At 37.7% G+C, this 72089-nt stretch overlaps 1 long non-coding RNA gene across 1 annotated transcript; it reads left to right on the top strand.

Moving 5' to 3' along the window:
* The first annotated feature begins 45571 nt into the window (after positions 1 to 45571).
* On the top strand, positions 45572 to 49017 carry LOC115279229. The gene is made up of 3 exons (XR_003903297.1): positions 45572 to 45658; positions 47564 to 47614; positions 48806 to 49017. It is a non-coding gene; the product is annotated as an uncharacterized LOC115279229 (long non-coding RNA).
* The last annotated feature ends 23072 nt before the right edge of the window (positions 49018 to 72089 follow it).

Here is a 72089-nt window from a genome sequence, read left to right as displayed (position 1 = left end):
GGGACATGGGTGGCTCAATTGGTTAAGCATCCAACTCTTGATTTAGGCGCAGGTCATGATCTCATGGTTGGGAGACTGAGCCCAGCATTGGGCTCTGTGCTAGGCATGGAACCTGTTTAAAATTCTTTCTCCCTTTCTCTTTGCTCCTCCCCTCTCGAAATCATCATTATCATCATCATCTTGGTGTTTTTCAAAACTTTAAGAAAAAGGAGGCTAATCCATTTAATAATATAGCACTTAAAGGGAAGTAAAACATTCCCCTAAAATGAGTAATAGTATTTTAATTGCTAGTTAAGTGATGGAAACTTAAGACCCCATAAAACATTTTTTCCCTTAATTTCCAACAGAGAAAACTCCAAATTTCAATTTTGAAGACTATAACATCTACTTTTATATGGAAAGCTTTTTTTATTGCCACTTAATATCATCCACATAAAATTGCCTTTTAAGATGCTATTATTTAATCACTTTAAGCTATGTTTTACTTTCCCAACTCTAAGAATAAATAAAGGTATCATCTCCTGGAATTTTTCTACCATGTCATCATTTGAGTACCAGATACAGACATACTTCTAACCAGGGCTCCACTACTATTTGATCTTGCAAAGGTTGCTCCTATTTCTTTTCTGTGTTTTAGCTTTCTAGCATTATTGGGGCTTAATAATGCCTTTAGTTTTGCAATTGGGATTTTTTTATATGACCAAATGGCTATTTACATTCTTAGAAAACGGGAATGAAAATATCTTATGGGATGATGAAATAGTGGAATACCGTGAAAAACCTAAACCAGAAGAGTTCAGGATAACTGATATCTCCTTCTTACCTCCAGCCCCTACTCTCTCCTCACCCATTCCCCTATATCACCAACAAGGACTGGTGTGTTTTAATTGGCAAAGAGAAAATCTTCCAGGAACCCTGAGCATTGCTTCTGTGATCTGAGAAGTTGCGCTCCTTACTAGAGTGAGGAAGAAACCCTTACTCCTAAACTTTTCATGCCAAATGCTTTCTTCTTTCTACCTATGTTAGTCCAAAGAAAAACTGAGGCTGTGAATGTACAAACCCCTTCCTTTTCTCATTTATCTGAGCCACAGATAGCCGTGGTTTAAGATCAGATTGTCAGGCACCTTGGTCTAGGTGTTGTCACTCATCGTGTAGCAAGTGGTGCCCAGGAGAGCTCAGGGCTGTGGAATGATCTAATGTGATTAAACTATAACTGATTACTCTAGCTAAAGAATTTATAGGCCATTGTATTATTTCTATTTTAAAGAGTTACTCTTGACTTACATCACGATTTTCACAATGAGGAAATGGCAGGTAAGTAACCTGAGCTTAAAAAGCAAGAGTTTAGTGTCTGTGTGTGTGGGGGGGGGGGGGGGCTCTCTAATCCTAGTTGTTGTTTTTTTTCTTATATTCTTTGACTCTGTTATATCACATCATTCTTTTAGGTGCAAGTAGTGTTGGAATGGGAGAAAAATTATTTCTTTTAAGTGAAATACTATAAATCCTTTATAACAATAATTTTGTTGGATCATATTTTAAAAACCACATAGGAGAGACATCTAAAATGCCAAATGGAGTGCCAGTGCATCAGTCAGGGCCATGCTATCCAACAAAGTGCTCAGCTGGTGTTTTGAAGAGAACAATAATCTGTGTGCACAGGTGTGGGTGGGACTAAGGGCATCAACAAGCAGTGGAGCACCCAGGAGCTTAGAACCTATTCCCACCCTATTATCTGAGTGGGGTTGGGGGGAGAATATGATGTCACTAGGGCTCAGTGAGAGGGGGAGCCCAGGAAGGAGCACCACATGACAAGAGAAGCCACTGTCAGAACCCCAAACTTGAGGAAGAGAGGGAGCAGGGAAAGAAACCCCTTGACCTCTCAATGCTTCCACTTCCGGGTATGCTTCCCATGTCTTCCACGGTAGTTTCATCTAGAAGCCAGAGAGCAAAATGCTCATTGTATGTAGTTCACAGAGCCAAATTCTTGGGGCAGAGAACAGGGTAAAGAAGGACAAAGAGATCAAGGAGGGATGATATGAAATGTAAAATAGTCACATAACCCCTCAGTGCTAGCAAGCCATGGCATTTGTTTTTGGTCCTCCCCAACAGTTTTTTTTTAAGTTTATTCATTTTACTTTGGTGGGGGGTGGGGCAAGAGAGAGAGAGGAGAGAGGGAGAGAGAGAAGAGAGAGAAGAGAGGAGAGAGAGAGAGAGAGAGAGAAAACTTGGAAGAGCAGAGAGAGGGAAAGAGAGAGAATCTCAAGCAGGCTCCCCATGCCAGCACAGAGCCCAGTGAGGAGCTCGAACTCGTGAACCGTGAGATCATGACCTGAGCCAAAATCCAGTAGGATGCTTAATCGACTGAGCCATCCAGGCACCGCATGTCCTGCTCAATATTTTTAACCATGTTGTTAAGAAACTATCAGATATGTGAATAGCAAAAAGTAGAAATCTGTGATGAATAAAGTCTGGATGCAAAATTATCTTGACAGGCAGAAACCAATACAATGAAATTAAACAGGAAAATTGAGATAGGTTTCCCACTTATAATCTTTGCAGGAGAATGGGGAAGACGGGAAAAGTGCTTTGCAGTACAACATGTCCTAAAAGACATCAATATCAATCGATGATGGCTCATGACTGCTTACAAAATGAATGCAATTTGAGGTTGTACTTCCAGCTGCTGCTAGACATTCCCAGCTGCTTGTCCCACACACCTCAATCTCAGCTTGCCAAAGCCTGGTCTTGTTACCTTCTTATATCCCTCTAGTATTGTCCGGACTCATGTGTTCTCTTTTTGATTAACAGGATATTGTCCACAGGGTATCTCAAGCTAGAAGCCTTAGTATTATCTTCGGTTTCTCCTTTACAGCCCACCTTTTTTTTTTATGTTTTATTTATTATGAGACAGAAACAGAGCATGAGCGGGGGAGGATCAGAGAGAGGGGGAGACACAGAATCCAAAGCAGGCTCCAGGCTCCAAGCTGTCAGCGCAGAGCCCAATGCGGGGCTCGAACTCCCTAACTGTGAGATTGTGACCTGAGCTCACGTCAGCTACCCAACCGACTGAGCCACCCACGGCGCCCCTACAACCCACTTTTAATGCATCAGCAAGTCATGTCGGTTTTATCTCAAACATCACTGTGTACCCTATTTCCTTTCCACTGTCACTGCCTTTTCCAGACCCTGCTCTTTCCAGCCTCTAGGCTTCTACCATCGCCTCTCATCTTCCTGACTTCAGTCCATTCTCCCTGCTGCTGCCAGTTACCTTCAAATAAACAAATGGTCATTTTCCAGACCTTACTTAGAAAAATAATTCTCTGTTCTCACTTTGGTAGACAGGATTAAAGGTGGACTTCTTTTGTTATGCAAGTCTTATTTTCTTATAGGACCTCTCTCCCACCACACATGCACCTTTGCTGCAGGCACAAAAAACTGTTGTTTTGCAAACGTTTCAAGCCCTTGTGCATTTGAGCATATTTATTATCTTTGCCCAAAGTACTTCTGTTACTCTGTCATTCTTACCTCAACAAATTCCAAGCAGCCTTCAAGACATCTAGCAAACATCCACCTCTGATGTCCTTCTAGAAAGAATATGCCCACAGCTCTTTGCTCTAACATCCACGATAATATTTGCCAACCTGTTTTTCTATCTGTATATATACTTCCATCACCACTTCTAATTCATCTTTACTGCCCTCGCACTCAGTAAAATATATGCCACATGGAAGATACTCAACTAAATCTTGGTTGAATTATTAGTGCCTTAATTAATTAATTACATTGTCTAGAGTATGGAAGATAACAGTCTCTATATTTCACCTTGGTCAGGCTACAGATAGAGTATTTAGCTTGAGTTGCCTGTTTTATTTTAAAAGCTTTACAGCTAAACTCGTTCATTATCAGAAGAGGACAGATGGCATTGAGGCTCTGTCATATGTGGCCTTCCATCACTACTTCTTTGAAGTAGAAACAAGATCTTTATTCTATGGCCATCCCATATTGCAGAGCCTAGAACAATATTAGGACAAAAATAGTCTTCCTGTTATAAAGTTGGCATAACATAGGAAATACATGCGAAATGTTTACATGCCTAACATAGAAAGTACTCAATAAATGCAGATACTTATTATTATTATTATTGGGAGTTTATTAGTAAGATATTAAATAACATATTTAGGGGTGCCTAGATGACTCAGTCAATTGAGTGTCCTAGTCTTGACTTAAGCTCAGGTCATGATCTCACAGTTTGCCAATTCTAACCCTTCATCGGGCTCACTGCAATCAGCGCAGAACTCGCTTTGGATCCTCTGTCCCCTTCTCCCTCTGCCCCGCCCCCCCCATGATCTCTATCAAAAACAAACATTTTAAAATAATGAATAGCACATTTAAATATTAAAATTGTATACCTTTTGCTTATAATGTTACTTTTACCAATTTATAGAATAGGAGTCCTGCATAAGACATAACTACCTATGCATATTATTAACTCTGGGCTAAGAATAGTCTTTTTTCTTCAAATAGAAAAGAAAAAAAGAACTGTTTTTCTCAAGTTTTTAAAATTTATTTTGAGAGACAGGTGTGAGTGAGTGAGGAAGGGGCAGAGAGAGAGAGGGAGAGAGAGAGAGACTCCCAAGCAGTCTCCATGCTGTCAGCTCAGAGCCCACTGTGGGGCCTGAACTCACCAAGCTGAGATCATAACCTGAGCTGAAATTAAGAGTCAACAATCAACCAACTGAACTACCTAGGTGCCCCAGAAACAGAACTGTCCTAATGTTGTTCATTCTCTCTGTTTTAAGGTTGGATTGTTCCCAAATCACCCCAGATATTATGATTTAGCTCTGTCCCAAACTTATTTTAACTGCAAGCTATGGAAACACGCTCAGCATAGTTAATACAGTAAGTGAAGTGCAGGGAGAGGATACCAGGGCTCTGTCTAAAATGTGAGGTTTCTCACAGATCATCAGGTTTCACAGGAATTGGTAACTCTCTGTTCTCCATGGCATCATGGTCATTTGTTCTTACGTTTCTGATTCTATCAGTTGATTTTTTTCAGACTCCATGATGGCTTTAGCTACTTTTCATGACAGATGATGAAGAACGATACCCACCCCCATAGAGTTGAATCGCTCCCAACTCTGTGTGTCAGATAACAGACTGGACTCTTTGAATTCCAAGGACACATTCATAGGAATGAAAACTGGACTTGTTTGAGTCCATTGTTTCTCTGTGACCAATCTGCTGTGGCCAATAACGGAGAGAATGAAACACCCTGTAGGACCCCATCCCAGTTGCGAGGAGTGTGATTTTTACAGGAGGGATGTGTGGGACGGCCAGACACTGCAAATCTGTCTGCTACACAGTGCAATTGCCCATGACCCTCAAGGCAGAAAACTAAAAGAGGATTAATCCAATTAAAAAAAAATTCACGCATAAGGCATTCTTTCTTAGGTCTAAATTAGATCTTCAGTCTAACGCTCTCCCAACTGAACTATCTCGGCAAGCCCTCATAGGTCTAAATTAAATACGTTCTATTATTCCTTAATAACCTAAGTATTTCTTTGTTCATAGTGCACACAAAATTGCCCCGTCATGTTATCTTTTCAAATAACATTTCCAGTTTCATTGTAGCAAGAGACTCTGGAAAATTATTTCCATTTCCATTTCCAAATGTTTAAAGATAATGAATTGTAAAAGTTCACTAATTTGACTATCCTAAGTACCTCTTTGGAGATCCCTGGGCCAGGAAGGTCATTTGCTGATATCTAGAAAGAGAGTGGCACACTGAGAAAATTGCCTATACATGTGGAAGAGGCCATGAGTTATAACTAACCAAAGTATAGTGCAGTTGCCAATAAAGGAAAAAGATAAACAGAATGGAATTTTAAACAGGAAGGACAGTGATACTCTTTCCGGTGATAATTGGGGCTGGTGCTGTATGAGAGAATAGCAATGCTAATAGTGTGAGACCGAAGGATAAAATTATGTATTTGATCCAAAGTACAAGAGAGTGACATGGCTTCAGGGATCCAGGTAGATCTAACCACATAAGAGAGATTGGCCTCACATAAAGATAGAAATTATCTTCGTATTTCTAGCAAGACAGTTCCATTAGAGAAGAAAAGTCTGGATTGTCTCAGGAAAAATGCAAGGTTTACAGTATTGAAAAACATAGAGTGATCCAAGAATAAACTCTCGTCTTGCCAGGAACAATGGGACAGCCAGCTCCAGGTGAAGGCGACAGCTTCAAGGTCAGGAAAGGATGGCCTAAAGGCAGTGGTATTTGCATGGGCCAGAGAACACAGTTTCTTTTATTCATAGTCTTCCAGAAAACAGAGCATGTCTCAGGTAGGCAGAGTGGCAGAGCGTAAGCAGCAGCAAGAACTGATACATGGAGCAAACCTGGAACCATGCCAGTCACCTTGACAATGGTATAAACAAGCACGACAGGATATACCAGGAGAGAAGTTGGGATTCTATTTAGACCTTGCTCTGTCCAGACTAAGGCAGATTCATAGACTTCCATGTGTCAACCATGATGGAGGAGGCAAAGCCAGTACTAAGGACAAGACTAGCTCCAGACTTTGCAGGGATGGCAATAGATATTCAATTCAGGCTCTCCCGGATGAAACCTCAGGAATTTAAATGTTATCAGATATCGAAGTACATCAGTTATCTCATCTACCAAACTAGGACAGTAATTATCCCTATTTCATAATGCTGTGAGAATATGTAAACTATTTGTAGTAAATAGAATACATACATACATATATCTATATGTATGTTTTCATAAATGACAAATAAGTGACAAAATTTACAATAAGTTATGAGAGAGAAAACATAGACAGTAAGATTCTTTGAATTATAAGATACTTCTCTGTATATACTTTCCTCTTTATCCTCCATTTAGATGGGAATAGCAAAAATGGGAATTTCAGAACTGATCTCTAAAGAAATAGGCTTTCTCAAACATCGTTAATGGTATGAAATTGGCAGAAACTCTTGAAGTACACTTTTTTAAATGCTTATCAAAATTTAAATGCATATATTTTTAATAGAGAAATTTAAGATCTAAACTATAATATAACGAGGCAAACCTAATATGTAAGGATTTCATTATAGTGTAGTATTTTTCTGCAGTAATACATTTAAAAATCACCCAAAGAGCAATCAATTCAAAATATATTAGATAAGTTGCAGTATATCCATAAAATTAAATTCTTTGTAAATTTTTAAATGCCTAATAGAAGTAAGCTTCTACTTCTAGCCAGGATAGAGTAATAGTGACCAGATTTATTCTCCCATCTGGAACAATCAAAACATAGACAAATATATGAAACAATATATTTGTAAGCACCAACACCAGGCAGTAAGGAGTAGGGATCCCTGAAAAGGTGAACAGAGGAGATGAACCCTACTATTCCTTTAGCTTACTGCCTTGAGAGTGTTTCCAGAGTCAAGTCCATGCGGGTGAACTCAGCAGATTCTGGTAGACCATTTGCATTAAGCAGACATTGCTGAGAGTTTGGGAGGACCAAAACAGTGAGAGTTTACAGATCAAAGTACTGGAGTAGGAGGAGATGGAAAGAGAACTCGGAGTTCTAGAAAACTTCTTCCTCAAGAATTCAACAGAGTAAAGAATAGTGCATGCACAAGAGGAAATGGTCAGTGCATATACGAGAAAAGAACCATATAAAATGACTAGAAATAGAAATGCCTTGTGCTTATCCAGGGTCAGGAATAATGCCTGTTCCTACCAATACAGACTTAACAAAACCTCAAGATTTACAAGGCACTGGGTATAAGACACAGAAGTGTGGAATTATGAGCTCTAAACTTAGCAATGATTAGAAGTAAAAATTGAGATGATCAAATTGTTTCCAAGTAACTTAAGCACATCTCAGAGGGGAAAAAAGCTCAAAAGTATTTACAGGAACAAAGAAATACATAGCATCTAACAAGGTAAAACAATATCTAGAATCTAATTAATAATTACCACACTTGCAAAGAAGCTAGAAAATATGACCCAGCAGCTAAATCAATCACTTGAAAACAACCTAGAAATGACACAGATATTAGAATTGATAGAAAAACTATGAAAAGAGTAATTGTAACTGTATCCCTATGTTTAAAGGTAAAGTATGGACATAGAAAATATGTTAAAATCCCAACTTAAACTTCTACAGAGGAAAAACTACAATGTCTGAGATTTAAGAAAAAAAGGAAAAAATTACTAAGAGAGATTAAATTCAGATTGGACAATGCAGAAATAAAAAAATGAGCTTGAGAATATAGTAATAGAAACTGTACAAAATAAAGACAGCAAAGTAAATTAAAAAAAAAGAAGATGTGGTATATATGTACTACATGGCAATGAGAAAGAACGAAATTTGGCCATTTGTGGCAAAGTGGATGGACCTCGAGGGTGTCATGCTAAGTGAAATAAGTCAGGCAGAGAATGATAGATATCATGTTTGCACTCATAGGTCTAACAGGAGAAACCTCACAGAGGACCAGGGAAGGGGAAGGAAGGGGGAAAGAGAGTTGGGGACAGAGAGGGACACAAAACATGAGAGACTATTGAATACTGAAAATGAACCAAGGGCTGAAGGGGGAGGGGAAAGTGGGTGATGGCAATGGGGGGGGGCACTTGTGGGGAGAAGCACTGGGTGTTTTATGGAAACCAATTCCCCTGCTTGTGCTCTGTTGCTCTCTCTCAAAAATAAATAAACATTTAAAAGGGGGAGGGCGCCTGGGTGGCTCAGTTTGTTAAGTGTCTGACTTGAGCTCAGGTCATGATTTCACAGTTCATGAGTTTGAGCCCCGCATTGAGCTCTGTGTCTCCCTCTCTCTCTGCCTTTCCCTGTTTGTGCTCTCTTTCTCTCTCTTTCTCTCTCTCTCAAAAATAAATAAACATTAAAAAAAATCATCAGTGAGCTATGGAACAATTTCAGACAGGTTGGATGTACATGCAATTTGAGTTCTTGAGAGGAAGGAGGGGACAGAATAATATGAAGAAATAATGACCAAAATGTTTCTAAATGTGATGAAAACTTGCACATCCTAGAAGCTTAATAAACTCCATGTATTCAAAACAAAACAAAACAAAAAGTAAACTAAGCAACAGAGTAACAATCAAATTGCTTAAAACCAACAACAAAGTGTGGTTTTGAATGAAGAGCTGACCAAGATAAAGAGAGGGAGCTCCAGAGCATTCCTTCTCATGGATGTACCAAATGTGTAACTACATATGGAGCGATTCCCTTTGAAAGAGATCTAGATAACTCAACAGCTCCTACACACTGGTAACTAAGAAAAAACCCACATCTAAGTGGGTTGGAAAAGTGGAGATACTCTCCTGCAATAAACCCCACCCCGGGCATAGCACCATACCGTCAGGAGGGAACCCCGAACTCTAAACTTCTCCCTGAGGAGCAAGGAGTCTGGACCCCACACAGTGTCATATAAGACAGCCACCTGAAGGATGGGCCCCCAAAATACTGAGCCCTAAAAGCCAATGGACTTATGTCTAAAACCCACAAGACTATGGCCAAACAAAGAAGCAACTCTTAATAGGTAGTAACACTTAATGCACCATCGCCCCACCCCCAGGGCTCAGCCTAGAGGGAGCAGACAAAATCACCTATCTCCCAGTCTTTCTGTGAAAGAGGTTTCTTGCATAGTTTTAAAACAGCTGCGGGAGGACCAGGGTTTAATTTGGCAGGTTCCTAGGGCCCTTCTCCCTTCAACCTGCTCCAAGTTGTCAGTATCCTCCTAAGAGAAACTTGTACATATAACTGCACCCCAGCTTTTATGACTGCCCCCCAAGGGACAGGGACAGGTCCCCAGATCAGCCGGCTCTGAGAGCCAGTGGGGTTTCCATTCACAAGTTCCACAAGACCACATAGCAAACAAAGAAGCAGTTTTTAACCAGCTCTCCCCTCAGAGCTCACCTCAGTGCAGAGGAAGCAGGGAAAAAAAGAAACAAAAACACACCCACGTCCCTGTTTTTTCCTTTATCTATGTGCTTTCAAAGCTGCTGCTTAAGGGCCAGGCTTCTAATTTAGCCGGCATCTAGAGGCTGGCGACTGTCCTTTCCAGTGTCCAGTGCCAGTGGACACTTTCCCTGCCTTCTCCCTGTCTCCCATGCCAACGGTAAAACCAAGTTCCCAGTCTCTCCCTGAAAGGAGCTTGTACACATTCTGGAGCCCTAGCTTCTGTGGCTGCTACCCAAAAGGCAGTCCTCGATTGCCTGGCACTAAGAGCCAGCGGGGCTTACATTAGCAGGACTGTAGCAAACAAAGAAAATTCTTAAGGGCCGAAGGAACACTCTCCACCAGATGCAGCTATACCGGAGCCTAGCACAAAGTGGACGGGTAAAAATGCCTGTATTCCAGGTTCTACCTGGGAGGGCATTAACTGCATACTTTCTCAACTGTTGCCAAAGGTCCCAGCTTTCTGATCAGCCTTCCTCTAGGTACTGACCATGATCCTCCCCTTTGGGACCCTGACAGGTCTTGGCACACCCTTAACTTTGGGAGCCGCTAAGAAAAAAGAAGTTGGAGAGACAAGGAGGAGCTTGTGCTGGGCTGATCAACAGGGATCATCTCCTACTCAAGACTGCTCTGTCAAGATGGGGAGAGGCATCTGTTTTATCTAGTGCACAGAAACTGACACTGTCAAGGAAAACAGATGAATATTGTGCCAAACAAAAGAATAAGATGAATCTTCAGAAACTGATCTTAATGAAAAGGAGATAAAAACTTGAATCTAAATCTGAAACCCCAAAACTCTTAGAAGAAAACATGGGGAGTAAGATCCCTGACATAAGTCTTGGCAATGATTTTTTTGGATCTGATGCCAAAAGCAAAGCAACAAGGGCAAAAACAAATGAAACTGCATCACACTTAAAAGCTTCTGCTCAGTAAAGGAAACCATCAATAAAATGAAAAGGCAACCTATGGAATGGGGCGATATGCAAGCCACATATCTGATAAGGGGTTAATATCCAATATATACAAGAAACTCATAAAACTCAATAGTGAAAAAAAAACCCTCTTTTTAACTGGCAAAGAATCTGAAAAGACATTTTTCAAAAAAAAAAGAAAGAAAGAAAGAAAAGACATACAAATGGCCAACAGGCACATGAAAGGCATTCAATGGTACTAATCATCAGGGAAACGCAAGTGAAAACCACAATGAGATACCACCTCACACCATTAGGAAGGTTATCATCAAAAACACAAGAGATAACAGGGGTGCCTGGGTGGCTCAGTTGGTTGAGGGTGTAACTTCAGCTCAGGTCATGATCTCATGGTTCATGGGTTCGAACCCCGCATCAGGCTCTGTGCTAACAGCTCAGAGCCTGGAGCCTGCCTTGGATTCTGTGTCTCCCTCTTTCTCTGCTCTTCCCTTACTTATGCTCACTTGTCCTCTGTCTTGCTCTCTTTCTTAGAAATAAATAAACATTAAAAAAATACAAGAGATAACAAATGTGGTGAGAAGAAAGGGGACCCCTTGTACACCGTTGGTGGGAATATAAACTGGTACAGCTACTATTGAAAACAAACACTATGAACATTTCTTAAGAATTAGAATACTTTATGATCTAGCAATCCTATTTCCAGTTAAATGTATATCCGAAGGAAATGAAATCATTACCTCAAAGAGATATCTGCATTCCCATGTTCATAACAGTATAATTCATAATAGCCAAGGTATGGGAAAAAGCTAAGTGTTGGTTAATGGATAAATAAAGAAAATGTGATATATAAATATAGATACACATACAGTTATATATGGGTGCAGAGAGCACATGTAGTTGAAAACCCATGTATAACTTGACTCCCCAAATATTTAACTACTAATAGCCTATTGTTGAATGGAAGCTCTAGTGATACCATATGCAGTTGATTAATATATATTTTGTACACTATAAGTACTATATCATATATTTTTACAATAAAATAAGCCAGAGAAAATGTCAAGAAAATCATAATGAAGAGAAAATACATTTACAGTACTGTATCAAAAAATATTCCTATATAAGTAGACCCACTCAGTTCGAACCCATGTTGTTTGTTTAAGGGTAATATATAATCTTCAGCCATGAAAAGAAAGGAATCCTGCCTTTATGACAATATGGATGAACCTTGGATGTTCTACTAAGTGAAATAAAACAGAGAAAAACAAATTCCAAATGATCTTATTTATATGGGAAATCTAGGTGACTTTGTCTTTGATGAAGACTTTTTAGATGACAATGCCAAAAACCCAATCAATGAAAAGAAATTGATTAGCTGTACTTGATTAAAATGTGAAATTTTAAATTCTGCTCTGTGAAAGACACTGTTAAGAGAATGAAGAACAAGCCACAAATTGGGAGAAATATTTGCAAACATATTTGATGAAGTATTTGTATCCAAAATATACAAAGAACCCTTAGAACTCAATGACTAAAAAATCATCAATCCAATTAAAAATTGGGCAAAAGATCTGAGCAACCACCTAACTAGAGAAGGTAAACAGATGGCAAATAGGCATGTGAAAAGAAGCTCATCATCATATGTCATCAGGGAGTTGCAAATTAAAGTAACAATGAGACACCACTACACTCCTACTAAGAATAGCAAAATAAGGGGGGGGGGGTGAAAGCTGACCTGACATGTTGGTGAAGAGGTGGAGCAACAGGAACACTCATTAACTCCATTAACTGCTGTTAGAAATGCAAACTGTATGGTTGCCTTGGCTGGCTGGCAATTCCTTATAAAGCTAAACATACCATACAATTTAGCAACTGTACTCCTAAGTATTTACCTAAATGAATTGAATATTTATGTCCACATAAAAACCTACACACAAATGTGCATGGTATCTTTATTTATAAGTACCCAAATAAGAAGCAACCAAGATATTTTTAATAGATGAATATATAAACAATCCGCGATACCTCCCTACAATGGAATATTTTTCGCGATAAAAAGAAATGAGCCATCAAACCATGAAAAGATGTGGAGGAACTTAAATGCATATTACTAAGCAACTCTGAAGTGTCTATGTACTACATGATTTCAGTTATATGACATTTTAGAAGAGGTAAAATTATAGAGACAGTGGAAAAATCAGTGGTTGCCATAGATTTGTAGGGAAGGAGGGGAATGAATGAATGAGGCACAGGGGACTTGGGGGACACTGAAACTATTCTCTGTTAAAACCTGTAATGGGGGTACATGTAATTATACATTTGTCAAAAATCCTTAGAGCTGTAAAACACAGAGAGAACCTTAATGTAAACTATGGACTATAGTTAATAAAAATAATGTATCAATATTAATAGATTAATTTTAACAAATATACCATATTAATATAAGATATTAGTAATAGAGGAACTGGGCATGAGTATGGAGAATGAGGGATGAATATATAAAACTCTAACAACTATCTGTTCACCTATTCTAGAATTCTAAAACAGAATTAAAAAATAAAATCTTTCAATTGTTTTTAAGAGGGGAGCGGTGGGAATATATATCTATTTGCATAACCCATAGACTGCTTTTATGTGTAATAATATGGAAAATAGTGATTATCCCTTGAGGTGGAAGAACTTGAAGTCTGGGGTGGGAGGGGCAGAAATGTACTTCTCACTGTAAGCCTCTTTTATACCATTTGAACTTTTAAGTAAAATGTCTTAATCACAATAAATAAATAAATAAGTAGTAGCCAATCAGGATTGTCTATCATGGACAGTGGATTTACCAAAGATAGTTTCAAGGTTTGGAGTTTTGAGACCTAGTGAAATTGCAAGAGGAGACCAGCGCATGCAAGGAAGCAATGTCCAGTCAAGCAAAGCACCAGCTCAGCATTTGTGCTCCTGTTCACATTGTAGGGAGTCGTGGGTACGGCTCGAATAGGTGATTTCTATTTAAATCATACTGTGAGAGCCTCGGTGGTAAGGCCATGTTTTCCACTTCTTTCCTCCCTCCTGTGATGGCTCTGTACCCAGTGGCCACTTAGGGCTGCCTGTGGTCAGTATACTCTCAGCATGCTGGGACTCAGGAAAAACTTGTTGACTAATGACTGCAACTCTGTTATCAATTCCAAGCCTGCAGAGCTTTTAAGATACAGAACAAAAGAATGAATGAATCAGAAATGATGAAAGGCTGTAAAGCTTCCTGGCTCAAGAGAAGCCTAAGAAGCTGTGTTGATTGAACTCAGAGAAAAAGGATGATGACTCGATGCCTATTTTAGAACAGCAGAGTTAATAGGTATTCTGTATTTGGATCTATTTGGTAAGGTGGAGAGAGGCAGAAAAGATGAAAAAATGGACCTCTTTGGTTTTATAAACTACTTGTTCCATGAAGCAACATAGTGTTTTCTTGACTGAGTACGTTGTCTCCATGTCAGTATCATGGATAGTGTCCTTCACATGTATCTTCGTCAAAGCTGCAATTGCTAGGGCTGGGCTTTGATGACCAGCTTCTCCCCCAGATGCCCTCTTTCACTCATAGTCTTCTAAAACGCATCTTTCTCTAGCTTCATGACTTTTGGTTTCGTTGATTCACTGTTACTAACATCCTAGCAAGAATATTTTCCCACTTAAAAAAATTATGTTATCTCTTCCTATCATAAAAAGCAGTATAAAATTTTATGCTTTCCAAATGGCTTTTTATTACTCATTTAATTAGACAGAATGAACATAACCAATAACTATAAATTGCTATAAATCCAAGTTGTTATGTATGGTTTATTATTAACTTAGTTTAATGACAGCATGATATTTTTAAGGCATCTCACAGATTAAGACTTTTATTAGTAATACAAATAATGCAAACGATATTTCTTGGTTTTAATAGAACTAAATACTTCTCTTTGTGTATATCTGAATCTGATTTCTGAGAAATATTTCCTAAAATGGGGCACCTGGGTGGCTCAGTCGATTAAGCATCTGACTCTTGATTTCAGCTCAGGTCATAATCTCACAGTTTGTGAGTTAGAGCTCTGCGTAATAAATAAATAAAAATTAAAATAAATATACATTTAAAAAAGAAAGAAATATTTCCTAAAGTCATGAGGTCTTCCTTGTAGTCACAAATAACATCATAGATCACAAGCTTTCTTACAGTTTTCTTGAAAGTATGAAAGCTCTCATTTATGCCACTTCTTTTGTACTTTAAATATCATTCTACCTTCCTTATTGCCTTTTGTTCAAAGGATTATGCCCCAGATTTCTCCCTGGCTAGCTCTCTCCCTCAATGTGAATTTTATTTCATTTATTTCTTTACTGGCCATTTGCCATCTCAACGAAGCAATGTGCTCCCACAGAGACATAAAACAACTCCAGAGAGATGCAAAACCTCATATTATGCTCTTCTCAAAAGTACGCAAGCTAACGTGTCCTGACTCACATTGCCTTGCAGGAATTTACAGACATCAGAGCTTACAGGTGCCATGCTTCCTTTGTCCCTTTCTTCTTTCGCATAAACCTCCCTATTCCCATTTTGATCTGCTGGTAACCTAGTTTAAATGACCCATTTATTCTAATATTGTAAATGAGCACATTGTTGTCTAGCAGTTAGTAGTCCACTTGGAGCAAACTTAGCTTTATGAATGTTTTCAATATGTGTTGGAGCTTTTGCAAAGGACCTAAATCTCCCTTCTGAGGTTTGCACATTGTAACCTATAAAGATCTACCAAGACCTCCCACTGCTACCTTCTTCAGAGAGCCCTAGTGGGAAGCATGTGATTCGCCAAGCATAAAATTTCATTTGCTGAGATTTTAAATCTCCCTTCCTTTAGCCGCTTCTACCTGTGTTACTTCTCTCTGACCATTTTGGTAAGATTTGTATTTTCCTTCCAAAACAGTTGAGTACTCAGAAAGTTTTCCACTGACTCTGACCTCAGACATTTTATGCAAATACAATTTCTTTGATAAATGAATAACTGATCTATTTGATTATCAAATCATAGGACAGGAAAAGGTTCTAAGAGATCGACTCAAAATGAGAATTCATCTTGTTCTCAAAATCCCTAAGATGCTATGTCTCCTATCCAGATTCCTTAAGCTTTGCCAGGTATACGCATAGTAAATGAAGAGGTAAGAGTTAATTTGTAAACATATGACTTATGATTACAGTTTTGACAAAAGAACTTAGTAGGTCATAGGTCATGGAAGTAGCACATTAAAGTCTGAAAAAGATCTCAGGATATAAAATGTTTATCTGCAATCTGTTAAAGAGCTCATGCCAGTGGGATTTAAATGTAGTCTTTATTTTAAAAATTCAGCTTCAAATGATGTTTTTTTGTTTTGTTTTGTTTTTAATATATTGATTTTTAAAATTAAAAAAAATTTTAAGTAGTTTATTGTCAAATTGGTTTCCATACAACACCCAGTGCTCTTCCCCACAAGTGCCCTCCTCCATCACCACCACCTCTTTTCCCCCCTCCCTCTTCAACCCTCAGTTCAACCCTCAGTTTTCAGCATTCAATAGTCTCTCAAGTTTTGCATCTCTCTCTCTCCCCAACTCTCTTTCCCTCTTCCCCTCCTCCTGGTTCTCCATTAGGTTTCTCAAATGATGTTTTTAATAGAGGATCTTGTTACCAGAATACCTTATAAGTAAAAATTGAAAATTGTTACTATTCGGCTTGATTTTAGTCCAGTGAGACTCATGTTGGATTTCTGAACTATAGAGCTATAAGGTAACATATTAGTATTCAGGCTCTTAAGTTTGTGGTATTTGACAAATGGACAGGTGGCTTTGGTCTGGGATGCTGGGCTTTGGTGAGGGAATCTCTGTTGACATGTTTCCTCTACTGAGAGAGTATTATTCCAGAATTATCTGTTTTCTTCAGACTCCCCTACTCTCCTACCAGGTGCTTAGCCCTTTAAGTCCTCTCTTACAGTTACCTTCTGTCTCTGAATTTCAGCTTCTTCTTGGTTCCTTCACCATCTCAATCTCTCTCTTTCTCTCTCTCTGTCTTTGTCTCTCTCTCTCTCTCTTTCTCTTATTCTGGAAATTTTTAGCCTGTAGCTATTTCTTTCTGCACCCATTTCCACTGCTGGGAAAGGTCATTTTCTGAAATGTAGAGAGCATAAATCTTTTTGAATCAAATTTCATAATGTTTATAAATTCTAATTTTGGGAACTCTGGGAACAAGGACTGAGTTGCTCTTTCCTTACTAAAGCACCAATTGTATGTCTGATATATTCTTTTTAACCAATTCTGTTCAACTGCAGCAAAATCAATCTTGTAGCAATTTGCAAAACCATGAAAATCTTCAAAAAGGACAGACAAGGGTTCACTTATTTCAAAAGCACAGAGATGGTCCTGAGTTGCCATCAGCCCCAAATTATGTTTTATTTGCAACAGATGCACTAAAATGTTTTTGTGGATGATAATACTACCCAAATGGAATAGAAAAATAACTTAAATGACTTGAGGTTTTCAAGTAACTTGTAGGCACTTAGAGTAGCTAAAAGAAGAGCATTTCTGAGTCAACTTGAATGAGAATTCTCAATTTGTAAGTGGGGCAGAATGAGGTGTAAAGTATTGTAAAGTGGACACCTTTCTGTTCCTGTTAGTTCTTCCTCCATCTAAGGGCTAAAACTAATGACGTCCATTGCAGTGAAGAGGGCTCACCCCGGCAGCAGAGATCTCAACTCCAAATTGCTAAGTCCAGAGAACACTATTCTTGATGTGAAACAAAAAGATTGGAGATGGTTGGTACTTCACCCTCACCCTTCCAAAGAGAACCAAGATATACCCCCTCTCTGGGGATTGAGGACCTTAGGGAGATGTCAGGGCAATTTATAAGCATTCTGTGCATCTGGAGTGGGAGGGGAAACTATAGCCAGCTCCAGTGTGGGTGTGATGCTGGCAAGGGGCAATGGGCCAGAAACTCCAAACAGGGATGAGAGGAGAGAAGCTGCATCAATATGGAATTTTCTATAATTTGAACCTCTCCTGGAACCAAATGTGACGCCCACTAATGCCATCACTGGTATCACTTACTCCATGAGCACAGGCCAGAAGGACATGATTATCAAGGACAGTGTGGGACCGAGAGGCAGAGGAGGTCTAAGAAGTGCACATGACCCTCCCCTCATCGCTAACTCCCGCATCAGGTGGCTGTGTAAGATCTCCAGTGAGGTTATTAGCACCAGCAAGAGCAAGAGTGGAACTCAGCTGGGCCAAAATAATAATTGTGGATTTGATAAGAAGTCACTGAATTTGTACTGAATTTATTTATAACTACTTAGGCAAAGTTGAAGCCAAGAGATAGCCTTGATATTTAAAAGCAAACAGATAGGTCTAGAAACAACTTCTAACTTTGGACCCTTAAATTCTGTTTCTTGTTATGAACAAAATTGTGTTCCAACCTGTAACTACAGAACAAATTATTCTAATCATTTAATAGTATTAGGTATACTTAAATAGTATACACAGTTAAATTTTGTGAAATATTGGGAAAGGTGATCTAGCACCAGAGAAAATATTAAATAGGGCCACAATTGTGCTTAAGGGAGAAAGGGATAATGCTAGGAAGTCTAAGTAATTTTTTAAAACTTTCTAAATATCTCCTATTCTTTGGCTGACAGAGACTCAGTTTTCTTTCAGCTATTTACCTTCCTTCGCAGGGATGTGGGCCTGAGAGATGCCTCAGTTCCAAAGGCAGTGGAGGGTAATTTGTCAAAGTCAGTCATGACTATTGATTCTTTTTTTCAGCAAATTACATATTAAGGACAGGTGGTTCAGTCTTAGACAATGAGACTTAAGAGGAAGTCTGCTAGAAGATTCCAGGAAAGAGTCCTTGGTAATAAATAGAATCATGGCAAAGCTTTCCTTCTTTCCTTCTTTATTTGTTGTATGTTGTAGAGACTACGCATGATGTTGGCAACTGTGTCATTCATGTCCTGACCAAGACGGCCAGGAATGACAAGCAAAGGATGGATGACAGAGGAAAAAGATGAGGAAAAAAATTGGGCCCCGAAAATTGAAATTGAATTTCTGAATTAATAGCTTTGGACAATGCTATCACCAGACACCTTATTTTTTCTTGCCCCTTATGGTTAAGAAAATCCTACCTAATTAGAAATAAAATGAAATTATTAAATCCTGATATAAACTGATGGGTGAAATTTTGAATTGAAGAAAAAGGAAAGGGATTCTCTACAACTAACTTAATTTTGTGTTAAATATGGCAAATCAGTGAATACTAGTAACTAAAAAGTAGGTCATAGTATGAAATAATGAATTTTTATCTAGTAATATAATAAAGCAAACGTCTCTAAAAATTGATGCACAAATGAAATGCAATAAATTTGAATACCTACACAGGTATCTATTGTATATGCAAATATTTTCTGAAAAACTTAAAGGAAAGTTAAAGACATCTTTGTACATTCGTTGACAACAAGTATCTCCCTGAATGTTAGTACATAGCAAGCAGCAGGAAAAAAAAAATGGAGTGAATTTAATAGAAATTAGTTTGAACAAAAAAATAGAAAAATGTCTGTGGCTTTTCAGCTATGGATTATCATAGGATACTAATACATTTAAATCTAGGGAGAGAGGGAAAAGTGGGTGATGGGCACCGAGAACGCCACTTGTTGGGATGAGCACTGGGTGTTGTATGGAAACCAACTTGACAATAAATTATATTTTAAAAAATCTAAAATGCACTAATCCAGGTACTAATCCAGTCTGCATAGCTTCTGGATTGCAATTTTAGTAAGAGAAATATTCCAGGATAAGAAACTTCATCTTCTTTTGAATTTTTGAAATTACATATTATTTACTGTCATATTCCACACCACCTTTCACCTTTGGCATGTGGCCAGTGCAGGAATAGTTTTCAACACTTGTGGGGATGATTTTGTTATAAATGCCCACAAAAAGTGAAACCTTTATTCATGGAAGTTAATGGATCTGTAAATGCTTTAGAAAGCAAAATGCTACACAGAGGTGTATACATAAGTAGATGCAATTAATTTTCTTACTTCAGTAAAGAGTTAGACTTTGAATCATGTGATAAATCTTGAAAAATATACAGAAGATATTATTTCAAATGCACAACTATGAAGCAGTTGCATAACAAAATGGTAACAGTTTAATGTTGAGTATTTTCAGCAGTTGCATAGTAGATAAAGAGCATTAATGGAATGTTTACTCTGAGCTCTGGTTTGGGGCGATGTGGCCAGTACTTTGGGGGAAAAGATTCAGTATTCCAAATGACCTAGGTGGATTCATAAGTGATACAAAAAACGCTGAAGAGGTTCAATAAGCAAATCTTCAAGAAATTGCCCTATAGAAGGAAAATCCAATAATGGGAAAAGAAAGCAAACTTCACTGAAGTCACATCTCCAAGAAGCTTTATCCAGCTACACCTTCCAGTTTGATCATTTAGCATGCCTACTGCACTACTAAGTCAAAACTAAATCCAGTTAAGCCTTATCAGCTTCATTTATGACCCAACTACTTTTATACACAGTTATCCTCATATTTAGAAAAATGATTAATATCATATTAAGAATATAATTAAGAATATCTTAAATTTTATCCCCATGTAGTACTCCTAACTCACTAAATAGGCCATGAATCCACCGAGGGAAGGGACCATGTATTATTCTTTTTTTCCCCAGATGATACATAGAATATACTGAGTGCTTTACCTTGGTTTGTATAATAGAAACACAAGCTTAGAAATTTCAGTGTCAGGTGAAATTTCAGTCTGGCTCCACTACTCATTTCCATGTAAACTTAGACAAGCCATTTAACTTTTCTGGGTATCACTTTTCTTACTACAGATCACTGGAAATAATTTATGTAAAGCTCTTGGTAGAAGTAAGTGTTGAAAGAAGAGAGATTTTTGTTTTTACTATATTATTACCAGTAACAGTAAGAGGAAGGCAAACAGTTCAAGAAATCGACCACAGTCACTAAAGGGCTAGAAAAGGCAGTCTATGTGGAAAACATGCAAGATATGGATTCATAGAAGAGGACACGGAGGACCAATGACATGGTGACCTTGACTATTTTGAAGGTCGTAAGTTTATCATCTACCTAATGTCTGACAGAAAGAAATTATAGGATAACATGAAAGTTGTGACTAGCTATGAAGGACTTCCAAAAAGGTGTTATAATAGACTATAAAAGTTATGCATTTCCTTGAAATAACTTAAAGACAGTTTGTTAGAAAGTGTAAGGCTAAAAAAAAAGCATGTACGAATTTTTGTTACAAAAAAGTCTAAGATGGAGTAATTAAAGAAATGTAAACATGAAATTGAGATTCATCGAAAATGATGCTCTAGTTAGAAATAATATTGGAGCTGAGTAAAGGAAATCAAATATAATTAAGGTAATTTACAGTGTCAACTGAGATGAAGAAAATGTCACTATGGCACATATTAGGAAAAGGAGTAGCTTAAATGTAGACCTCATTGAAGCACAGCTCAGCCCTCATATGGTGGTCAGAACACGGTTATTTTAGCACCTTTCAGTGGTGTGCCTTCAACTACCTCCCATCCACAGGTTTGATTTACAGCTTCCCCAGAACCGTTTGAACACTTTTCTATGCCTCTTTTGAACCTGTCCTTTGCAAGCCTTTCATTGTTCTACCTTCTACTCCTCACCTAACTCTACCTTCCCCCTGTAAGTTCATCCACTCTTTCAAACTCATCTCAAGGCCTAACTCCTTTAGGAAATCTTCCTCCTTTAGGAAATTTTGGTAAAATTAGACACTATTTACTGTTTCAAGTATATTATTTCTAAACAGATCTCATATCTATTCACCATCCAACATTTGAAAATAAAGTCAATAATTTAAGGATGAGGAATCGTGAACATTACTCTTGGTTATAGGATGGAACTGATAGGAGTCAGTCTTCGATTCCATTTGCCATTAAATAAGCTGAGAGTTTATTGTTATTGCTCAAAGTTGATTATAACATATTCCCACAATGTGGGAAATGATGTTTTAGTAGTCTGTCACTGTGTAGAACCACTGAGAATTCTCTTCATAAAATCCTTTGTTCACCAGCAATCTTTAAAACTTTGCTACACTCAAGCCATTGCTGGAAATGATACCAAGTCTCCCCCTTGTCAAAAAAAATTCAGGGAATGCCTAGGCAGCAGTTACTACTTGAAAAAAATCTGTCAGGGAAAAGTTGTTCTATATTTTAATAGGAAATGAGCAGTTTCCCTTTTTCCGATTGCAAAACATTAGTCACACTCTCATCAGCATAATGATGCAACATTAATGTTTCTTATACTTACTTTCTCTGAATCATAAAAGAAACAGTGCTCTAGTGATGTTGGAACCTTTGGAGAATGAGCTTTGAAAGCAGTTTCAAATAGAAAGCCATCAGAAAATGATTCCTTGAGGAGAATTACTCAAAGGAAAAGCTATAGGAACTCCCAGTGACTTTTGATGGCCCAAAGCCATAAAACAAGGATGTGAAAGCAAAATAAGAATACAGATGTGTCAGAAAGAAGGATTCTAATTACGCGCTTACAAAATTTGGTTAGATTAACTCTTAGTCATAACATCTAAGGATTAGTAAGAAGCAAGTCCCTTTGTCTCTAGATGTGCTTTCCTTTTATTTCCTCCCTCTGTGGGACTTAATGTTTTCAATTGGTATTAATAAAAATTTCTGACTTAGTATAAATTCATTTTAAAGAATAAAATAATTTTTCTCATCCCCTCAGGTTTTCAATGAAGATCCCATTATATGGCTGTGAAAAGTTCAGCTCCAGATAAAATTCTGATTGATAAATTAAACTATACTAAAATTAAGGACTATAATAAAAAAGAGAAGTCAGGAAATAGAAGAATATATTTATAGTCTTGCCCCAGGTTCTGAAAATATTAAAAATATACTGTTCTCATAAATCAATATGAAAAAGACAGACAACTCAGTAGAAAAATAAGCAAAAGAAAAGATATTTCACAAAGAGCACATCTATATGATTCATAAGTGCATGAAAAGCTGCTGAACCTCATTAGCCATGATGAAAGTACAGATTAAAAACACAGTGTAATAGGGTTATATATCCACCGGAGTGGCTAACTTTAAAAAATTAAGATGGACAATGTCAAGTGATGATGAGGATGTGGAGAAACTAGAACTCTCATTTCCTTCTGAGAGTGTAAATTGAGACAGTCACTTTGGAAAACCCTTTTTCAATATCCTGTACAGCTTTAATTTTCTTTTAAGTACTTCACTACAAATGGCTATGTGTATGTATAGCAATATATATCTCTTATGCAGTTAAGACATTTGAAGGACTGTAACCAGGAACTCACACTCAAATAGTATTTAAATAGCATCTAAAAGGGGGACCTGGGTGGCTGAGTCAGTTGAGCTTCTGACTTCAGCTCAGGTCATGATCTTATGAGTTCGAGTCTCATGTCAGGCTCTATGCTGACAACTCAGAGCGTGGAGCCTACTTCAGATTCCGCGTCCCCCTCTCTCTCTGCCCCTCCCCAGCTCATGCTTTGTCTCTCTCTCTCTCTCAAAAATAAATAAACATTAAAACATTTTTAAATAACTTTTGAAAGATCCTAACCAGTAGTCTCCTCTCCAAAGGCTGACACGTACTTCAAAAATTGAAATCCTTTCTAGGGTGCTTCAACCTAACAAAATGGTATCAGAAAAAAAAAATTCATTAGTAAAAATGAGTGGTGTTCAAGACATGTGGTTGACGTGATATGTTGTACAGGACTTGCACCATTCCAACTATGCTTTGCTTAGTTGGAAGATTAGCTCTGCCTACTGTCATAGTACTGTCATTTTCTTCAACATGCATTTTTCATTCAAGGTGCTTGTGGAGTCTCTGAAAGAACAGAGAAGAGGAACTTCAAGAGCCAACATCACAGGTTAGATAACCATTTCACTCGCCTACAAGTATTTAGAGTGTGGCAGAGTTCCGCTGGAGACTTGTTCTCACTGTGGACCACCCTCAATGTGCCAAGGTTGTGAGAGACAAGAATTATTGCCCCCTTCCGCCTCTAATCCTCTGAGATTGCTGAAATCTATGAAAAATAACTTGACAACAATTGAAGTCAAATTGGCTTAGGTCAATTCACAAATGGAGAATAAAACTCTCAAAAGCTGAACTGTAAGGTAAGTAAACAATGACAAATAAAGCTATTAAGGAACTTATATCTACAAAGCATCAAGGTCTTCATTTAACTGAAATCATAGCTAGAGTCCATTACAAGCATTAAAAGGTATCCAATAAAAGAGTATAATCAAAAGTTAGGATTACTTCAACAAATATTTATTAACCACCTAACACATTTCTGGCATAGTGCGCAATGTTTCAGGAGAATATAATGTTAAGACTCTCCCTAGATTGCTAACAGTTCACTGAGGGAGAGAGATGTCGCCATTAAAATCAATGTAGGGGCTATGATAAGGCATGTACATAGTGCTATAGGCACCTGGAGAAGCAGAGACTTAACTGGTGTCATAATGAAGGTGAATTTTTATTTTGGTCAAGACAAGAGGAGGATTAATACTATTTACTAGAAGGGAAAATATCATCTGCAAAGCCTTAAAAAAATAACTTCCAGAATCATGGTGGAAACATGAATGCAGGAAACCAGACCTGTCTAGAGACAATGAATGCTGGAGATGTGGGAAAGGCAGAACCATGTACATTCAAGTTTTCCTAGGTTAAAATCCCAATTCCTCTGGTTTCTGAGCTGGTTAACCCAAAAATTTAGCTTTTCTCTCCATACTGCATCTTTCTCCTTCACATAAAGGAGATAAAATCATATTACCTCACAGTTGTTGTGAGGACCAAATAAATGAAAAAATATATAAATCATAAAGAGCACAACATGTCATATAGTCAGCATTCAAACACCATACTAGCTATTACCATTTTTTATAAAAGTATTGTATTCATTTGCTAGTGCTTCCATAACAAAACACCACAGACTAAGTGACTTAAACAACAGAAATTTATTTCCTCAGGGGACAGAATTCTGATATGAAGGTTTGGGCAGGGTTGGTCTCTTTCAAGGCCTCTCTCCTTGGTTTGTGGATGGCCATTTTCTCTCTGTGTCTTTATATGGTCTTCCCTCTGAAAATGTCTTTGTCCTAATTTTCTCTTATATTGGGTGAGGGCTCACTCCAAAGACTCCATCTTAATAACCTCTTTAAAGACTCTTATCTCCAAACATCTTGACATTCTAGGGTACTGGGTAGGGGTCAGGACTTCAACATATGAATTTTGGAAGAAACACAATTTAGCCCATAACTGCTGGAGTCCAATTCCAGCAGGTCCAGTGTTCCCTGAAGGATGGATGGTGTCAGCACAAGGGGAGTGAGAGAGCCTCAAGTTTCTTTTTGATCACCAGGCAGGCATCTCTGCTCTGATTCTCTAGCTTTATTTATAGTGAAAGGCACAAGGAGCAGAAAGAGCAGGTGCATTTAGTAAAGATTTTTCATAGATAATTTTTACAATTTTCCAGAACATGGATCCTGCAGAAGTTACAATAATAATCTTAGTAGTAATGATTGTCATAAAAAACTTAGCTACAGGCACTGATGCTATTATATGGGAAGGGCAGGTATTTTTTAAGTGTACGTTTTTTCCATAGGATGCATAAGACCAAGATATACAAAATCTCAGGTATAGCCCTAAGAAAACAACCTTAAGCCATGGAACAAACAACATTGTCAATTTTTTATGAGTAAGGGTCATTAGGCTGTTTATAGCTCTAAGAGAAAGTTCCCCAAAAAACAGGATCGCCAGGAGACACAGTGTCTGCTCTCACAATCTTAAAGGTGAATGATACATTTTTTGACATTTATCGCAGTAGCGACTCTTGCAACGATGTCCAGGCCTAGAAAGTAGTGAGTTATCTGTTAATTGCTCAGCTAGGAGGAAAATTATATGTTGCTTGCCTTAGACGCATTAGTTTTTGTGTATCTAGTTTACTCATCTTTTCCCTGACCAGGTGCAATCACACCTCCGGGACAGAGCAGGGGGACAGGCCATTCCTGACACTAATCAGCAAAGCACTCTGAAGTTTGGTGCCCAAGCCGAAATGATAGTTACAAGAGGGTAGATATTGGTTGCTGCCTGTTAGCAAGAGATCATGCAAACTTGCTGTACCCTCACCAGGAATTTTCACTCAACCAGTGAGTTCAGATAGCTCCCAACACATAACAAGCAGAGCAGAGACACTAGCAGGGTATATACCTTGGCAGTGTGAAAGATTTACATTTTCTTGTTATAGTTTGATTTGTTTTGTTTTCTTTTTAATAAGCCACCCTAAATTCAGGCCTTGATGACTCTTCTAATCAACCTCTCTTCCATTATCCGTGGCTTGCATGTCCTTAAGGCTGAATACAAAAGTGAGTGGATGAGGAATAGAAAGGTAGAGAGTAGTTTAGGAATTGATATGGCAAATAATTGGAGAGGATAAGAGATCCAAAATGAAAGCAGTGTTTCTTTTTCAACCTCAGTTTGCATTTCCAAAGCTTCTTCATCTTAATTCTGTAAATTGGGCTCTTGGATTGCTGGGGCATAAGAAATAAGTAATAAGTAGATGCAATCATTTAATCTTTGTGTTGCTGTTGTTTTGTATTTGTATTGCTCTAGATTGACAGAAAGTCTGTGTTTTTTCCCTACGTTTTGTTAGTTTTAGGTGTACAATTTAGTGATTCAACCTGTCCGTACAACACCTGGGCTCATCACAAGTACACTTCTTAATCTCCATCATCTTTTTAACCCATCCTCTTAGCCTCCCCTCTGTTAGCCATAATTTTGAAAACAGTATGGAAATTAAAGTTAAAAATAGAATTAACCTATGATCCAGCTGTTGTACCCAAGTTTGTAAAATCACCCCAAATCGCCCCAAAACAAACACCAGAGACTGCTAGGGAGACCGAGTCACACCTGCAAAAGCAAAGGGTCTTTATTACAAGCTTAAGCTCGGGCTCACAGTCTCCAGCCGACCTGCTGGCCACGTGGAGAGAGCCCCAAACAAAGGCAGGGCAGGGCTTTTTATGCCTTTGGGAGGGGGAGTTACAGGAAATGATGACAGGTGTACAGTGATCCAATCCCTGTCCCCTCTCAATACTGGCAGTTGTGGGAGCCAATCACAATAGTTGGAGTATTGACCAATCAGAGTGGGCCCAGGACGCCCCACATGGGGCGTGACTAGGCCCGCCTCTAGAAAGGCCAAAGGTATGGGCCGGCTTCTCCCGATTGGGCGCCACAGGAGTTGTCCCTCCTTAAGGTGCGCCCTTTCAGGAGAAGCCGGCGCCTCCCCCATTAAGTACAGGGGAAGGCTGGATTGGACCTGCTGCTGGCGGGGGACCGCCACCCCACCCCCCCCAGCCAGCGCCCGGCTGCCGCTGGGCGCATCTTCATCTTCATCGCGCGGTGTGCTGCGACCAGCTCCAGGACGGCCAGATCGGACCTGTGTCCTTACACAGCAATTGCACTATTTACTCAAAGAACAAAAAATACTAATTCAAAGGGATACATGCACCCCGATGTTTAGAGCAACATTATCTACAGTAATCTATAATAGACAAACTATGGAAACAGCCCAAGTGTTCCATGACTGATGACTGGAAAAAGAATATAGATATAGAATATACATACACAGTGGAATATTACTCAGCCATAAAAAGAATGAAATTCTGCCATCTACAATGATATGAATGGAGCTAGAGAGTATTATGCTAAGTGAAATAAGCCAGTCAGAGAAAGATAAATACCATATGATTTCACTGGTGTTGAATTTAAGAAACAAAACAAATGAGCATACGTGAAAAAAAAGAGCGAGAAGTACAGAGGGAAGGAACTGTGTTTGAAGGAGCTTGCCAACTATCTTGAGTTTTGATTTTGTCTTGTGAATGACAGAAAACTAACAAATGTCTCTAGGTAAAAAATTAATGTGGTTAAATTCATTTTTCAGAATTGTTATCCTGAAAAAAATGGAGGAAGTTGTAACTGGAGAAGAGAAAAATAAATGTCAGCGAGGCCAAACATGGCATGACCCACATCCATAATAAAGTAAAGGCCATGGAGGAAAGAGGAACAGCTAAACTCAAGTGATGATCTCTTTAATAATAATATTTTATTATATATTTTAAAGTTGCTATGAGAGTAGATCTTAAAAGTTCTCAGTACAGAGTTGTACACTTGAGGCTAACATTGTGTGTCAACTATACTCCAGTTAAAAAAAGCTCACATTACAAGAAAGAAAATTTGTGACCATATGCAGTATTGGATGTAACTAGACTTATTGGGGTAATCATTTCATTATATATATGTGTGTATATATATATATATATATATATATATACACACATATATACACACATATATATAAATCGAATTATTATGTACCTGAAACTAATATAATGCTATATGTCAATTATATCTCAATTTTCAAAAAAAAGAGAAAGACACATGATCTCTGACTTCAAATGGGCATGATTTGAATAAATGAAAAGTTGCAATTGCTGATTGTAGATTGCAAATGAAGAAATGGTATCACTAATCAGGACAGAGAATACAGGAGAAGTAAATCTGAGGACAGCCCTATTCAAAAGGCCATAGAATCATTTTTAGACATGTTGAGTTTCAGGAGCTGAGAAACCAGATGCTGACAGAGGTCAGCTTGTCCATGGATTTGGAACTCATGACTGAGATGTGTATTTTGGTGGTCCACTACAGTGAGAATGTCACCACGGGAACTCTGCTGCACATATAAACACTTGCAGACAAGTGAAATGGTTATCTAACCTGTGACACTGGCTCCTAAAGTCCCTCTTCTCTGTTCTTTTGGGGTCCTCACAATGGAAATCCATCACTTTGTGATTATTAACCTTGGAATTAATGATACTAACCAGGAATAAGAGATACAGACACAAGAAAGACAGCTATGAGTATTGGTATCTAGAATGAAACAAAGGTAGTGAGCAAGACAAGGAACATAGGAAAGAAGGGAAGTGGTAGCAAGAAAAAGATTAGTCAGGAAGGCAGGAAACAAAATGGTTTACCCTACTCAATAGAAGAAGTTTAACACATACTGGGTTGCACTTCATTGTCCTTCATTCTCCACCCCAAGATATATGTACAAGTCCTGCTTTTTTTCAGTCTCTTGATACAGTTAGGGTAGTGGTTCAACCATGTGGATTCAGTTCAATATCCAGCTCTACTGCTGACTAGGTATGTGACCATGGACTAATTATGTAACCTCTTCTTGCTTCAGTTTCTCACAAAACGAAAGTAACAGTAGTACCTATAACATGGGGATGTTCATAGGAAGTGAGAGGCTATATGTATAATAGTTAATATTCAGTAAATGTTGGTTATTATCAATATGGACCAAAGGTACCATATTATTATAAGGTGATTTCAACTTATGCCTTACAATGATACTCCAGAGAAAGCCCACTGAAATTAGTATACAAGGGAATAAATGTATCTTATTCCTTTCGATGTTGACTTTCCTGGAAAGAAACCTGCCCCAGGAGTTTTACTCGGCATCATCTATCACTTTGCTGCCACTCAATTAAGGCAAGGTAAGAAAATAAGTAAATAAAAAATTTAAGGCAGGATATTTAAATACACAAATCCATACTTGCATACATTCTAATAATTAGGAGCAAAGGGGTTCTCCCAGGTATCTATTTAGACTACTTAAATGGCTTCATTTCTGAAAAAATACTTACATTAAGAAAACTTGGCTTACATTATCATAAGATGTTCTCATCATTCACCAATTAATGATACCCACAGTATAACAGGCATAGAATATTGATTTTCGCATGGACTTTTCACTCACAAACAATAAGCAGATAAGAATAAAAATCCACAAAGAAACAGTGGATTCAGGGCACCACCTCAGGGATGCATCCACACTTCTACATTAACTACAGCTTCCTTTATGGTTTGCAAATGGCGCAGTTTTCTAATTTAGTTTTTAGCATTTCTCCATGGACATTTCCGAGAAAACCAAGAGCTTATGTGTTTTCTCCCCTTCTTCATATGTGAGACAAGAGCACTGAAAGCTGGAAATAATTGAAATCTGGGTACATTGGAGTAAGAGAGAGGCCAACTCTGACTTTGGCTGTCATTCTTCCCTCCTGAGCATTCCAGCCCATGATGATATTGTGGAAGGCAAGATTCCAGTTTTCTGTTAGTAACGTATTTCCTCATATTCTCTGCAATGGCCACTTACTGTTCTAGCCCTCTCACAATGTCTGCTACTTTCTTCCTTGTAGGTTTCCTTGATCTCTTCCTCTCCCTCCACTACAGCAACTAATGGTTTAGGTAAGACTATTTCAGTTCCTTTCTTTCTTTTTTTAATTTTTTTTCCTGTTTTTTATTTATTTTTGAGAGACAGAGAGAGACAGTATGAGCAGCAGAGATTCAGAGAGAGACGGAGACACAGAATCTGAAACAGGCTCCAGGCTCTGAGCTAGCTGTCAGCACAAAGCCCGACGCAGGGCTCAAACTCACCAACCATGAGATCATGACCTGAGCCGAAGCCAGACGCTTAACCAACTGCGCCACCCAGGTGCCCCAATTTCAGTTCCTTTCCTTTTTAACTCAAACTCTGATATCAATAGAGCCCAGGCTTCAAACTGTGGTTGATTTTCTTAGGACATGCAACCTTCCCTAGAGTCATGGTTAGTGGAATGAGGCAAACAAGGCTGAATATAGATCAGTAGGCCTGCAACTTACTGGCCTCTGATTGTATGTCTGAGAAAGTTTCCAAGTGTGGGTAATGACATTCGTTCCCTGATCAGGGAAGGATTAAAGCAGTGTAAAAAAGAGAATAAGATATACTATACGGGTCTGTGGTAAATACCAGAAGGAGAGTGAGTCATAATGTTCTCTCAGCAACAGTGTTAACTCAGCAGGAGGTCAGGTAGAAAGAGGTTTTCTGGTAAACAGCTGCTCCTATTTGTTTACCTCCAGCTTTATGTTTTCAATCATTTTGAATATCTTTGGTGAAGATTAAAATTCATGGACTGAATCTAAGGGATCAAACTGCTAATAACATATGCATTAAATCCAGAGGTCATCATTTGCTCTAGATTGAGGACATCACTTGAAGTTGGATGCAGAGCTACTACCAGTATTCCATGGCCCATAGTTTAATGATGATCTTTAATTCATGAGCTGGTCTAATTAAAAAGTCATTTTCTCAATTAAAATTCTTAATCATTAATTTGACTTAAGTTATATTTTCATCTTAGCTAGTAGTTTTTCAAAGATCTGATTTTTTAAAAATACCTGTATTGCCTAGTCTAATAGTTTACCATTTTCATCCAGTGGATGAGAAAAGACAAATCCAACAAAATATGTTTGAGTATATCAATGGTCAAGGATTGCTATTTTGTTGCAACTAAATAGGCTTGAAAATCCTCAGTGTTAGGAACCATGTATTCACAATCCTCACTCCACAACCCACAAACAACCACCCTTTAACACTAGACATGACAGGTACTTTAATGTGACATATAATCACCATTTTCTAGGATGAACCAACAAAAGAAGTATGTACAAGATATAGAAATAGTGAAGAAAGTGGAATCAGTGATTCGGGCTGGAGATGAGGTGACAGGGGAGGCTCGCAGGGAGGGAAGGAATGGATAAAAGCATTATCAAACCCTTCCCACGCTGCACAAGACTCCAGCTTTTTGTTACCCCCTAATTCTGTTACTTGGAAGCCAGATAAAATGATATATAATAACTTTATCACCAGGTAACAGTTACCTTATGGTAAAAATAATGCTGATTGGTAAATTGCATTTAGACTAGGAAATCAATAAATGAACTATAAATACCAGATAGGGGAAACATAGCTTTGAGCTTTCCTAACTACAAGTGACCCCTGAAAGTGATGCCTATGAATATTTTTCAAGATTTTGACCCTGTGAGGCATATGACTTCTTCTGTGGCAGCGCACTGTATATGAGCCCCGTGTGAGTCTCCTCTCTATAGCCCTGAGCCCCCCTGGGGGGACGATATCTCATGAAGGCCCATACGGATTGCTGTATCATCTGTTGAATGGACTCTTGTCGCTCTGTTGGCTCGCTGCACCTTCTGAGTAAATTGATGCCAACTGTGGCCTGGGCTAGCCTTCTAAGTCTACATGTTTTGGAGAGCCTTAGATGACCTCCTTGGTGGGCAGAGCAGAAAGGATACCAAAGGTACTGGCAAATCAGAGAAGGCAAGCAAAGGGTATTCTAGGGTGTAAAGTGCCCAATAATTAGCTTTTTTTTTTTTGTAACGTAAAGCCTGACAGTAAGCTTCTTAATGCCTAGGCATCCACTTCAAACACACTGCCAGCTACACAACTAGATGAAGAGCCAGCCTGCCCTAGCCATGAAGTTTCCCTTTTCGAAGGTCCTAGTTGATGTAGATAACTAACCTTTTGCACAACGCTGTTTTGCCTTACTGTGCTTCAGTTCCCACTCTTTTGTTTTAAATTCACCAATAAAGAGGGAACCTGTGAAACACTAGGTACCCCACCCTTGACCCCATAAAAGCAAAACCCAGGTCTATGTTCAGTCTCTCAGTCTCTCTCATCCTCTCCCTCTCCACCCCCTCTCCCCTGTCTCTTCCCCACCACCTCATGTGGGGCCCTGGCTTGCCTTGTACCTTATGCAACTTGTAATAAACCTTGTGTGTGTGCTTTTCCAAAACTTTCTAATGGTTGTTGCTGAGGTGCATCTTACAGTTATAATAAGAGACCCACAGGGCTGGGCCAGCCACAACAGTGGCTCCAGATGGGCAACTGTCTGTGGGTACTTGTCACAAGTAGTGCTGTCCCGGGGCACCAGGGTGGCTCAGTTGGTTGAGTGTCTGGCTTCGGCTCAGGTCATGATCTCATGGTTTGTGGGTTTGAGCCCCGCGTCGGGCTCTGTGCTGACAGCTAGCTCAGAGCCTGGAGCCTGCTTTGGATTCTTTGTCTCCCTCTCTCTGATCCTCCCCTGCTCACACTGTGTCTCTCTGTCTCTCAAAAATGAATAAAAGACATAAAAAAAAAAAACAAGTAGTGCTGTCCCAGAGGAGTGCCCAGATAAGCCCTGAACATGGCAATAGGAATAGATTGGGAGGGTGAAAAAAGTAGTGACTTGAAAACTACTTTTAGGAGACACTGATTAAACAGAAAATGAGGGAGGCCCAGGAGTCTAAGTGATTCCTAGGTAGGGTGTGGGTGATATTTTGAGTAATAGTAATGAACCTGTTATCCTGAGCCTTAGCAAAGAATTCTTTTGCAATAAAATATTAAATTACATTCTCTATGTTTCTCTTTATCACTATGCTCATGGCATTTTATTTCAGAGAACTGTACAAATCCCACTGCCTTGCCATTTCCTAATTTTAAATATATGATTTTTACTTCATTTCACTGTATAGGTAACAGTTTATTGAATGGGTCAACTCATTTAAGCCAGCCAGAAAAATCTTTATTTTTCTCCTCATGAAACTCCTCCAAGCACACTCTAGTTAATCTGCCTTCCAATTTCTCTTCCCTGCTTTGAACAATATCTCTGGAATATCCCAATGTTAAGCAATAACAATCTTATTTTCAGATATTAACATGTCATATCAACTCAGATCTAAATCAGAACATCAACTCCCATCCAGTAGAAAGATGTCCCCTAAAGAGGAGGTGGCGAGGAAGTGATTTATTATTGCTTCCTGCTCTTTTTTCTACTTCCTACCCCTTGCTATGTTACCTGAGGCCCTTCCAGAATAAGGAAGGGGCACAGAGAGGTAAACCTCATTTGGTTGGAGCTGTTGCTCTCTGGCACCCTTTTCTAGTTGGCAGACGGGACCTTACTGTGACCCCATAGAAATTCTGGTGTTTGCCATGTTGCCTACCCCAAGTCACTGCTCTCCCTCTGGATTTTTTTTTAAATTTTTATGTCTTTTATTTATTTTTGAGAGACAGAGACAGCGTGATCAGGGGAGGGTCAGAGAGAGAGGGAGACACAGAATCTGAGCAGGCTCCAGGCTCTCAGCTAGCTGTCAGCACAGAGCCCAACGCAGGGCTCTGACCCACGAGAACCGTGAGATCATGACCTGAGCCGAAGTCGGCCGTTTAACCAACTGAGCCACCCAGGCACCCCCCCTTTCTTAAATTAAAAAAAAAAATTTTTTTTTTTTTACTCCCTCTGGATTTTTGGCAACCCCTTAGCAATTGCTCCAAAGGCACAGCCACTTATGTTCTTGCTTCTGTGGTGACTTTGCAGATAGTTCCCTCTCACACTAAACTCCCAAATGGCTCAAGCCTAGCTACTTAGCAGCTTGTCCACTCCGGCCACTGGAAAGCAAAGCATATCCTTGCCCTTCCCAACTCTGACTCTTTCCTGTTCCCCTTCTTGACCATCACTTTCCCTTATAGTCATCTTGACCCTGCCCCTTGCCTTTAGAACTTCCCAGGTCAGAGGCAGACATCACAGTCTTTGGGACACACCAAAATATGGATATGGGTATGGTTTTCTCAAGAACTCCAAGGATGCACTAATTCTCTTTCATATATCCTATCAATTATTTTCAAACTTTCTTTTCTTACATAGGATGAAGGAAATCTAACAGAGCAGTTTATATATTACTAAGTTTAAATGATGATGAATCTAGCATCTCCTTTTAAAACTTGTTGGCATTTAATACCTATTCTCCTTAACTTTGGGGCCCTTCACTAAACTGAGAGAACAGGAAAGGTATCATCAGTTATGTGTATTAATTACATGTCAGTGCCAAATAAGCCAAACAATTTTACATTTGCTACCAGAAGCACAAGGAGTAGTTAATGGTACAATGGGCCCTGAGTGACCAGGCAGATAGAAATGAAGGTCTGCCTTAGGGAGGAGAGTTCAGTATGCTCTTATTTATGTTTTTTTGTATTTACGTGGCTACAAGGGTATTATTTACATGCTTGTAGCTGGTGTGCTAAATGGTATTTTGATGGCCTGTCAAGAAGATTTGTTAGAATTTCCTGCTGATGAATGCTTTTAGGCTACAGCTTTATTTTCTTTTAGGACCAACAAATAACTAGCAAAACAACAACAAAAACAAGCTATGCAGTTTATGTAGAGTAGAGCAATTACCCTTAGTAATGTTGAATTTTATGTTTGCTTTTTGCTTTGGAAAATCATCAATTTTTACTGACAGGCAATCAATAAGTAGAATAATCTCTCCTGATAAACATTTAATTCTGCATGTGGGCTGTATATTTATTATTATGGAATTTTCTTACAAATCTTATTCAGTTTGGATACCAGTTTAAAAGGTTAAACAAAGATGTGAGTGTTGAGAAAATTGGGGTGGAGGTGGGGGTCATGAAAAGCTAGTTTTGTTTTTAGGCAAGCAATTGGTTCCACATTTGTTAAAGCTTATTGGATTGAGTCCTGTAACAGCTTTTATGCAATAGATTTGTTCCTGTAAAGTTGTGTGTAAATCAATTTCTCATAAATTGATTCATACTTTGAATGCATTCAAAGCTTGCTATTTAAAGCAACACTACTCTACATTCTCTTGTAACATAAAGAACTTATTTGGTGAAATAGATAACCAAGAGAAAGAAGGAGAGAGAGATTTAAAGAAAGACATGCCTACATAACCAGTCTGTAAGGCACCATCTGAAAAAAAAATAGACATATGACTTATTTTTAAAGCAGCCTAGCTTTGGGGTCACAGAATCTCTAATGGCTAAGAGCTTTGTGACAAAATTGTCTTCTTCAAACCCTATAAAGTTTTTACACTACAGTGCATGTCCAGAGGGCTCTTGTTCTCATTTCTGCTTTTATCTGAGTATCTCACACTGGTGGGCGGAAAGGGAATCAATGAGATCACTGTTTTGTTCCCTAGCAGCAGGCATGAAAATGCCCAGGAAGTTAAACATTACTGGAGATGCAGGGCAAAAACTAATCTCAGTCCTGATAACAACTCTATGCCTGAGCAACTGTCATTACCCACTTTTTACAGATGAGAAAACTAAGGCACTGGAGGTTAAGTGAATTCCCAAAGGTACTTCATTAATAGTTGGCAGAGTTAATATTCAGACCTCAGCAGTTGACTCCAGAGCTCAGACCTGAACAACTACATCTCATGCATTTATTGTATTGATAGATAAATGGAGGGATGAATGGGCACATAGGTTGGTAGATATATAATTGGGGATATGAATATAAAATGTTTAAGTACTGATAAATGATGTAAAATTATATGAATCATTTTTAACTGTCACTTTTAGTGTTAAAAAAAGCTGTTGTCAGCATGGATCTTGGACATAGTTCATTGGTTTTCATTCTTCAGGGGTCCAAACATCAGCCGCATTTATTACTGTATAGTTTACAAGCTGTTAGTGGTGGCCCTGAAACACAGTCATGCTGTGAAGTATATGACTCTTTTTTAATTGGGTAATTTTATATCAAATTTCAGTATTCTAGCTTCTTTTACAAAACTGAATATTTGGCAATACAAGCTCACATTTTATAAGAGAAATAATTAACTTGGGACTACTATGCTCTTCACTTTACTGTAGTTACTATAACACCTCACAGTGTTCCTCAAGGCCTTTCTCACACATTTACTTTACATTCTTGGACTCTCAGGGTAAAGGAGTTTTTGACCCTTGGTCAAAAAAAACACAACCAAACAACAAAAAATTCATCTAATTGTCAAAGAGTTCAAGGAAAAACTTCCACATATCTGATGCCTAATTATATGGAGGGGGGGTAGTTCTGCTAGTCAGAAATGACTTTCAAGTCAAAATAATAAACACAAACATTTACACATAATATTTTTAACATAATTAAGTATGTATTTAATTAATATTAAATTTTTCCAGTACAAGGCAGCATTTGATGTCTTAGTCCTAATGGATTCATTTGTTTTAAGAATTCCTGGCTCTGCAGATGTGTTCATGAAGGAATGCAGAAGTTGTATATGAAATATCTGGTTTTCTAAGAGTCTTTGTGCTCAGGAAGAAAGGCTGGGAATTTAAATAGTTTTTATGTATTATCCAAGTATGCGTAAAAGGGATGTCAACACACACATGAGTAGACCAGAAACCAATATAAAAGTATAAAGTAGAAGGAAATAACATATTTCCAATACATTCCTAAATTCCAAACTAAATGGAAATTATCACTTGAAAATAACAAGGGTCCTGCTAAATACGTATTTAAAGATCTTATCAGAGGACAAAAGAGTTAGCTGGCTTAAGCCTTTCGTTTTCTTATCCTTGCATTTTATTCTATCTGAAATTAGGTTCTGATTGTCTCAGTAGGAGACTAAGGCAATATTTGTAGTAATTATACTACTTTGAAGGAAGTCTATGAAAATAACTGTGTGCTGTTATATTTCTTTTCACAACTCTCCAAACACTATTAATGAGGAATCAAAAGTGCCCTGCAATCAGAACAATAATATAAATACCCACTCACCCTCCTGTGCAGCCAGCACAAACAATGAATACAAGTTTCCTAACTACACAAATATTCTTTCTACTTCCTGTTCTATTGGTAGGAACATGCCAAATGTGGGAGGCAGCCATGAATTTGGTCCACTGAAGCAGCCTCTTTCAATGTGCTGCTAGTCATGTTTCAAAGAACATTTTGTAATCATCCTTGACAACTGCCTTCCAGAAGGGAAATACTGAAACATTTAAAAACACAAGTGTTTAGAAGCAAACTGAAACAGCATAACACTAGTGAAGAGATTTGTGATCTTTGGCTATCTATCACCAAGTGATCGGGGTGGGGGGAATTTGCTGAGGACGAAATATTTTATAAACTCCTTCAGAAAAACCAGGGTTTGTTTCTGTGAACATGGGCAGGGCGGTATGCTTAACATGCCCCTCAGACAGCTTATGAATTGCTTGATAATTCCTTTTTTAAACTCAAGAAGAATACTTCATCTGTAATATTCCTTTCTGTGAATGCCTTGGCTAAACTCTATATTCAGTTTATTAAACTTCACTTAACGTTTACTCAAGTTATTCACCCACCAAAAATTCCTTCCCTTCTCTTCTCAGCTTAGCCACATATTACCAGGTCCAGAATTATCTATGGATTATATAAACCACCAATGATCCAGCCTTTGCCTCATATATTATGAGACTAATATTTTAAAATCTAAAATATTTATTCATATATTGCTTTGCATTGTATTTCAACTTTTGCTATATACATATGTCTTCCTTACCCAACCTGATTTTGGTCTTTGGGGGCAGAGACTATATGTTCTACCCCTTGGTGTTCTCCAGAGCATCCAGTAATATATTTCTAAACATTGAGTGAGATATAGAATGATCACTTTTCTAGTTAGTGAAAGACTGACACAGGTCCATTAACATAATTCCGTGTAACATCATTATGAAGTTCCAACTTTTTCAAATGAGCTAAGCAACTGAAAATTCTAAAACTCTAGTATATTTTACTTTCATTTTTCTAAAATTTCATTTATAAGGCAAAATACAGCATATAGGCATGCATATATATATATATGTTTATATATGTTTATGAGCTGGAAATTTACTAGCTGGACAAAATACTAACAGTTATGTTGACAAAATACAATTACTTTCATTGAGGTATTATTTTTTTAAATAGTTTATTGTCAAATTGGTTTCCATATAACACCCAGTGCTCTTCCCCACAAGTGCCCTCCTCCATCACCACCACCTCTTTTCCCCCCTCCCCCTTCCTCTTCAACCCTCAGTTCATTTTCAGTATTCAATAGTCTCTCAAGTTTTCATCCCTCTCTCTCCCCAACTCTCTTTCCCTCTTCCCCTCCCTCTGGTCCTCCATTAGATTTCTCTTGTTTTCCTGTTAAACCTATGAGTGCAAACATATGGTATCTGTCCTTCTCTGCCTGACTTATTTTGCTTAGCATGACACCCTCAAGGTCCATTCACTTTCCTACAAATGGCCATATTTGAGGTATTATTTTTTACATGAATATCTTGAAATGCATTATTTCCCTCACATACTATATTATAGAAATCTCTCCATATACATACAGTTTGGTAGGATTTCTAATATTGGAAGCTAATCTATATAAATATACTCAAGTAATATGCTGAAGTTTTAACTCCTGACCCAGAACTTTCTATACCAGGCCACCTTTTGTACCTGATACCTTAAGTTAATAAATCTGGGAAAGAGCAAAAGACCTACTACTTGGAAAACTGGAGAATGGGCAACTAATATCCTCCTTTGATACATTTTATTCTATAGGAGTCCAACTCTGGAGTCATAACATCAAAGTCATCCAACCTTTTCGGTTTCTTCCTTTCTCCTCCTAAACCCACAAACTCTCTGAAATCTCCATGGTTTCCCCGAATTAGCACTTGTGGGTAGGGCAGTGAGTAGGTGAGGTTAGGAGAGCTATTTTGCATTTGATAGTTTACAATTTTCAGACTACTATGAGACTGTGCTGTAATGCCATTTGTGCATGTGTTTCTGAGTATCTTGTTTCTACTACTGGCTAAATGTGCATCCTTGAACACATAACTTACACTCTTGATGCTTCCGTTTCTTATGTATGAAAATAGGATAATTAATTGCTACTTAAGAAATTTGGAAGCTTAAAAGGATTAAGTGGAAAATTCACCTAAAGCATTTTATGAATGCATAGTAAAGACTTACTTTGTGTTAATTTTGATGATGAGAATTTTGGTTAACTGTCTATCCTTCATGTACATGTTGACTGTAACTGATTATGCCAACTCTAGAAATATGCAATCAAAACCAAGACAGTGGAAAATCAGTTTGGAGTCTTTAATCTCTTGTTCTATTTCTTGCTTCCATTTCCTTTATACATCTATATTTTCATGAGAATCCTAAGACCCTTTCTAAACTACCGCACAGAACTAAAAGACTAGGCAAAGCGTTAGCATTGTATGAAAAAAAAATCCTTAATCTGATACATGTTTTGCAAGTATGTTTTTCTTTTCCTAGTGATGATTGATTAATATTAGGAAATCAGAGGGGAAGGGATATTATTTGTGAACTTGATGTAACAGTCAGGATTCCAGCAGGAACACTGACTCCAGCAGAAAAACAGGATCTACCCTAGCCATTTTTTAAAGCAAAGAGGGACATAATATAGGGAAGTTGATCCCCACAAAATCATTTGTAGAGCTGGGGATGTAAACAAACAACAACAAAACCCTACTCTTTCCTCTCTGGTTTGATGCCAGATTTCAGAAAGTCGCAAGAATCACAAGAAACTACTCATGCCTGAAGCATGAGTTAGGTGATTCATCAGCAAACACTCTGAGAAACTACAAAATCTCATGCCTACCATTTGCTAAACTTCTATGTCTGTTTACTTTTGCTAAAGATGCAATAATCTCATATATGTATCTCTCACTGGTGGATTCTATTCCCAGTTTTAAAGATAGTTTGAAAACTTCTAGGCCCTGGGGTATATGGAAGAATATAAGAGGTTAAATGAAAAAATTCTGTTTGATTAAAAAGAGAAGTCTAGGGGTGCCTGGCTGGTTCATTTGGTTAGGTATCTGACTCAGTTACAGCTCAGGTCATGATCTCACAACTTCGTGGGTTTGAGCCCCACATCAGACTCTGTGCTGACAGTGCAAAGTCTGCTTGGGATTCTCTCTTCCCCTTTCTCACTGCCCTCCCCCACCCCCACTCATGCTGTCTCTGTCTCTCTCAAAATAAAAAAATAAACTTAAAAAAAGTGATGTTTATCCACAAAATCCACTCCTTTGGCTACTTATCACTCATCTATACCAAATAAATAAATATCAAAATTTATAAACACCAGTATGTTTACATTTACTGTACCCCAACTATCCTTCCATTAACAAAGACTGACTCATCCTGTCACCAAAGAATGAAGACCAGAGTCCTACCAGTTACCTTTATTCACCTCAAGTTAATGATCATTATTTTTTAGTATAGTTACAATCTTTGATATCCTGGCATCTGAACAAAATTAAAAAGATAACCATCATCAACAATGCTTTATTATAAAATAGTAGGAAAAATGATAGTTTAAAGGAAAAAAAATTGCATACCTATACTATAATAGCTTTGGTTTCTGCTATTGGTTACAAGACCACAGTTGATATTTATGATACCCCTCTCGCACTACCCATCCCTACTCCCATTGTCTTCAGTTGGCATCTGGATTGTCACGCTTATTTACTTTAATTTTTAAAGGGTCTAAACCCTTATTAGTCCTGCCTACCTTTGATGGCTGCAGTCATCCATTAATTTTTATCACCGAACCTACAAGCTCTTTTCCAAGATAATTTTCTACCACTTCAACATAAATGTTGTAGCAATACACAAACTGTTGCTAAATTAAGTTGGAAGAGCTTCTTCTTCCTAGTTTAATCTGAAGTTTCAATATAGATTAAAATTGTGTTTTGTTAATCATTCTTTTATTAAACAAGTTTTAAATTGTCTAGTTGGTGCCAAGTATTGCATTAGTCTCTACAGATGTCAAAACACCATTTATTTACTCAGTGAGTTTTAAATCTAGTAAAAGGATAAATATTTTAAACCAACAGTAGCAAAATAGTATAGTAAATGGAAGTTTGTTATAATACTTTTTTTTTTTTTTTTGCTGGCTCTACTCTCTCATTTTCCTCCATTTCTCGACTCCTTTTGATATATCATCTGTCTAGCTGCTACAGACAAAATGTTATAAAAAATTTCAACAATTTCTTAGTTACTTTATTCAAAGAAAATTTTTTCTTCTTTATTTTACTTGCTCTTTTTGTAACATTTGACATTTTAATCAGTCAATGTTTGGTCAGGGAAAAAGAATCACTTTGAGTATTATAGAATGCAGGATTTGTTATAAGAATTAGATCTCACACAACTGTGGAAGGATCTTTGTACGTAAGGTGTGGGAATAACCAGAGACATCTGTAACTAACCCTGACAGGTGGACAAGTTGGAGACTCAGGAGAATCTGGGGTCAGGTGCATCTAGCTGCCAGAGTGCAGATTGAGAAAGGAAGAGTTGCTTAATAGGTCCATAGAAGACTGCTGTCCTGTCTGGTAGTGGGTCTGGGGTCACGACCAAGATTGCTGTTGGCATCATTCAAAGCTGGAATCAGAAAGAAGACTGGGGTGCAGAGCAGGAAGAACAAGGACAAACTGGAACTTGCTAGAACCTCTGTACTTGTCTCACCACATTGAACCACAACAACTTTAAAGAGAACAATGGTGTCATATATACTGCTGCCTTCCAAATCTTGTGCACATTTATCTTTGGGATACAACTACCCATATGGGAAAGGAGATTCCAGGAAATACAATTCCAACTCAGGTTGAAACTGTGCAAAACCACCAAACTATCATCTTCTTCCCCTTTAAATCAATCTCCCACCTGGATTTTGAGAGCATCTCTTCCCCTCTTTCCCTAACTGCCTTTCTGACTGCTTCTTCTTAAAGATAGAGACATGGGTATGAATATAAATAGGGGTACATATGTAGATGTATGTGGATATGAGGATTAATTATACTTAGGTTTGGATTTACTTATATATGTTTAGATAGGTTATAAAATTATCCAAACCAATTAGATCACTTAGCAAATATTAGGTTATTTTAGGCAATATCGGTAGACTCTATAAGTAGTTATGTGGGAACTCTACATTCCATTTTCTTACAACCTTACTAATAGATGCTGTCTTACAATGAAAAATAAGGTTTCAGAACAAAATTCTACCAAACTTATAATCATTTTTAGCAAAATGATCCCCCAATGATCTTGCAACCTGTTACATAGCTTGGAGAAAAATCCAGTCTGCCTAACTACACTGATTCCCACATTGCATGAGAGGATCACTCCAAGTTGAATACAACGGTGTTCTAATGGCTTATCAATTCAACCATGGAATAGAATCCACTATCTGATTTCTCTAGGAACAAGAGAAATGTAGAGGACTAAAAATAGGGCTAGTCACGAGACAATAGATTTTGACTACTCTACAAATGGCATCCCAGTGCTGGGCTTATTGGAAATTTATACTTTATTTATTCAAGGCAGTGAGGGTTCTACAATATTTTAACCATGCATCTATCTTAGACAACTCTCATTTCAGCAATGGTAATGAACACTCTGGGCCTATTTCAATAAGTATATTTTAAATGTTAAGTAGCCATTTTGGTGTGCCTGGGTGGCTCAGTCAGTTGAGCATCCTACTTAAGCTTAGGTCATGATCTCAGTTTGTGAACAAGTATTTGGGCTTGGTGCTGTCAGTGCAGAGCTCACTTCAGATTCTCTGTCTCCTTCTCTCTCTGCTCCTCCCTATTCATGCTCTCTGTCTCTCAAAAATAAACATTAAAAAATAAGTGTTGGGGCACCTTGGTGGCTCAGTCGGTTGAGGTCTGGCTTCAGCTCAGGTCATGATCTCAGTTTGTGGGTTTGAGCCCCACATCAGGCTCTGTGCTGACAGCTAGCTCAGAGCCTGGAGCCTTTCTTTGGATTATGTGTCTCCCTCTCTCTAACTCTTCCCTGCTTGCTCTCTCTCTCTCTCTCTCTCTCTCTCTCAAAAATAAATAAAACATTTTAAAAAATAAGTGCTAAGTAACCATTTTGAAAATGTTGATTCCTGGTTAAATTGATTTCATATGCTAATAATCACACCTAAGATGTATTTTAGAGCTCATTTGCATGCACATGCACATGTGTACACACACACACACACACACACACACCCGTTTATACAGAACTATTGTAAAATAGATTAACATACTGCCAATATAATTATACATAATAATACATAATCTAAGTATGGCCATCTATAGCTATGTAACTGAAGAGTTATGCTATTTGTGTTTGGAATGGCACGAAAAAACAGTTCATTCTCAAAAATCTTTTAATATTTTTCAAGCAACATCCTATACACAGACATATGTTTATACACGCTTGAGACAATGTCAGTTCCCAACCACCTCAGGAGCTTCCCTGGCGTAATCTGAAGTTAGCCCCCATACGCAGAGGGCAGGGAGAGGAAGAAAGGGGCAGGCTACTTTGAGTTGGTAGGTAGTTTTAATAAGCAAAGGGAACTTACATACAACACTTGTCTTGGGCAATAGTAAGCAAATGGATCCCAGCACCTGCCTGCCAAATCTTAAAACTTTATGTGAAGGGGTGCCTTAACTGGGTACAGTCAAGTACACTGTGCAGAGGATATACTCAACACCCTATTATTATCTCAGGGCTATGTCCTTGGAGTTGACCCCCGGGCAAGAAAGGCAAGTGAAACCCATATTCCAGGGAAGAAAGTGAGGAGTCTCTGAGTGCCCAGGTCCAGCTCACAGGTCAACCAGTGGTCACATCTTTTCTAGGGCCTCCCACAACAGACAAGTTTAGCCATCCATTCCAAGTCTACCTCAATTAACCGGCCATATAGTCTTCCTAAATTAGAGTTCTGACCGTGGGATATTTGCTTGAAAGCATGTGATGTCTCCACTGTCTACCTCCTCTTATCATTACCACATCTTTTAAAATTGCCAGTTCTCTATGCATAACCCCAAAATAGATCTTTTCTTTTCTCACTCCCAGACTTAACTAAATTGGAAAATACACCTGTCTCTTAAGTCACTGAATTTAAAAGGTAGCTACTTTCTTGCATGGACCTCAAGCATATTGTAGTATAGAGGTGGAATTTAAGGAAAGGTATTAAGCAGGCTGTGTTGTAGCCTATGAACAAGTAATATATTGTATCATTTATCTTGAATGTATCATAGATAAGCTGCTACATAACAATTGCCACTTCAGATAGCTGTGAAATTAGGTGACTAACTAGTTGTTACTTAACCTTCTAATTTCTGTATAAGTCTAATTACATGAAACAGAAGTTGGTGTTTTGATTTTTTACTTTGCTTTTCTGTTTGGAGTGTCATTGCAACTACTGTACTGTAAATGATGGAAAATAATTGCATATGTTAAAAAATATGAAACTTTATAAAGTAAAAATAAATAAATAAATTTTTTTAATTAAAAAAAAAGTCACTGAATTTAAAAGTAGAAATATGTGTGGTTTAGACCGTGATCTTATGTGTTGGTCAGGCCCCTTCCGTTTGAAGAGTTTCTGTCTTGCTGGTTCTTTACCTTCCTACTTTCTTTCCCCAACCTGGCCATGGTCTTCTATCCTGCCGTGCTTAGTGTAGGGGGCTGGAGGTCCCCTGGGCCATTTTGTGAGGTATTTCGCCAAGAGGCAGGTCTGTGTAACATATTTTGTGCTGGGATTTTCCAGCACCCTAAGGTACTTCCTCATTCTGTGGCTGTTTTTACATCCTGACTCAGGAGGGGAGTTTCGCCATACGACCTCCAGTACTTTTCCATCTCCCCACCCTCAGGTTACCTTTTCATTGTCGGTAGCCCACTCCCCTATCGTTGCCCTAGCCAATCATAGTTAGTTGTGTGCTTTCAATTTGTATAGACCACCCCTCTTTCTGCACACTATATATATCTCTGTAAAACACTCAATAAACGGACTTGATCAGCAACTGCAGACTTGTCCCCTTGTCTCCTTGCTTCCACTCACCCCTCCCCCACAGGAACCGTTAGAAAAAAGGGTCGCGGGCCGACTCAGCTTAGCATCACCCTCATACCTGACTACTATCCCAAAGGAAGCCTTGACGAAATACAGTGCACCAACAGGTTCATATTAGAGACATGTGGGGTTTTTTTGTTTTTTTAATGTACTACAGACAGGTACATGGCCCTACAAGAACATCGAGCATGGGAGGAAAAGCAAATCAACAGAGAGGGATGCTATATATGTAAATACTGTCACATAGGATTTGTGTATAACTCAAAGTTACGCAGTATAACTAAAAGCTACCATGAGATTATTTGAAATTATGTGTAGTTTCTCATGTGTTTATGTTTTGATTTCCTAATAAAGTAAGAAACACTGAAAGAAGATGAATTCTTCGAATCTCCCACCAACATTAGTTTCTTAGTATTATACTTACACCAATACTACCAAAATGACTTGCATCTAGTAGGACCTCAATATTTTGAATATTTTATATACATATCTAAATCTCATCTAAGTACCATGTGATTTAGATATGTTTAAATATTTAAATATTTAAAATATGTTATTTAGATGAGATTGAGATACTTTAGATATGTTGTGGATTCAGTGAAACAGAAAAAAGAAAAAACAGAAAATGGGTAATAAATTATAAGGTAACCAATCACTAAAGGGATTGGAGAAGACTATTCTCTATGCTCAAACGGCTAGTAAAATAAACTAAAAGTTAAAACCAATTAGATGTATAGTATAGGAATATTTATAGCAATCTATACTGTAGTGATTAGAGCCTAATCACACCTAAAACAAACACAGCATGTGACTGTATCCTGTTAGAACTGAATATATTGATGTGATTTTGTTCAAGCTTATTTTTATAAAGAATACATTTTGATTCACTGAAATGTAGTTCATATTGACTTTCTATCCTCATCCATTTTCATTAGATGTCTTAATAGTTGAAGAAGTTTATTGAACACATGACTCATCCTTTCTTCCAAGCCTCCATTTCTTCAGGCAAATTATAATCTTCAATATTCAAGTTCTCATTTTCCATCTGGTGATTTGTATATTACAAATAATAAATTATTGAAAGCTATTATTTGTGCTTTGTGGCTATGTAGCACAGGCACTTTGGTTTCTGTGGTGTAGACTGACCAGCATTCCCTCCTTTGCACTAATGTCTAGAATTCTAAACATATGATGAATCTGAGATTTGAATTTAGGCCGTCTAGTCTATCATGTCAACAAATCTATTCATGGGATATTTATACTAATTAATTGATGACTGGTAAAGCTTATCTAATACTGTACCATAGAGGCTGCAGAAAAAAGAATTTGGGAGAGTTTATAGGCCTTCCAACCTTCTCGATTGTATAGGCATAAATTTAAAAAACATGTTTAATACTTACAATGTCAGCCTAGAGCATCTGCATTATTCTCAAAGATTCCCAGCTTTTATAAACTATAAAATCATTTACACTATAAAGTGAAAAATTGTTTCCTTCAGGATTCATCATGTCAAAATTCACAGTGGTTATGGTTAGGTAATTAGGCCAGTTTGATAAAATGTCCCTGTGATCTGAGTAAGGCAAATAATTAGAGTAACTTGTTTTGCAATCCACTTTTACATGGTGAACCTTCTAGTTAACTCATCATAACACAGGCGAAAGGACAGATACAGCGAGTGGAGCCTGGAGTGGCAGGGGGTCTTTGGCAATGGACAGCCTAGGTTCAAGTTGCAGATATTCTTTAGTCGTTATGTATTCACTGTATAGTTGTTTAACATCGCCATACCTTCATTTTCTTAACTATAAAGTAGGGATAAAAATTGTCAATAACTTACATGCTTTTACATGGATGCAAAACACAAGTAAAACTCCTACAGGCTTGGTAAGACTGTCTGGCATGTAGCAGGCCCTCAGTGAAAGTTGCCTATAAGCTGAATAGCAATCTTCTCTGAGCCCAGAGCACCAGTCCTATGTATTTCCGAGACTTCACCTCACATTTATTTTTCTTTACAGTGTTCCAATAACAGCCCATCAAAGAAAAAGCCATGAGGATTTTGTCTTTTGGTAAGAAAAATATTTAGCAATTTTTCTCCAACTCATAATTAACCAAAGATTTGCAATTTCTCTTTGTGAATTATCTGGCCCCTTTTATACTCATTCTTACTACTCTTGTCTAACTTTGGGGCAAGGCACTACCATTATCAGCTGTAATCAAGAGAAGGCTGAAGGGGGAGGAAAAAAGAGGAAAAAACCCAAATCAGCTTATTTCTGTTTCTGTGGAACCACTTAGGTAGAAGTTTAAATCTACTGGCCATTAGAGATTTTTGCAATTACCTATGGATTTAATATTTCTGTATTTCTGTTGTTCTCAAAGTATAAAAGAGAACTAAAATTTGAGATTTTATCTTTTCTCCCACACTCAAAGGCATAAAACTCAGACATTCACAGCATAAGCATGTGTTTGAGGCACTCTGAAACTTTTAATTGCATGAGTCTGAGAGAAACCACTCTACTGTCTGTCTAAACAAGAGAATAAAACTTCACACTCTGAAGATTTTAAGTAGAAGTCATCCTCTTGAAAGGGAAGCTGTTCTAATGCTTTCTCAGATCCATTTATGTATAAGGGCTCTACAGACAAGCACACTATAAGTTCTTGAGAAGTCCATGATAATTTCAGTGACTCGGGTCCTTTCTGAACAGCCTATATGCTATCTTCCTTTTTGTGGGAACACTAGTAAGGAGTGGCTTTCTCTGATAATGTCTTGTTTTTTTGCTCTATTGATGCCTCCCAGTGCAGAAACATCTTAGGCCTTGTCAGATTCTCTATTATAAGTTCTAGTTTTCAGCACTTTATAAATCATCTATAAATATTCACTTGTGGTAGGAAGAGACTTGACAGGATTTTCACAGTGATCATTTGAGGAATTATGGGAGAAATTATATCTTACAGTTGACATGTCAGAGAAGAGAAGAAAAGGAGAGCGTGTAGATGGAGCAAAATGAACTATTGGGAAATTCACAAGTTTTAAGCATTATTTTCACAATACAAGCTTATTGCTCATGATTTTATGGAACTCAAATCAAATCCAAAAATATTTTTGGCAGGATGTCTATAAAAATAGGTAATTGAGAGGGCATAAAATTTTGTATGTATGTTATTGAATCAAAGCTCCTTTTTGGGGGGAGGTATCCATTGTTTATCTTGGTCTTAGAAAACCATCTGTAAGTTAAAGCAGGGGAATTATTTTGTTGCAGATTGGCAGCCACCCAGTTTCCTCAACATAGTTTGGCAAGACTTGTGATTGAGTACACACGAAGAAACCAAAACATATACTGGAAGAAGGAAAAATACTGAAAAGCAGTGATCTTGTAAGAATATAAAAGTAACAAAGATCTCAAAGAATATTGTTATGGTTTTTGCCCACCAAAAAGATTCATTTTAGTTTTATTATAACACCTTGGGCACAGTTAGTGTGTTTTAATGGTTTTTTTTTTTTTTGAGAGACAGAGTGTGAGTGGGGGAAGAGCAGAGAGAGAGGGAGACACAGAATCCAAAGCAGGCTCCAGGCTCTGAGCGGTCAGCACTGAACCCCACATGAGGCTTGAACCCAACAACCACGAGATCATGACCTGAACCAACATGAGACATTTAATGGACTGAGCCACCCAAGCACCTTGTTGTGGTGTTTTTTTTTTTTTTTGCTTGTTTGTTTGATTTTTGAAGATAGAACTAGGTTAGAACAACTCTTTAAATAAATCTTGCTTGAAGAAAAAAAAATGAAAAAGGAAGAGAAGAAAGAGAAAAGGAAGAAAGATGACAACATCACACATAAACTGGTCAGTCCAGTGTGACCACCGATTTGGCTGTGACGGAAGGCTTCTTGAGAACGCAGCAAATATGTTTGCCTTAATTAAATGAAGGGGGGGGCGGGAAGAGAGGAAAAACCAGCTATGCTCAGAAAAAACTCACATATTTCAAAAGGTAGAATTTCTTTAAATGAGAAAAGGAAATATAAAAAATGGTAGGACACATGGATTTCTGAATGGATTGAAACTTAAACTGGGTAAAATAACATTAAAACAAAACTTTTGAAAATGAAGTTACAATAGTACTAATGTCTTATCATCTTGCAATTCTAAATCCCAAGGGACTGCAGACAACCTGTTTAAGCTCAAAAAACAATAAAAATAAAAATAAAAACCCCATAAGCTAAGTTGTTATGATCATTTTTGTGTTCCCAGTAAATAAAACAAAGTATGGAGAATTTATCTGCCCAGACAAAAGTCATATGATATTTAGGACAAGATTCTAAACTGATTACAAGCTGTTGGCTATTTCATTCATTCTTCTTCATATGAGCCAAACAATCACAACTTCTTTACCTAGTTACTTATAAGCAAGTAGAAAACATAATCTAGTTTTCACTTTTTAAATATCTGGCAAACATTAATGTGTATTGATGAAATTAGAAGCCCATAGCATACCAATAAGCAGCTTTAAGAATGTAAATGAATAAAATTAGATATAGTAATATACAAAAATATCCAAAATCACAACAAACATCTTTAAAAAATATTTCCATCTAAAATGTACTTCTTCCTCAAATGCAAATACCAGAATTAGCTTATCTCCAGATATATTTGATTATCTCATTATTTACTCAATAAATATTAATATCTCAAATATTGAATATATCTTTATACCAAGTATTTTATTGCACACATGAAATATGAAGATAAATGTGGCTCAATTTCTACCTTCAAGGGGTTTAAAGTCAAGTGAGGAAGAATGACAAATACTCATAATTGCAACATGGCATGGTAAGAGCAGTCCATGCCCATTAGTGCTGTTTCTGATCATTGTTATAGACAAAGACAATGAAGTTACCCACTGTCCTTTTTCTACTTCTAAGAACATGTTTCTCAGGTTCCAAAGTTCATAAAAATCACCTTGGAAGCTTGTTAAAAGGTAAGAAAATTAAAATGCTAAACTCACACAAACACTATTAGATTCCAGTTCAGTAGATGTGGCTGGGTCCAGGGAATTCTGAGTTAGATGAGCCACTTTGAAAGATACTGATATATAGTGTCCTTGAGCCAGGAGCAGATGTGCTCCCTAAAGGTGTCTGAGTGGTGTGGGCAGGGAGCCCAAGTGCAAAACCTAAAGACCAATATTTAAGAAATGTGTAACATTGGGAACCAAATGGTTCTTATGTGCTGCTTTTGTTTTCTAGACTTAAAGAGCCAATATGTCCAATTTTTATTGCAACTCTTCTCTGGAACCTCTTGTTCATGAATGTTTTATCCAATGCCTTAAATCTGAGGAAGTTCCAGCCAGTCATGGGGAGAGCCTATGATACCAGAGGGAGTTTCAAAACTATTTTTGAGGAGGTATTTGGAATCCCAAATTGGAATTTTGACCATATCTTCCCATATTAATATCATACACTTAGTGGTTAAATTCTGGAAGACTGTTGATTATGTTCTACTTCAACTATAACACAGATTTAATGTATATGATTATCCTAGTATGAAACCAAACAAATTACCTATAATTTTAATTCTACAATAAAAACTTCTCAGGTGTGAAGGTGCATCCTGTTGGAAATTAAGCTTTATTTTCCTTCCCTCACTCTTGGATGAGGATTTTGCTGCATTGACATAGAAGGTATTTCCTTTTTATGGGGGATGCATCTCTTATGTGTGGAAGGTGTGGGTTCCCTGATGACAGTATATAAACAAGTCTTCAGGATTTAGAAGTTATAGGTTCTCACTAAAGACAACTTTTACTTTCCAGAAAAAAAAAAAAAAAGAAGATCGACTCAATCTTTTGTGTTCTAAAGTTTAAGAGTAGAGGTTGTGTAATCGTAAGGGAAGACTGCTTTTTGTAGGCAGACTACCATCTGACCCACATTAATTAGTACTAATCTATTGGATTCCTACCCATAAATTCTTGTCATTTAGGAATGACAATTCCATAAAAACCACTAGATCCTACAAATAGTGGTCCTCACTGAGCATGTAACAGAGAGAAATGGTAGAAAGATGGTAGGATCTGTCGCAGACTCTGAGTCTGGACTTCTCTCTTGTCCACCAAAAGAGTAGACACAGAATTGAATACAAGAGAGGCTATGTCCAGGAGGAGTCAAGACCCCAAACTGGGGTTTTGTCTCCGTATTTATTGAGCTCACAAGATATTACCCACGCGGTGAACATGAAGAAAACAAGATACTACTCAAGTGGTGAATGTGAAGAAAACAAGATCTTACATACATGAACATGGAGAAAACAATCAGACTGTAATCATTAACTTGTGTGTGTAAGCAGCAAAGGGGCTGAGGGGGCAAGTGGGGTTTGTGATCAAAGTACAATAGTATATTGGCATCAGATGGAAAGTACTCACGATCCCACTACAATATCTTGCTAGTTCACCTCAGGAGTTTTCACACTATGGTGGCAGCTTTTCACCCCAAGCTTTTTCCTAACCCATTTATGTAAGTAAAACCGATTTCCCCACAAAGACCTTTCTGCTTATATTTTTGGGCTCAGCTGTGGCACACTGAGCTGGTGAGAGAGATGTGGATATCACTATTACAGGAATATAAGCAAATATATATATAAGCAATATATAGTCTTGTCATTCATTTGATGAGAGATTTCCTATCAGTGAGTGCATATCAAAAGCTACAATTAATAAAAGCTTTCATCAATTTGTAATAGTGATTAGGGAGAGAAAATTTTAATGGGATTTCTTGTTCCTAATGTATATAAAGGAGAAAATTTACCAGGACTTTGACTAAAGGCGTCAGAAAGAGAACTACTAAATGGCATAGAACGCAAATGTGAACAGTCACATAAATTCATCAATGACCATTTATGTCAACAGATTGCTTCATAATCTCACTGGAGGTTTGGTGCTCAGACAAATAGTTTGCATTTCAAACATTAAGTAATTCAAAATTGTCCATTCCTTTGGATTCTCAAGAAACCCCCAAATTTCATGATCAGAAACATTTCCCCATAGTCATCTACTGTACAAAAAGGAAAAGAGAAAATATGTGACTGACATTTAAAATATCAAACAGAAATGCCATAGTTTGTTTTGGTGGCAATATGGGAAAGAGGGATTGCTCAATAAGTTCACTGTTTTGATATTCCTTTAAAACACCTCACCTGTCATTTTTAATAGCAGCCTCTTCTAAGGCATGTTTATACCAGGAGAAAATTTCCCAAATTATTATTTTTTTAGAGTAAATGCAGCAGAACATAATGTTTATTACATGGGAAAGATTTGGGAAAGGAAAAGCATTGCTCAAAAGTAAGGATTTTTCAACAAGTCAGGATGGAGCACAGGGATGCTATCAATAACTAAATCTAGAAGACCAAACTCATTTTCAACTTTTCCTCCTGTCTTATCTTTCATTTCTAATTGCTTCCTATTCATTTTATTCTTCAAATATTTTTTTTAATGAGAGGGGGAGGGGCAGAGGGAGAGGAAGAGAGAGAACCACAAGCAGGCTCCATGACCAGCATGGAGTCCAAATGGGGGCCTCGATCCCACAACTGTGAGATTATGACCTGACCCAAAATCAAGAGTTGAATACTCAACTGACTGAGCCACTCGGATGCCCCATAAATCTCTCTTTAATCTCACTCTTCATCACCACTGTGATCTTCAGTATCTCTAACCCACTTCCAAACATCCCATTTTCTTTCTTTGCTCTTCTCTGAGCTCTCCAATTTTTTTTTGGTGGGGGGGGTAACATGTTTATTGAGATATAATTCACAAACATACAATTCAACCATTAAAAATGTACAATTCAATGATCTTTATAATATATTCAGAGTTGTGCAACCACCACTATAGTCAGTTTTAGAACATTTTCACCTAAAGGTGACCCTTTAGCAGCCACTCCACCTTCCCATTTCCCCTTCTTCCTCTTTTCCCTAAACAACTAGTAATCTCTGTTTCTATTAACTTGTCTATTCTGGACATTTCATATAAATGGAATCATAATCATATATGGTCCTCTGTGACTGGCTTCTCTCACTTAGCATAATGTTTTTAAAGTTTATTCATGTTGTAGACTGTGTCTATACTTATTTCTTCTTATTGCTGAATAATATTCCCTTATATAGATATACCCTATATTATTTACCTACTCATCAGTTGATGAACATTTGGAATGTTCCCGCTTTTCAGCTGCTATGAATATGCTGCTCTGAACATCAATTAATAAGTTTTTGTGTAGACATATATTTTTATTTCTTTTGGGTACATACCTAGGAGTGAAATTTCAGGGCAATACAGTAACTCTATATTCAGTTGCCAGAGGAGCTGCCAGATTATTCACCAGAAGGGCTGCACCATTTTAAATTCCGACCAGGAGTCTAGGAGCAACTCCCCACATTGATCTTTTTGATTACTTCCATGCTAGCAGATGTAAAATAATATCTCGTTGTGATTTGGGTGTGCATTTCCCTAATGCAATGATGTTGAGCATCTTCCTACATGCTTATTAAACATTTGTATGTCTTCTTTGGGGAAATATCTCTTCACATTCTGCGCTAATTTGGGTTATTTGTCTTTTTATTATTAAGCTATAACTATTCTTTATATTGTTCTTTATGTAGTCTCTTTACAAGATATAATTTGTAAAAATTTTCTGTTTTTCACTTTCTTGATGGCATCATTTGAAGGACAAAAATTTTTAATTTTTGAGGAATTTCAAATTATCCAAATTTTCCTTTGTTGTGTGTGCTTTAGTATCATATTTAAGAATCCACTGCCTAATCTAATGTCACAAAGATTTATGCCTATATTTTCATCTAAGAATTACACAGTTTTTGCTTTTACACTTAGGTCTTTAATCTATTTTCAGTTAACTTCTAGATATAGTGTGAAGTAGGTATGTAATTTCTTCTTTTGCATGTGGCTAATCTGGTTTCTCAGGAAAAAAGATTACTCTTTCTCCTACTTGGCATCCTTTTTAAAGTTCAATACACCATTCTATAACTACTTTTTAAAACACAGTTATGATTAATCTTTATTTTTGTTTCAGGACCACCAGTTTTCTGTCCTGGTCTAGTATAGTTCCTTTCAACTACAGACATTTTTGTAACCTGTAGGCTCAGCTCTGCTTAGTTCCTGAACTAACCCAAATCACAACAGGAAGTATCATCTCATTTCTTTGAATACAGTGTATTAAACTGCTGACTGCCAATTAATATCCAACCTTACAGCTAGTTAGTTTCTCAACTCCAGGTCTGTCTAGTCCCTGCTTGCTCCCTTTCTCCAAAGACCAGTGCTAATGAGGAACTGGTATGTCTGGTGACTCGTGTTAGGGCTGAGGTATCCTCACTGTCAAGAGTGAAGTTTAATTTACTTACATTAATATGTGATGCCTTTTACCACTTGGTCCCAAGCTGTCCTCCAACTCTCACCTCCTGTTGGAATTCCGCAACTTATATGTAGCATAATATTTCAGTTCACAAGCTTTGATACAGACTATCAAGTTCAAATTCAAGTCTGCTGCTTAGTAGTAATGTGATTTGGGGCAAGTTACTTAACCTCTGAAATTGAGTCTCTTTATATACAAATGGAGATACTGAGAGACACTCTTTTATCCCTGCTCTCCCTTGTTCTCAGGTGGTTCCTCTATTACTCCTCCACGTGTTATGTTGTGTATTGAGTTTATATGTTTTCATATCTGCCTCACCTACTAGATTGAAGACTCACTAAGAGTAAGTCTTCTTCTCCTTAATGTTCACTAGAATATCTGACATGGTACTTGCTCAACAGCAGATACCTTACCTGATTCCCATGGAGACTGGGAGATTCTGGGAGTTGAGGTGTACGTCTTATTTTAAAATGGGAATCCCTTTAGTTTTAGAATGTGGATCTCCGAGATGACTTATGAGAAGAAGAAACACATAGGGTTTCTGGTCAGTAAAAACTTAGAGAGTATAGAGCTCTGGTATGAAGTCCAAATTATACAAAATTAGAATGGTATTGCTGTCTGAATACATAACCAGGTCTAAGATGTTAGTAAGAGAGTAATATCTCAAGTATTTCTAAAGAAAAATACAGCAAACATATCCTAGGGTAACCCCAAAGGAATCACTATCTTGTATAGGCCCCTTCTTTGAATATAAGCAAAATCTACAACTTGCTTATAACCAATAGAACATAACAAAGGTAACGGGGTAGTCACTCCCTTGAGTAAATCATATGTCAAACATTAAGGAATTTGGTAGATATAATTGAAGTCCTAAGTAGTGGTTTTAACATAATCAAAAGGAAGGTTATGGGGTGGGGAGCTGACCTAGTTAGGTGAGCCCACTAAAAGAGGGTCTAGAGATCAGAGACTCTCTCCTGATGGTCTGGAAGAAACAAGCAGTTATTCTGTGAACAGCCTATGAAGAGGGGCAGCCTATAGTTGCTAACAGTCTCTGTTCTGAAATCACAAGATTGAATTCTGCCAACAACTTAATTGACCTTAGCAGAGAACTCTGAGTTCCACATGAGGATGAAGCTTCACTGATGATCTGATCACACCCTCAAGAGACCCTGAACAGAGAACTCAGTTAAGCCATACACATGGAAACTTAGAGATAATATATATTGTTTTAAGCCACTAAATTTGTGGCAGTGCTCATGCAGCATAGAAAACTAAGACACCAGAGTACACTATAGTTCAGGTGATTAATACCCCTTGTTAATGTGATCCTACTAGGTAGTAGGCATTTCAAAACTATATTATTATTGATCCTGAATGAATAAATTATCACGGTTTCTCAGAACTATTATTCAAACAAAATGAATACATAAACTCACAATGAAATCTGAAGAGGCTGTAATATAGTTTATTTTACTATAAATATTTTAGTGATTATTGCATATAAAAGTGGTCACCTTCTACAGTTAGTCAATATATATTAATTGCCTTCTTTGTGTGTAGCACAAAGAAGCACTACAAACATACATGAGTTTTATCCTTAAGAGACTTACAAACAAATAAGAGAAAGGCATATGAAAATGTAAAAAGTTGAAAACTTGTGGCCAGTGAAGTTTTGCTTGTAAACATTGATGCAAAAAGTAGGTTTTGACATTTTACAGGTAGAAGAGACCATGATGGTTTAGAATCACCAGAATGACTTCTGAGAGAATGCATAATTTCACCTTGGAGGCTGAGATGAAACAGGTACAGGGAAAAAAAGAACACCAAGAGTCAGTTTTAGGAAGGCAAAAACCACTTTATGCACCAAGAAAGAGGAAAAGTGATGGGGGAAATGAAAATGGAAATGAAAAAGAAAGCAAGTAATAGAAGAAATGGTAAAAGTAGCAGAACTCAATTGCTCCCATCACCCATGTGTATTATTTAATTCTTCTAGTAGGGGTAAACTCTTTTCAAGCCAATTAGTTACTGGTAGAAAATAACTTTTTCCAGAAATACCATCAAGATTTCTCCAAAGCTTGTTTGGGAATCTTTTCCATAGGACCTATTTAATTATGTATCAGCATGTGGCGATAAGGGGATTTTGTTTGGGTTTTATTATTGATTGTATACCAAGCCTTATCTAGGCAGTATAATCTTAACATGGCCTACATTCTTGACTGGAAGCCAGAAGACTTCAATTCTAATTCTGGTGCTGCCATCAAAACAGTATGACTTTGAGCCATAGTTTCCTCACCATAAGTTCTAAATAGAGTCAGAGTTACTTTCCATTAACTCCGTCAAGACTGCCATTCATTCTAGACAGCCCATATTACCCTGATACTAAAACTAGATAAAGACAAAAAAAAAAAAAAAAAACAGTGAGAGATGGAGGCCAATATCTCTGATGGACATGATACAAAAATTCTCAACAAAATAAACTAAATTTTATTTAGCAAACTAAACTAAATTTTATTTAGCAAAATGAATACATTAAAAAAATCGTTCACTATGTTCAAGTGGATTTATTTTCAGGATATAAGTGTGGCTCAATATTTGCAGATCAATCAATGTGATGCATCACATCAATAAGAGAAAGAATAAAATCCATATAAACATTTCAACAGATACAGAAAGAGCATTTAAAAAAGTACATCACTCATGATAAAAATCCTCAGCAAAGTAGGTTTAGATGGAACATGCATCAACATAAAAAGCCCACAGCTAACATCATACTCAATGGGCAAAAACTGAGAGATTTTCACCAAGGGGCAGGAACAAGACAAGAATGTCTACTTTTACCATTCTTATCCAACATAGTAGTGGAAGTTCTACCCACAGCAATCAGACAAGATATAGAAATGAAAAACATACAAATTAGTATTAAAGAGTAAACTTTCACTATTTGCAGATGACATATTATATATAGAAAACCCTAAATACTCAACCAAAAAAATACTAGAACTGATCAGTGAATTCAGTAATGTTGCAGGATACAAAATCAATTATGCAGAAATCCATTGCATTTCTACACACTAAGAATGAGGTAAACAAAAAGAGAAATTAAAAATACAATCCCATTTACAATTGCACCAAAATAATAAAATACCTAGGAATAAACTTAACCAAGGACTGTACTCTGTACAGTACTGTAACCTCGACTCTGAACACTATAAAACAATGATGAAAGAAATTGAAGATGACATAAAAAATGCAAAAATAATCCATTCTTATGGATTGGGTCGACAAATATTAAAATGTACATACTACCCAAAGCAAACTACAGGTTTATTGCAATCCCTATCAAAATACCAAAGGTATTTTTCATAAAACTAGAACAAATAATTCTAAAATTTGCATGGAACCACAAAAGACCTGCTAAAGCCAAAGTAGTCTTAAAAAAGAACAAAATTGGAGATGTCACAATTCCAGATTTAGAGATATAGTACAAAGCTGTAGTAATCAAAGCAGTATGGTAATGGCACAAAAACAGACACATTGATCAATGAAACAGAAGAGAAAACCCAGAAATGAACCACAATTATGTGGTCGATTACTCTTCAAGAAAGTAGGAAAGAATAAAATGGGGAGAAAATAGTCTTTTCAGCAAACAGGTTGATAAAACTGGACAGCAACATGCAAAAGAATGAAACTGGACCACCCTCTTATACTACACACAGAAAGAAATTCAAGATAAATTAAAGACCTAAATGTGACACCTGAAACCATAAAAATCCTAGAAGAGAGCAGAGGCAGTAATTTCTCTAACATTGGCCATAGCAACATTTTCCTAGATATTCCTCCTGAGGCAAGTGAAATAAAAGCAAAATTAAACTATTGGAACTACATCAAAATTAAAAGCTTGTAGGCAGTAAAGGAAACAATCAACAAAAGTAAAAGGCAACCTGCTGAATGGGAGAAGAAATATACAAATGAACATATCTGATAAAGGGTTTGTATCCAAAATATATAAAAAACTGATACAACTCAATACCTCAAAAACAAATAATCCAATTTTAATTTTGAACTTTTAAATGGGCAGAAGACATGAACAGATGGACATTTCTCCAAAGAAGACATACAGATGGCCAACAGACATGTGAAAAGATGCTCAACATCATTCATCCTCAGAGAAATACAAATCAAAACTACAATGATGTGTCACTCCATAATTGCCAGAATGACTAAAATCTATAACACAAGAAACAATAAATGTTGGTGAGGTTGTGGAGAAAAAGGAATACACTTGCACTGGTGGGAATGCAAACTGGTGCAGCCACCATGAAAAACAGTATTGTGTTTTCTCAAAACATTAAAAATAGAACTACCCCATGATCTAATAACTGCACTACTGGTATGTACCCACACATATAAAAACACTAGTTGAATAGGAGACATGCACCCCTATGTTTGTTGTAGCATTATTTACAAGAGTCAAATTATGGTAGCAGCCCTGGTATCCATCAATAGATAAATGGATAAAGAAGGTGTGGTTTTTATATACAATGGAATATTATACAGCTACAAAAAAGAATGAAATCTTGCCATTTGAAAGACATGAATGAAGCTAGATAGTATAATGCTAAGCAAACTAAGTCAATCAGAGAAAGACAAATACCATATTATTTGACTCATATGTGGAACTTGGAAACAAAACACATGAACACAGGAAAAAAAGAGAGAGAGAAAAAGACAGACAAACCAAGAAACTCTCTTACCCATAAAGAAAAAACTGATGGTTACCAGAGGGGAAGTGGGGGGAGGGATGAATGAAATAGGAAATGGGGATTAAGAAGTGCACCTGTGACGAGCACTGGATGACGTATGGTAGTGTTGAATCACCATATTTAATATAAAGCTGTATGTTTACTGGAATTAAAATAAAAATACCACAACTGCAAAAATATTATTGATATTTTAAATGTCAGCCCCCACATTCTCATCTAGTAAAAGAAACAAGACTCTTCTATTTCTTTTTTGTGTACTCCTATAAAATCAAGGGACAGTTATTTATTTATTTATTTATTTATTTATTTATTTTTAAGGATTCCCATTTGTCACAAGATCCTTTGGTTCATTCACAAAATTTTCATAAAAGGTTAGAAATATCAATAAAATATACAACCGTTTAAACCATAAAGTTGCAACAGCAAAGCTGAAACAGTGGTGGCAATACAGAGGTATTATTTGAAAATACAGCATGAAATACTTGTGTTAGTAAGAAAGTTCTCCTGTTTGTAACAACACAAACAGTAACACAAATAGTAAAGTAAGCTTGTTTCGTGTATCTTCAAAAATAAACAAAATTCAGCTAAGGTGAAGTGAAATCAGTTTGAGTAGGAGTTAATATTTAAGTATTTATCTATACTCCAATTACTTTCAAAGTACATTGTGGGAACATTACAATAATAGCACCAGTACAATTAACTCCAAAATATATAAGACCAAAGGTAGCAAATAAATGGGATCAGTAATGAGTCCATATATTAAAATATTCTAACTCAGGAAATCTATACCTCACTCTCAGCTTCAGAGTAACTGGATGAAAATGGGAACTATCAACTTCGATCCTCTAACAACAGAATGAGGTATCGTCTTAGTAGGAAATACTATTTCCTTTCCTCTCAGAGCTGTGAAAGTAATTCCCATTCTGTAGTTTTTCTTCTTTGTTCTCTATCAAGTTACAACTTTTCAGTATATGTGAGAAAGTTTTTCTTAGGCCTCTACCAATAGAAATCCAGGAAACTCTTAAGCTTAAAATTTAAAAGATGTCCATCAATGGATGAATGGAGGAAGAAGTTGATGTGCATGTGTATGTAGGTGTATACATATAGATACATATGTCAACATATATATACACACATACAATGGAGTATTATGAGAAAGTCATGAGAAATGAGGAAATCTTGCCATTTGTGATGACATGGATGGACCTTGAGGGTATTAAACTGCGTGAGATAAGTCTGAGAAAAGATACACTGTATGAGCGCACTTATATGTGGAATTCTAAAAGCCAAACTCAGAAACAGGGAGTAGAGCGGTGGTTACTAGGGCCTGGAGTGGTGAGGGAATTGGGAAGATATTAGTCAAAGAATACAAACTTGCAGTGGGATGATTAAGTTCTGGAAATCAACTGCACAGCATAATTATTATGGTCAACAACGCTATATTATAGACTTCAAAGTGGCTAAGAGACTACATCTTAAATGTTCTCACCACAACAAGGAAATAATAACTAATGGTGTGATATAGGTGTTAGGTAATACTATAGTGAAGGTCATGCTGCCATATATAAACGTATCAAATCAATATTTGTACACCTTAAGCTTATACAATGTTAAATATCAAGTATATCTCAGTTTAAAACGTTCACGGTGGCTCTCATCAACCTAAAAGGCATTTTGAAATCCAAAGTTTTTTCTGACATTCAAATCACTCACTGATGGAAAATGTAGATTGCTAATACAGCAAGTGGTCCCTGAACAGAATGATTTTCTTGGAAAACTCCAGTGAAAAATTTAAGTGAAAAGTTTCTATAGTTTATAGATTGGAAAGCTGATGTCCAGAGTCAATCAGTGTATCAACAGGCATGCAAGAAAAGAATAACAAGGTGAAAACACTTGCTCATCACCCAAACCTGTCCTTTTCCATATGAAGCAGTTTATAACATTTTCGACAATGTGAAAAGTTTTTACTAAGATGGAAACTGTCCCTTGCCTCCCAGAGGACAGAATGAAAGTTAATGGACTTAATAATCTACAGCAAAAGGGGTCAATCTAGATTGGACAGTAAGGACAATTTTTCAGTGGAGAGGGTATCAGAAGATTGAATTTCCTGCCCTGGAAATCTTTTGAAATAAGAGCTCTTCTTATCTGTGCGTGGTAATGGAGATGGCGTTGTGACAGCAGCAGGGAAGGAGGTGGATTATAATGAACTCTCATAGTCCTTTCTATCTTTAGACCTATAATTTAAATGCTTTATTTTTATGGTAAAAGTAATAGGGAACAACAATGAATTTCCATCTTTTCAAGAGCCATCTCAGTATGCATCTTAACAAACTTCTGGCAACATTTAGAGTTCTATTTGGTCTATAATGAACAAGGAAAAAGCTACTCATGTACTCTCCTTGGAATAAATTGCCTGGCGGGTTGATTACTCATGAATGTTTTCATTTGTGCTATTTACTTTTGGGAAGTTTCTTCTGAACTTAATAAGGACTAGAAACCATTAGCATACAAGTTTAGAAAATGCCAATTTAATTGATGGTCTTTTTCTTTTTTACATTAGCTAAGGCTAACCAAGAGCAGTGATGGGGTCCTGACCTATAATCAACAATTCCACAGTTCTCTTTGAAACCACTCATTCATACCTGAGGAAGCAATAAAGACTACTAAAAATATTAAGTTATTATGAATTTTGGCTAGAATTAAATTAATATTGTGGTTGGCAATTATATATGCCTTTGGTGAATGATATTTATAAAATAAGAAAATGAATTGTCACTAAATCCTTGTGTGCCTGAACCCAAGAAATCTGGCTCCAGAACTTGTCCCCATATGCACTATGATTCATTGTCTCTCAAGTTTAAAAACTGGGTGGCTCAATCAGTTGAGCATTGGACCCTTGATTAACCCCAGGGTCATGAGACTGAACTCTGCATTGGGCTCCGTTCTAAGTGTGGAGTCTGCTTAAGATTTTCTCTCCTTCTGCCCCTCGCCCCGCTCCTGCTCTCTTTCTGGAAGGAAGGAAAGAAGGAAGGGAGGATGGAAGAAAGGAAGGGAGGGAAGGAAGGGAGAAACGGAGAAAAGGAGAAAGGGAGAAAGAGAGAAAGAAAGATTAGATATAATATGTGGTGTCATGTGGCATGGTAGAATATTCATGGAGTTCCATGAGAACTGATTAAGGATGTAAGGAAGGCTGTGGCTCCTCCTGGAAACAGAAGTAGGCAAGGAGCTCCGGAAGCAGGGGTGTTGGTGGGTATTGGTTCATCGCAGACAAAGGGACACAGAGGAAAATTAAGGACCCAAATTTAGTGTAAGTCTTTGCATTGACAATGCCAAGGATGAGATGAGATATGAGATTGGCCATCCTGAGAGCTTGGAAATTTGAATGGGATTGAGATTTTGCACTCCGTTCTTTACTCACACTAGACACATTTCAAGTATGCAATAACCACATGTGGCTATGAGCTATTGTATTGGACAGTAGTATTGTATGGGACAGATTATAGATTTCTATTATTGGAGAACATTCTCTTGGCCAGTGTTGTTCCAGACAGCACATAAATATCTCTCTTAGTCACAGCTCAATATTTAATACTCAGAATGGGATCTGGCACAGTATTGATGATCACTAAATATTTATGGAATGGATAAAAGAAGAAATGCCAGATGATTATATGAGCTATCTGTTGACAGCTTTCGCACAGAAAAGCAATAGCATTTCCCTGTAATGGGGCTTTTGATGGATATCTTCAGAATTTCACCAAACAGTTATGATACAACGTAGGTATATTTCTTTAAACTTGTACCATGAGTTCCGAAGTGGAACATACACAAAGCTGTATGTTAATAATGCTCTAAAAAATATCCCCATAATAGTTTTCAGCATTACCCCTATTCTTAATTCCTCATGCAGGCACTGCAGTTCAAACCGTCTGACACTGTGGGAAGATTTTCATCTTGTTATTTTTCTTCTCCAGGCTCTTCTGAAAACCATTCACCTCAAATTGAAACTTGTGGCCTAATCAGAACCAACCTAAACCCTTCACTCTGTCATCACTGCTCTCCCACAAGGGTCTGCCATTCCAATTAGCCATGTCAATATGAAAGTTTCATCTCTCTCAGACAGTTCTTTACTGCTACAATCTTTTCCCCAAATGCCTTCTCAGAGAGACCTTGGGCAGAGCTCTCAGAAATTGTCCCTAGCTTCAGAGACATGAAAAAAGACATTCATTCAACATATTGACCACTTCTAGAGCTATCTCTTAATCTGGCTTTTAACTCATGCTTTGTGTGTGCACTGTTTATTTGGAGCTCAATTTAGGCAGGTCTTTAGAAATACACCTGTGATTAGGGGTTCCTGGGTAGTTTAGTCAGTTAAGTTTCCAACTCTTGATATCAGCTCATGTCATGTGCTTATGGGACATGGGGATTGAGCCCCATGTCAGGCTCTGCACTGACAGTGTGGAGCCTGCTTGAGATTCCCTCTCTCTGTTTCTCCCCCACTTGCTCTCTCTCTCTCTGTCTCAAAATAAATTAATAAATTATTAAAACTTTTTAAAAATTTAAAAATACACCTGTGATTCTAAGTCCCTTCATCTGACAACTAGAATGAGCCAAGGGCTCCAGCCCAGGTGACAGCCCACCTCCAGAAATGGACTGTACTCACACTCATCACATAGTTCATTAGTACTTCACCTTACCCAGTATTGTGCTAGACACATAGGTTCCTGCTTTAGTGATGTGTAGACACTGAGCTTCTCTATACTCTTGGGCTACAGGAAGAAAGCAGTTGTCACTATATTTATTCCCCCAATAGTTACCAAGCATGTGTCAAACTCCAGAAGGTTAGGATAGAAAATTGAGCAGGATGGATATAATACCCATTCATGGCAGCACAAATGAGACAGCGTAAAAGTGCTCCAATCAGAGACTTATAGGGTGCTGTTGGAGCACAGAGAGGAAGCATTCACTCTCCCCAGGACAATGGAAGTCCTCCCTCCCTGAGAAAATGATGTTTAAGTTAAAAACTAAACTACCGAATAGACACTTCTCCAAAGAAGACATCCAGATGGCCAACAAACACATGAAACAATGCTTAGTGACACTCATCATCAGGGAAATACAAATCAAAACCACACTGAGATACCACCTCATGCCAGTCAGAGTCACTAAAATGATCAAATTAAGAGACTATAGATGCTGGTGTGGGTGTGGAGAGACGGGCCCCCTCCTACACTGTTGGTGGGAATGTAAACTGGTGCAGCCACTCTGGAAAACAGTGTGGAGGTTCCTCAAAAAACTATCCATAGAACTCCCTTATGACCCAGCAATAGCCCTGCTACGGATTTACCTAAAGGATGCAGAATTGTTGATGCATAGGGGCATATGTACCCCAATGTTCATAGTGCCACTTTCAACAATAGCCAAATAATGGAAAGAGCTTAAATGTCCATCAACTGATGAATAGATCAAGAAGATGTGGTTTATATATACAATGGAGTATAACATGGCAATGAGAAAGAATGAAATTTGGCCATTTGTTGCATTGTAGATGGAACTTAAGGGTGTTATGCTAAGTGAAATAAGTCAGGCAGAAAAGGACAGATACCATATGTTTTCACTCATAAGCCTAATAGGAGAAACCTAACAGAAGACCATGGGGAGGGGAAGGGGGGAAAAAGAGGGAGAGGGAGGGAGACAAATCATGAGAGACTCTTGAATACTGAAAACAAACTGAGGGCTGAAGTGGGAGGGGGAGAGGGGACGGGGAGGTGATGGGCATGGAGGAGGGCACTTGTGGGGAAGAACACTGGATATTATATGGAAACCAACTTGACAATAAACTATTAAAAAAAAGAATTATCATAAAAAAACTAAAGTACCTGTGCAAAATCACTGAGAAAGGGGAGAATGGTAGAGAAGAGAATGTTTCTGAGAGAAGGGATAGAGCCAAGAGGTGAGAAGCAAATTCACTGGAAGAATATAGTGTGGAGAGGACTGAGGAGGTAAGTCAGATTGTGAAAGGCCTTATAGGCAATTTAAGGAATTTAAACTATTCTCAGGCAACTAGAAGCTAATATATTTCAAACAGTAGTGACATGGTATTTATGTTTTAAAAAGGTCAGCCTGCTTGCAGGACACCATTAAGAGGTTATGTGGTAGTCCAAATATTCCCCCAAGAGCTTCTCTGCCTAGGACCTAGATGACATCCCTCCCATTGGTTTGGAGCATATACATATTATTACAGAGTTGGCTGTTAACCATCTAGCAGTCCCCACTTCAGATTTGTATGACTGTTGACTTAACTAGATGACTGTCCTCATCCCTAGAGATATTTTGATAGGCTGTTTAAACACTTGTGCCAATTACTCCTTTATGGTCTCAACAGAATCCCAAATGGGCTTTATAATCCAGCCCCATGATGCCTCCCACTCCCCTCCATTAAACATCCAATTATGGCTTATTCATATCACAACACCAAAATCAAGCTCTTTTACTCTGCTTTTATGCTGACTCAATGTAAAAAACTGTTATTTGAGCAGGTTTCTAACATGACAGCTGCCAACTGTGTACTAATACAAGTCCTGTGACCATGCCAGAAGATATTTCCCCTGTTGTGTGCTCTGGCCAATGAGTATTTTCATTTCAGGTAGTCCAGCATTGAGCCTTCACTAAGAAGCCTTCATCATAAGTAGAAGAGTCTTCGTGAAGATAAGGCTTCAAGTATTTTGATTTTTTTCATTTATTTTCAACTCTATGAAATACTTAGTTATAATACCATGTGTCATCTTGACCTGCTTTGTCCTGCAGCTGCCATGTATGGCTTTATAATGTCTCCTGTGTGCCAGGGGCTTTAGAACATTGTCTCATTCAACCCCCAAGTCAAGTTTATGGATGTGAAACCAGTGTGGACACACAGGCACCTGCACTTAGAAGAGCCCTGAGCTTAAATGCTCTGTAATTATCTTTGTTAAAAGTCTAATCATTTTGGTTGTGAATTTGTGTTTTGTAAGTGAAGTCTATTGGTCAATGGAGGAAGCATGAGGGCTTTGAAGCCTCAGCTCATGTGTGGTCCCATCTCTAGCCACCTTCTCTCCTCTCTGGGCTGGGTTCTCAGCCAGGTACTTCCCCACTGCTGGCACTGGGTCCCTGCCCACGTTTCTGCCACCCTCTACCCCCAGCTAATGCCAGCTGATTAGACAGTTCTCAGACAACTGGAGGCCAGCCATGTTTCAAACACACACAGGAAGGGACAGGATCAGACATGCACCATATGGTGTCTCCAGGCAGGACACGGCAGCAACCTTTCCTGCCCCAGGATGCCAGTGCCATGGTACATTTCTGTGGATGACTCCTGAGCCTTTCCCACCCCTCTCCAGCTTCTGAGCATGTCTTGGCCCACAGGTTGCAATCCCTTTTGGGGGGATGATCTTGACTCCATCTTAGAGCAGGAGGCTTCCTGAGAGTGGTGAATCCCCATGCACAGAAGCACAACTCACAGAGCAAGTAAAACCCACTATGGTCAGTAAAAAGAGAAGCCAAGAAAGAAAGAGAAAAGTTTTATATATGTAGTATGTTTAGCAGCATTTTTGCTTGCTTCTTGAATGAAGGTCCCTACATTTTCACTTCGTACTGGGCTTCACAAATTATGCAACCAGCCCTGTTTAACCACAAATCTTAAAGGCTGGTATATGAGCACCCATTTTGCCATCAGGGAGACTCAAGAAGTGAATGGATAAGGGGCACCTGAGTGGCTGACTGGTTGAGCATATGACTCAATTTTGGCTCAGGTCATGATCCCAGGGTTATGGATCAAGCCCCATGACAGGTTCTGAACTGAGCATGGAGCTTGCTTAAGATTCTCTCTCCCTCTGCCCCTATGCCCAGTTCACACACACTGTTTCTCTCACTATTAAAAAAGGGGAAAAATGAATGAATGAGACCACAGTCATGGAGCTTGCAAATAGAAATGCTGAGATGCAAATATAGTCTTGGTAGCTCAAAGCCTAGGCTCTCAGACTTCTCACCTTTATTACTGGTGCCTGCTCTTCCAGGCTCATCAGCATCCAAACGTAGCTGTTGAATTATCTCAAATTTTTTGATGTATAAATTGAAGATACATTTCTGGGAGTTTCACATGCTTGCTGTCAGAGAATGTGGAGTTGTTCTATGGGGAGAGCTCAAATACGTACAAAGAGGTCCTAAATACTCCATTTCATTGTAATTTTTGACACGTTTGAATCTTTTCCCTGGGCTTCCACATTAAAACAGAGTCTTATATATAAAATATTTAAAGAAATCTAGCTAAATTTAAGCTTTCTTTTGGTAGGTAACCAAACAGTACTTATAGACTTTTTCTTCCATTAAGGACTGGTCTGAGGGTGGGGGGCCGGGAGAAGCACATTTGCCTTATTTTCTAAAGAGAGTGATGAAGTTTCTTACCATTATTTATAACTTTCCTTTGCTTAAATTTTCCTAAAGATTCACCGAATGATGTCAGAAGCACAGTAGTTCTGGTTCGCCAGTGCTTCAGTGAACATCAAATTACCTTCCAAATATTGAACCTGAATGGCTCTCATTTCAAGGTACAAAATTGTGGGCTTAAAACAACATCATCAAAATCAAGGGAACTATTGCTAGCCCTGCTTAACGTTCCCTTAAAAAGATATCATAATTATGGGAATTTGATAAGGAATAAACTTGCAGATATATATGTATATATATATAATTTTTAAAACAATAAGCAAATTACCATATAAATACCATTAGGAAATTTAATTGTCATTTCTATTTATGGGGCTATCTCTTCTAAATTGAATAGTAAGAGAAATCTTGATAATTTAATGGACAGAAGTATTATGTCATCTTCAAAAATCAAAATTAACTTGGAAGAGATCCACTGAGACTTATCCTTGGCAAACTCAGGAAAGGTTTCCTCTGCTTCCTTCCTCTAGAGGGTTTCGGATTGAGACTGTGGACAGGTGAGGAGAGCTAAAAATGCATTTTTTAAAATATTTTGTCAAAAATCCAAATCAGAGATTTGTTTTGCCAGTATTTCACACAGTTAGATCAGCATAAAGTTATCAATAGCATAAAAGAAATTAAAATTAAATACATGAAACTTTGGCCTGAGCAAAATTGTTAAGCGAAATAATTTTTTTCTTTGCCAAGTCTCTTTTCTTTCTTTTTTCTGAATTCAGTGGTAGCTCTCCTCTGTTTAAGTGTCCAGTGTCTTCATATACTCTGGAAATATCAGGGCTGGAAAAGTCCTCGTGGGGCCACCAGCTGCTTCTGCCTTTCTGGAGGCTGCAGAAGGAAGCCATAACCTAAGGTTTTATACAGTAGGAATGCAAATTTATATGTTCAACCAATATTTACTGAGGTCCTACAATGTCCGTAAGGGCTCTGTATACAGTAGAGTACATTAATCTATCTTTGTTCTCAATAAATTTGTTTCACTGATGGAGAGAAATTGCCAAGTAAATAAGCAATTAAAATTTGAAGTGAAAATTGTAATAGCACCGAGTTGCAGAGTACACATTGTGAGGCATCTGATTCAGTCCCCAGAGTCCGTTAAGACTTTGCAGAAGGATCAACATCTAAACTATACCTGAAAGATAAGCGGGATCAAATCAGAGAAGTGCCTTCTAGACAGAGGATGTGGCTTATGTGAGCCCCAAAGGGACAGAAAGTAAGTTTTGTGGTCTATACAGAGTTCAGGAGGGACCAGGAAGGTCTTTGGGGCAGAAAAGGTCTTGCATGTTGTTTCTGAAACTTAGGGTGTTATTCTCTACTCAATAGGAAGACACTGGAATGTTTTAAATAATAATGTGGCAAAATGACACTTTTAATTTGAAGGAGCTCGTGCAATACAGTGTGAAGAGAAGAATAAATGGGGGGTGGGGAGGGGACACAAACTATAAATCCAAAAGCCCGATTGAGAAAGCCATTAAGAAGATAATGCCACGGGGCACCTGGGTGGCTCAGTCAGTTAACTGTCCAACTTTTTATTTCACTTAGGTCATCATCTTGCGATTGTGAGATAGAGTCCTATGTTGGGCTCTACACTGATCATGGAGTCTGCTTAAGATTCTCTCTCTCCCTCTGTCCTTCTCCCCCACTTGCTTGCATGTGCTCTCTCTCTCTCAAATTAAAACCAAAAACCAAAAAAAAAAAAAAAAAAAAAAAGCCAGTAACAGCAGACAGGGAAGTGTGTTCAGGAAATATGAGAAGGTGGAGTCAATAGGCCTGATATTAGTGTGGGGAAGCTAAGAAAAGGAAGATCCCAAAGAAACACCCTGGATTCTGTCTTGGATCATTTGTTGGGCTTTGGTGCTTCTGCTTGCCCTGGGGAATTCTGGTGGAGATGTTTTGTGAACATGTCTGAGGGGAACTACTGAGAACTAGAGACACTTGCTCAGTGTTTTGGCTGAATCATGTGACACAAAAATACACTGGGAAAGTCAAAGCCATTTCTCTTGTTTGAAGATACAGAACTTCTTCACTATGAAGATTTTAATAAATCTCTCCCCCACTTCATGTCAAAAACAGTCCTCAGAACAGTATCTAATAAAGCTCATCCATCCTAGCAAAAGTAGAAGCTGATGAAGACTCTGCAAAGTGACAAGATAGTTAATCAAGTTTAATCCTTGTATGGGATAAGGAGACTCATTTTGTAACTGCCCATCCTTCCATCATGTATGGCATATCCAGAAAGAAGCAGACTTACACACATATCACCATCTATTCCTCTTCTTTCATCTGTCAATTCAGAAAAAGTCCTTCTAAGCTAGGCCTACTCTTGAGATCCCTTAATATATAAGTAAGGTGGGAGTTTCTAGATACTAAGAGATCTGGAGTTCAATAACTTATTCTGACACTTTTAAAATTCCTTTTCAAAACAAGACTGGCCCACTTTCAAGGGTTAACACATTGATTTGGGCCCTATCACGGGGGAAATATTTCTTCTTTTCTCTCATGGCCAAGATCATCTGATGCCCACCTTCCTTGGAGCAAGGCTTCAGATACTTTCCCTAGAACTGAGGGAAGTAATTCTGTTACTTCCTCTGTTACACCTCTGTTTGCCTCTTTCAGAACGGAAATGGCTGTAGGCACTTACATCCAACTATAATCCCATCAGCCCATTTCAAGTGTGTTTAACAGACAGGTCCTCTCCCTTTGTTAGACGAAATAACAAGCAGCCAGCAGACCCAGGTTGTAGACAAAGATTTCTCTTATGAATTTAGGAAATATTTTGCGTGCCACCTATTGCAATAATGGAGATTTATCTTTTGAGGAAAGCGTACATGCATCTAGGGGATATTTACCTTAAGAAATATTTAATAAATGCAATTTATGCCCATCCTTTCCTAAGGGTGAGGATAAAATATGTATTTATATCATGATTGGTAAAAGGAGGTTTCCTAGAATATCAGCATCCTTAAATCATTATGTTAAAAAAAAAAGCCTCTTAGAGCCATTTCATGCAGGTACTTATCTTTTTTCCAAATTTTTATTTAAATTCCAATTAGTTAACATATAGTGTAATTTTAGTTTCAGGTGTATAATATAGTGAATCACCACTTCCACATATCACCAAAGGGGTTAGTTTATCTATTCATGTAGCTACTGTGCTAGGTGCTGGTATACATTGACAATAACTTCAGAGAAATTTAGCTGAGATTGTACCTATGGTGAGAAACAGAAAGAAAGAAAGAAAGAAAGAAAGAAAGAAAGAAAGAAAGAAAGAAAGAAAGAAAGAAAGAAAGAAAGAAAGAAAAAGAAAGAGAGAGAGTGAGAGAGAAAGAGAGAGAGAGAGAGAGAGAGAGAGAGAGAAAGAGAGAGAGAGAGAGAGAGAGAGAGAGAGAGAGAGAGAGAGAGAGAGAGAGAGAGAGAGAGAGAGAGAGAGAGAGAGAGAGAAAGAAAGAAAGAAAGAAAGAAAGAAAGAAAGAAAGAAAGAAAGAAACCTCCCCGTTGAGCCTTAGTTCTTCATCTGACACCAGATTAAGATTTTTCTTTCTCAGAAGAGGGTGTAGAATGTATCCACAGCACCTACTATCTTTCTTAAACCAAAGATGGTGTGAATCTCCTCACGGAAACAGACAATGTAACTGCATCACAGAAAGAAAACATGCCACATTTGCATATCCTATGCTTATAATCTCTCAGTGAGAATGCTGAAAATTTGGTTCTTAATGATTTTAATTTTAAAGTATTTAAGATAGATTTTTTGTATCCTAAGAAAGACAGAAAACATTTACAATTGAATGTCACCAAGGCCTACAAATTCCATTGCAGCAGAGGAAGATAGAATACTACCCAATTCCCACCAACCCTGGGGGAGCACTGGCTATCCCTGCCCATAAATAACAAATAGTG

The sequence above is a fragment of the Suricata suricatta genome, chromosome 15 (assembly GCF_006229205.1).
Source record: "Suricata suricatta isolate VVHF042 chromosome 15, meerkat_22Aug2017_6uvM2_HiC, whole genome shotgun sequence".
Lineage (NCBI taxonomy): Eukaryota > Metazoa > Chordata > Mammalia > Carnivora > Herpestidae > Suricata > Suricata suricatta.
This window is presented reverse-complemented; position numbering and strand designations above follow the sequence as displayed.